We start from the raw sequence: 72,089 nt of genomic DNA, 5'->3' as shown, positions 1-72,089 counted from the left end.
TGTGTCCAAATTAATTTTTAAGCATATGGTATGTTCCATGCAGACCGTACATCTATCTTGCATCAAGATTAGCACTCTCTCGAAATAGACCAAACCGAGCTTTCACTTGAGCCTTTTACCTACGAGTACCATCGGGTGCGTCCAAAATGGTTTCTTAGCCTATGCTGCATTATGTACAAACCTTGCACCTATCTTGCACCGAAACTAACACTGTCTCCAAATAGACCGAAGTGAGATTTCGTATGACACACGTCATCTGGGAGTTCCATCATGTGCGTCCAGATTGATTTCCAAGCATTTGGTGTGTTCCATGCAAACCGTGCACCTATCATGGATCAAGATTAGCACTATCTCCAAATAGACCAAATCGAGCATCCGCTTGAGCCCCTTCACCTAGGAGTACCAACAAGTGCATACAAAATGGTTTCTTAGACTATGGTGCATTTGGTGCAAACTGTGCACCTATCTTACACCAAAACTAACAATGTCTTCAAATGAAGCGAAGCGAGATTCCATATGACACACGTCATCAAGGAGTTCCATCGGGTGCATCCAAATTGATTTCCAATGTTCCATGCATACCATGCACCTACCTTGCATAAGGATTAGCACTATCTCCAAACTGACCATACCAAGCTTCCACTTGAGCCTCTTCACCTAGGAGTACCAAATAGTGCGTCCAAAATGGTTTCTTAGACTATGGTGAATTAGGCACAAACTGTGCACCTATCTTGCACTAAAACTTACAATGTCTACAAATGGACCGAAGCAAGATTCCATATGACACACGTCATCTAGGAGTTCCATTGGGTGCGTACAAATTGATTTTCTAAGCATATGGTATGTTCCTTGCAAATCATGCACCTATCTTGCATCAAGATTAGCACTATCTCCAAACAGATCAAACCGAGCTTCCACTTGAGCCTCTTCACCGAAGTACCAACAGGTGCATCCAAAATGGTTTCTTAGACTATGGTGCATTAGGTGCAAACTGTGCACCTATGTCGGTGTTTTCCCCACGGGGGGTCACACCAACGAGTAAATTTATATGCGTGCTCCCTTTCCCAGATGGTGATGCAAGAAGACACAGAGATTTATCCTGGTTTGGGCAAGAGAAGGCCCTACGTCCAGCGGGGGAGGGAAGCTTGTATTATCTTGCACCTAAGTGCTTGTACAGGGGCGAATACAAGCGTGGTATGGAGTATGGGAGTCCTACCGCGTATGGTGAAGTGTTGCGTGTGTCCTCTATCTATTCCCGGGTCCTTCCTTTTATAGCTCGAAAGAGAGACCCAGGGTACAAGTATAGGTGTCAGAGTAGGGGTCGATAGAAGCATGGAGCGCTGACCTACTCGAGGCCTCCGTACCGGCGTGACCTCGAGCCATCCCGTCTTAGTAGCCTGGTGATGATCACGCGTGCCCCTGTAACCTGCCCTGCGCGCCGTCTTGGGCTGGTTCACCAGTCGCACGCCTGTACGACACGGCGGCAGATCCGGCAGAATGGTTGTGGCATTGTCAGTCGATGCCCAATTCATCCCCAGGAAGGAACTAGGTCTGGTCGAGGGTCGGACGCCACGCTATGTCCTGATATCCGGAGCGCTGACTTTGGTTGTCTCGAGGGGGTCCTGATTGGACGTTCCGTCCCTGTTTCCCGCGTCCTGACACGCCCTGGGTCGTTTGGTGGGGAAGGCTGCAAAAAGAACGACGGGACGGGTGCCTGTTCCCTATCACGCTTCCCGTGATCAGCGTGTTAGGTGGGAAAGCGACAGGCGCATTAAATGCCCTGGCTCTCGTGCGCATGTCAGGCGGCGGGCGGCGTCCTTGCGCTCGATGCCTCCCGGTTTGCGCGAGCCCGCTTCTGTACTCGACGGTAGCTAGCGCTCGACCCCTGATCGATTTGCTCGACGCCATTTCCGTCTTCGAGGCTGCGGTCGTCGATGACCGCGCACATGTATGACCAGGGCGTCGATTGAGGGCTTCGACCTGCGTACGGATAATCTCGATATGTGGGTCGGTGAGGGTACCCCTTACTGATACCCTCGACAAGCTATCTTGCACCGAAACTAACAATGTCCCCAAACAGACCGAAGCAAGATTTTGTATGACACACGTCATCTAGGGTTCCATCATGTGCGTCCAGATTGATTTCCAAGCATTTGGTATGTTCCATGCAAACCGTGCACCTATCTTGCATCAAGATTAGCACTATCTCCAAACAGACCGAACCGAGCATCCACTTGATCCCCTTCACCGAAGTACCAACAAGTGCGTCCAAAATGGTTTCTTAGACTATGGTGCATTAGGTGCAAACTATGCACCTATCTTGCACTGAAACTAACAATGTCTCCAAATGGACTGAAGTGAGATTCTATATGACACACGTCATCAAGGAGTTCCATCGGGTGCATCCAAATTGATTTCCAACCATATGGTATGTTCCATACAAACCATGCACCTACCTTGCATAAGGATTAGCACTATCTCCAAACTGACCGAACCAAGCTTCCACTTGAGCCTCTTCACCCAGGAGTACCAAATAGTGCGTCCAAAATGGTTTCTTAGACTATGGTGCATTAGGCGCAAACCATGCACATATCTTGCACGGAAACTAACACTGTTTCTAAACAAACCAAAGTGAGATTCCGTATGACACACGTCATCAAGGAGTTCCATCGGGTGCATCCAAATTGATTTCCAAGCATATGGTATGTTCCATGCAAACCGTGCACCTATCTTGCATCAAGATTAGCACTATCTCCAAACAAATCGAACCGAGCTTCCACTTGCCTCTTCATCTAGGAGTACAAACAGGTGCATCAAAAATGGTTTCTTAGACTATGGTGTATTAGGCACAAACTATGCACCTATCTTGCACCGAAACTAACATTGTCTCCAAATAGACCAAAGCAAGATTCCATATGACACACGTCGTCAAGGAGTTGCATTGGGTGCGTCCAAATTGATTTCTTAACATATGGTATGTTTCATGCAAACTATGCAACTATCTTGAATTAAGATTAGCACTATATCCGAACAGACCAAATCGAACCTCCACTACGAGTACCATTGGGTGCGTCTAAAATGGTTTCTTCGCCAATGGTGCATTAGGCGTAAACCGTGCACATATCTTCTACCAAAACTAACACTGTCTCTAAACGAACCGAAGCAAGATTCCAATGACACACATCATCAAGGAGTTATATCAGGTGCCTCCTAATTGATTTCTGAGCATATCATATGTTCCATGTAAACCGTGCATCTATCTTGCATCAAGATTAGCACTATCTCCAAACAGACCAAACCGAGCTGTCACTTGAGCCCCTTGACCTAGGAGTACCATCGGGTGCGTCCAAAACGGTTTCTTATCCTATGGTGCATTAGGTGTAAACCGTGCACCTATCTTGCACCAAAACTAACACTGTCTCTAAACGGACGAAATTGAGATTCCATATGACACCCATCTAGGAGTTCCATCTGGTGTGTCCAAATTGATTTCTGAGCATATGGTATGTTCCATGCAAATCGTGCACCTATCTTGTATCAAGATTAGCACTATCTCTAAACAGACCGAACCGAGCTTTCACTTGAGCCTTTTACCTAGCGAGTACCATCAGGTGCGTCCAAAATGGTTTCTTAGCCTAGGCTGCATTATGTGCAAACCTTGCACCTATCTTGCACCGAAACTAACACTGTCTCCAAACAGACCGAAGCAAGATTTCATATGACACACGTCATCTAGGAGTTCCATCATGTGCGTGCAGATTGATTTTCAAGTATTTGGTATGTTCCATGCGAACCGTGCACCTATCTTACATCAAGATTAGCACTATCTCCAAACAGACCGAACCGAGCATCCACTTGAGCCCCTTCACCTAGGAGTACCAACAGGTGCGTCCAAAATGATTTCTTAGACTATGGTGCATTAGGTGCAAACTGTGCACCTATCTTGCACCGAAACTAACAATGTCTCCAAATGGACCAAAGCGAGATTCCAAATGACACACGTCATCAAGGAGTCCCATCGGGTGCATCCAAATTGATTTCCAAGCATATGGTATGTTCCATGCAAACCATGCACCTACCTTGCATAAGGATTAGCATTATCTCCAAACTGACCGAACCAAGCTTCCACTTGAGCCTCTTCATCCAGGAGTACCAAATAGGGAGTCAAAAATGGTTTCAAAGACTACGGTGCATTACGCGCAAACTGTGCACCTATCTTGCACTAATACTTACAATGTCTACAAATGGACCGAAGCAAGATTCCATATGACACACGTCATCTAGGAGTTCCATTGGGTGCGTCCAAATTGATTTCTAAGCATATGGTATGTTCCTTGCAAATCATGCACCTATTTTGCATCTAGAGTAGCACTATCTCGAGACAGATCAAATCGAGCTTCCACTGGAGCCTCTCCACCGAAGTACCAACAGGTGCTTCCAAAATGGTTTCCTAGACTATGGTGCATTAGGTGCAAACCATGCCCATATCTTGCATTGAAACTAACACTATTTCTAAACAGACCAAAGCGAGATTCAATAAGACACACGTCATCAAGGAGTTCCGTCGGGTGCATCCAAATTGATTTCTAAGCATATGGTATGTTCCATGCAAACCGTGCAACTATCTTGCATCAATATAAGCACTATCTCCAAACAGACCGAACCGAGCTTCCACTTGAGCCTCTTCATCTAGAAGTACACACAGGTGCATCAAAAATGGTTTCTTAGACTGTGGTGCATTAGGCACAAACTATGCACCTATCTTGCACCGAAACTAACATTGTCTCCAAATGGACCAAAGCGAGATTCCATATGACACACGTCATCTAGGAGTTCCATTGGGTGCGTCCAAATTGATTTCTTAACATATGGTATGTTCCATCAAACTGTGTAACTATCTTGCATCAAGATTAGCACTATATCCGAACAGACCAAATAAGGCCTCCACTTGAGCCTCTTCAACTACGAGTACCATCAGGTGCGTCTAAAATGGTTTCTTAGCCTATGATGCATTTGGCATAAACCATGCACATATCTTCTACCAAAACTAACACTGTCTCTAAACGAACCGAAGCAAGATTCCATATGACACACATCATCAAGGAGTTATATCAGGTGCGTCCTGATTGATTTCTGAGCATATCATATGTTCCATGCAAACCGTGCATCTATCTTGCATCAAGATTACCACTATCTCCAAAGAGACCAAACCGAGCTGTCACTTGAGCCCCTTGACCTAGGAGTACCATCGGGTGCGTCCAAAATGGTTTCTTATCCTATGGTGCATTAGGTGCAAACCGTGCACCTATCTTGCACCAAAACTAACACTGTCTCTAAACGGACGGAATTGAGATTCCATATGACACATGTCATCTAGGAGTTCCATCTGGTGTGTCCAAATTGATTTCTGAACATATGGTATGTTCCATGCAAATCGTGCACCTATCTTGCATCAAGATTAGGACTATCTCTAAACAGACCAAACCGAGCCTCCACTTGAGCCTCTTCACCTAGGAGTACCAACAGGTGCTTCCAAAATGGTTTCTTAGACTTTGGTGCATTAGGCGCAAACCGTGCACATATCTTGCACCGAAACTAATACTGTCTCTAAGCACACCAAAGCGAGATTCCATATGACACACGTCATCAAGGAGTTCTATCGGGTGTGTCCAAATTAATTTTTAAGCATATGTTACGTTCCATGCAGACCATGCATCTATCTTGCATCAAGATTAGCACTCTCTCCAAATAGACCAAACTGAGCTTTCACTTGAGCCTTTTACCTAGGAGTACCATCGGGTGCGTCCAAAATGGTTTCTTAGCCTATGGTGCATTATGTACAAACTATGCATACAAAATGGTTTCTTAGACTATGGTTCATTAGGTGCAAACTGTGAACCTATCTTACACCGAAACTAACAATGTCTCCAAATGGACCGAAGCGAGATTCCATATGACACATGTCATCAAGGAGTTCCATCGGTTGCATTCAAATTGATTTCCAATGTTCCATGCAAACCATGCTCCTACCTCGCATAAGGATTAGCACTATCTCCAAACTGACCAAACCAAGCTTCCACTTGAGCCTTTTCACCCAGGAATACGAAATAGTGCGTCCAAAATGGTTTCTTAGACTATGGTGCATTAGGCGCAAACTGTGCACCTATCTTGCACTAAAACTTACAATGTCTACAAATGGACCGAAACAGGATTCGAAGCAAGATTCCATATGACACACGTCATCTAGGAGACACACGTCATCTAGGAGTTCCATTGGGTGCGTCCAAATTGATTTCTAATCATATGGTATGTTCCTTGCAAATCATGCACCTATCTAGCATCAAGATTAGCACTATCTCCAAGCAGATCAAACAGAGCTTCCACTTGAGCCTCTTCACCGAAGTACTAACAGGTGCATCCAAAATGGTTTCTTAGACTATGGTGCATTAGGTGCAAACTGTGCACCTATCTTGCACCGAAACTAACAATGTCTCCAAATAGACCGAAGCAAGATTTCGTATGACACACGTCATCTATGAGTTCCATCATGTGCGTCCAGATTGATTTCCAAGCATTTGGTATGTTCCATGCAAACCGTGCACCTATCTTGAATCAAGATTAGCACTATCTCCAAACAGACCGAACCGAGCAACCACTTGAGCCCCTTCACCTAGGCGTACCAACAAGTGTGTCCAAAATGATTTCTTAGACTATGGTGCATTAGTTGCAAACTGGGCACCTATCTTGCACCGAAACTAACAATGTCTCCAAATAGACCAAAGCGTGATTCCATATGACACACATCATCAAGGAGTTCCATCGGGAGCATCCAAATTGATTTCCAAGCATATGGTATGTCCCATGCAAACCATGCACCTACCTTGCATAAGGATTAGAACTATCTCCAAACTGACCGAACCAAGCTTCCACTTGAGCCTCTTCACCCAAGAGTACCAAATAGTGCATCTAAAATGGTTTCTTAGACTATGGAGCATTAGGCGCAAATTGTGCACCTATCTTGCACTAAAACTTACAATGTCTACAAACGGACCGAAGCAAGATTCCATATGACACATGTCATCTAGGAGTTCCATTGGGTGCGTCCAAATTGATTTCTAAGCATATGGTATGTTCCATGCAAATCATGCACCTATCTTGCACCAAGATTAGCACTATCTCCAAACAGATAAAACCGAGTTTCCACTTGAGCCTCTTCACCGAAGTACCAACAGGTGCTTCCAACATCTCTTGCACCGAAACTAACACTGTTTCTAAACAGACCTAAGCGAGATTCCATATGACACACGTCATCAAGGAGTTCCACCGGGTGCATCCAAATTGATTTCCAAGCATATGGTATGTTCCATGCATACCGTGCACCTATCTTGCATCAAGATTAGCACTATCTCCAAACAGACCGAACCGAGCTTCCACTTGAGCCTCTTCATCTAGTAGTACAAACAGGTGCGTCAAAAATGGTAAGACTATGGTGCATTAGGCACAAACTATGCACCTATCTTGCACTGAAACTAACATTACCTCCAAACAGACCGAAGCGAGATTCCATATGACACACATCATCTAGGAGTTCCATTGGGTGCGTCCAAATTGATTTCTTAACATATGGTACGTTCCATGCAAACTGTGCAACTATCTTGCATCAAGATTAGCACTATATCTGAACAGACCAAATCGAGCCTCCACTTGAGCCTCTTCAACTATGAGTACCATCGGGTGCGTCTAAAATGGTTTCATAGCCTATGGTGCATTAGGCGTAAACCGTGCACATATCTTCTACCAAAACTAACACAGTCTAGAAACGAACCGAAGCAAGATTCCAAATGAAACACATCATCAAGGAGTTATATCAGGTGCGTCCTAATTGATTTCTGAGCATATCATATGTTCCAAGCAAACCGTGCATCTATCTTGCATCAAGATTAGCACTATCTCCAAACAGACGAAACGGAGCTTTCACTTGAGCCCCTTGACCTAGGAGTACCATCGGGTGCGTCCAAAATGGTTTCTTATCCTATGGTGCATTAGGTGCAAACCGTGCACCTATCTTGCACCGAAACTAACGCTGTCTCTAAACGGAAAGAAGTGAGATTCCATATGACACATGTCATCTAGGAGTTCCATCTGGTGTGTCAAAATTGATTTCTGAGCATATGGTATGTTCCATGCAAATCGTGCACCTCTCTTGCATCAAGATTAGGACTATCTCTAAACAGACCGAACCGAGCCTCCACTTGAGCCTCTTCACCTAGGAGTACCAACAGGTGCTTCCAAAATGGTTTCTTAGACTTTGGTGCATTAGGTGCAAACCGTGCACATATCTTGCACCAAAACTAATACTGTCTCTAAGCACACCAAAGCTAGGTTCCATATGACACACGTCATCAAGGAGTTCTATCGGGTGTGTCCAAATTAATTTTTAAGCATATGGTATGTTCCATGCAGACCGTGCATCTATCTTGCATCAAGATTAGCACTCTCTCCAAATAGACCAAACCGAGCTTTCACTTGAGCCTTTTATCTACGAGTACCATCGGGTGCGTCCAAAATGGTTTCTTAGCCTATGCTGCATTATGTACAAACCTAGCACCTATCTTGCACTGAAACTAACACTATCTCCAAACAGACCGAAGCAAGATTTTGTATGACACACGTCATCTAGGAGTTCCATCATGTGCGTCCAGATTGATTTCCAAGCATTTGGTATGTTCCATGCAAACCGTGCACCTATCATGGATCAAGATTAGCACTATCTCCATACAGACCAAACCGAGCATCCACTTGAGCCCGTTCACCTAGGAGTACCAACAAGTGCATACAAAATGGTTTCTTAGACTATGGTGCCATTAGGTGCAAACTGTGCACCTATCTTACACCAAAACTAACAATGTCTCCAAATGGACCGAAGCAAGATTCCATATGACACAAGTCATCAAGGAGTTCAATCGGGTGCATCCAAATTGATTTCCAATGTTCCATGCAAACCAAGCACCTACCTTGTATAAGAATTAGCATTATCTCCGAATTAACCAAACCAAGCTTCCACTTGAGCCTCTTCACCCAGGAGTACCAAATAGTGCGTCCAAAATGGTTTCTTAGACTACGGTGCATTAGGCGAAACTTTGCACCTATCTTGCACTAAAACATACAATGTCTACAAATGGACCGAAGCAAGATTCCATATGACACACGTCATCTAGGAGTTCCATTGGGTGCATATAAATTGATTTTCTAAGCATATGGTATGTTCCTTGCAAATCATGCACATATCTTGCATCAAGATTAGCACTATCTCCAAACAGATCAAACCGAGTTTCCATTTGAGCCTCTTCACCGAAGTACCAACAGGTGCATCCAAAATGGTTTCTTAGACTATGGTGCATTAGGTGCAAACTGTGCACCTATCTTGCACCGAAACTAACAATGTCTCCAAACAGACCGAAGCAAGATTTTGTATGACACACGTCATCTAGGGTTCCATCATGTGCGTCCAGATTGATTTCCAAGCATTTTGTATGTTCCATGCAAACCGTGCACCTATCTTGCATCAAGATTAGCACTATCTCCAAACAGACCGAACCGAACATCCACTTGAGCCCCTTCACCTAGGAGTACCAACAAGTGTGTCCAAAATGGTTTCTTAGACTATGGTGCATTAGGTGCAAACTGTGCACCTATCTTGCACCGAAACTAACAATTTCTCCAAATGGACCGAAGCGAGATTCCATATGACACACATCATCAAGGAGTTCCATCGGGTGGATCCAAATTGATTTCCAAGCATATGGTATGTTCCATGCAAACCATGAACCTACCTTGCATAAGGATTAGCACTATCTCCAAACTGACCGAACCAAGCTTCCACTTGAGCCTCTTCACCCAGGAGTACCAAATAGTGCGTCTAAAATAGTTTCTTAGACTATGGTGCATTAGGCGCAAACTGTGCACCTATCTTGCACTAAAACTTACAATGTCTACAAACGGACCGAAGCAAGATTCCATATGACACACGTCATCTAGGAGTTCCATTGGGTGCGTCCAAATTGATTTCTAAGCATATGGTACGTTCCTTGCAAGGAGTTATATCCGGTGTGTCCTAATTGATTTCTGAGCATATCGTATGTTCCATGCAAACCGTGCATCTATCTTGCATCAAGATTAGCACTATCTCCAAATAGATCAAACCGAGCTTCCACTTGAGCATCTTCACCGAAGTACCAATAGGTGCATCCAAAATGGTTTCTTAGACTATGGTGCATTAGGCGCAAACCATGCACATATCTTGCACAAAAACTAACACTGATTCTAAACAGACCAAAGCGAGATTCCATATGACACACGTCATCAAGCAGTTCCATCGGGTGCATCCAAATTGATTTCCAAGCATATGGTATGTTCCATGCATACCGTGCACCTATCTTGCATCAAGATTAGCACTATCTCCAAACAGACCGAACCGAGCTTCCACTTGAGCCTCTTTATCTAGGAGTACAAACAGGTGCGTTAAAAATGGTTTCTTAGGCTATGGTGCATTAGGCTCAAACTATGCACCTATCTTGCACCATAACTAACATTATCTCCAAACAGACCGCAACGAGATTCTATATGACATGTCATCTAGGAGTTCCATTGGGTGCGTCCAAATTGATTTCTTAACATATGGTATGTTCCATGCAAACTGTGCAACTATCTTGCATCAAGATTAGCACTCTATCTAAACAGACCAAATTGAGCCTCCACTTGAGCCTCTTCAACTACGAGTACCATCGGGTGCGTCTAAAATGGTTTCTTAGCCTATGGTGCATTAGGCGTAAACTGTGCACATATCTTCTACCAAAACTAACATTGTCTCTAAACAAACCGAAGCAAGATTCCATATGACGCACATCATCAAGGAGTTATATCAGGTGCGTCCTATTTGATTTCTGAGCATATCACATTTTCCATGCAAACCGTGCATCTATCTTGCATCAAGATTAGCACTATCTCCAAATAGATCAAACCGAGCTTCCACTTGAGCATCTTCACCGAAGTACCAATAGGTGCATCCAAAATGGTTTCTTAGACTATGGTGCATTAGGCGCAAACCATGCACATATCTTGCACAAAAACTAATACTGTTTCTAAACAGACCAAAGCGAGATTCCATATGACACACGTCATCAAGGAGCTCCATCAGTTGCATCCAAATTGATTTCCAAGCATATGGTACGTTCCATGCAAACCGTGCACCTATCTTGCATCAAGATTAGCACTATCTCTAACACAGACCGAACCGAGCCTCCACTTGAACCTCTCACCTAGGAGTATCAACAGGTGCTTCCAAAATGGTTTCTTAGACTTTGGTGCATTAGACGCAAACCGTGCACATATCTTGCACCGAAACTATATTGTCTCTAAGCACACCAATGCAAGATTCTATGTGACACACATCATCAAGGAGTTCTATCGGGTGTGTCCAAATTAATTTCTAAGCATTTGGTACGTTCCATGCGGACCGTGCATCTATCTTGCATCAAGATTAGCACTATCTCCAAATAGACCAAACCGATCTTTCACTTGAGCCCTTTATCTAGGAGTACCATCGGGTGCGTACAAAATGGGTTTTTAGCCTATGCTGCATTATGTGCAAACCTTGCACCAAAACTAACACTGTTTCCAAACAGACCGAAGCAAGATTTCGTATGACACACGTCATCTAGGAGTTCCATCGTCTGCGTCTAGATTGATTTCCAAGCATTTGGTATGTTCCTTGCAAACCGTGCACATATCTTGCACCGAAACTAATACTGTCTCTAAGCACACCAATGCGAGATTCCATCTGACACACGTCATCAAGGAATTCTATCAGGTGTGTCCAAATTAATTTCTAAGCATATGGTACGTTCCATGCAGACCGTGCATCTATCTTGCATCAAGATTAGCACTATCTCCAAATAGACCAAACTGAGCTTTCACTTGAGCCTTTTACCTTGGAGTACCATCGTGTGTGTCCAAAATGGTTTCTTAGCCCATGCTACATTATGTGCAAACCTTGCACCTATCTTGCACCGAAACTAACACTCTCTCCAAACAGATTGAAGCAAGATTTCATATGGCACACGTCATCTAGGAGTTCCATCATGTGCGTCCAGATTGATTTCCAAGCAATTGGTATGTTCGATGCAAACCATGCACCTATCTTGCATCAAGATTATCACTATCTCCAAACACACAAAACCGAGCATCCACTTGAGCCCCTTCACCTAGGAGTACCAACAAGTGCGTCCAAAATGGTTTCTTAGACTATGGTGCATTAGGTGCAAACTGTGCACCTATCTTGCACCGAAACTAACAATGTCTCCAAATAGACCGAAGCAAGATTCCATGTGACACATGTCATCATGGAGTTCCATCGGGTGCATCCAAATTGACTTCTAAGCATATGGTATTTTCCATGCAAACCATGCACCTACCTTGCATAAGGATTAGCACTATCTCCAAACAGACCGAACCAAGCTTCCACTTGAGCCTCTTCACCTAGGAGTATTAAGTAGTGCGTCCAAAATGGTTTCTTTGACTATGGTGCATTAGGCGCAAACTGTGCACCTATCTTGCACTAAAACTTACAATGTCTACAAATGGACCGAAGCAAGATTCCATATGACACACGTCATCTAGGAGTTCCATTCGGTGTGTCCAAATTGATTTCTAAGCATATGGAATGTTCCTTGCAAATCATGCACCTATCTTGCATCAAGATTAGCAATATCTCCAAACAGATCAAACCGAGATTCCACTTGAGCCTATTCACTGAAGTACCAACAGGTGCATCCAAAATGGTTTCTTAGACTATGGTGCATTAGGCGCAAACCAAGCACATATCTTGCAGCAAAACTAACACTGTTTCTAAATGGACCGAAGCGAGATTCCATGTGACACACGTCGTCAAGGAGTTCCATCAGGTGCATCCAAATTGATTTCCAAGCATATGGCATGTTCCATGCAAACTGTGCACCTATCTTGCATCAAGCTTAGCACTATCTCCAAACAGACTGAACCGAGCTTCCACTTCAGCCTCTTCATCTAGGAGTACAAACAGGTGTGTCAAAAATGGTTTCTTAGACTATGGTGCATTAGGCACAAATTATGCACCTATCTTGCACCAAAACTAACATTGTCTCCAAACAGACCGAAGCGAGATTCCATATGACACGTCATCTAAGAGTTCCATTGGGTGCGTCCAAATTGATTTCATAACATATGGTATGTTCCATGCAAACTGTGCAACTATCTTGCATCAAGATTACCACTATATCTGAACAGACCAAATTGAGCCTCCACTTGAGCCTCTTCAACTACGAGTACCATCGGGTGCGTCTAAAATGGTTTCTTAGCCTATGGTGCATTAGGCGTAAACCGTGCGCATATCTTCTACCAAAACTAACACAGTCTCTAAACGAACCGAAGGAAGATTCCATATGACACACATCATCAAGGAGTTACATCAGGTGCGTCCTAATTGATTTCTGAGCATATCGTATGTTCCATGCAAACCGTGCATCTATCTTGCATCAAGATTAGCACTATCTCCAAATAGACCAAACCGAGCTCTCACTTGAGCCCCTTGACCTAGGAGTACCATCAGGTGCCTCCAAAATTGTTTCTTATCCTATGGTGCATTAGGTGGAAACCGTGCACCTATCTTGCACCGAAACTAACACTCTCTAAACAGACCGAAGTGAGATTCCATATGACACATGTCATCTAGGAGTTCCATCTAGTGCGTCCCAATTGATTTCTGAGCATATGGTATGTTCCATGCAAATCGTGCACCTATATTGCATCAAGATTAGCACTATCTCTAAACAGACCGAACCGAGCCTCCACTTGAGCCTCTTCACCTAGGAGTTACAACAGGTGCTTCCAAAATAGTTTCTTAGAATTTGGTGCATTAGGCGCAAACCATGCACATATCTTGTACCGAAACTAATACTGTCTCTAAGCACACCAAAGCGAGATTCCATATGACACACGTCATCAAGGAGTTCTATCGGGTGTGTCCAAATTAATTTCTAAGAATATGGTACGTTCCATGCAGACCGTGCATCTATCTTGCATCAAGATTAGCACTATCTCCAAATAGACCAAACTGAGCTTTCACTTGAGCCTTTTACCTAGGAGTACCATCGGATGCGTCCAAAATGGTTTCTTAGCCTATGCTGCATTATGTGCAAACCTTGCACCTATCTTGCACCAAAACTAACACTGTCTCCAAACAGACCGAAGCAAGATTTCGTATGACACATGTCATCTAGGAGTTCCATCGTGTGTGTCTAGATTGATTTCCAAGCATTTGGTATGTTCCCATGAAAACCGTGCACCTATCTTGGATCAAGATTAGCACTATCTCCAAATAGACCGAACCGGCTAGCATCCACTTGAGCCCCTTCACCTAGGAGTACCAACAAGTGCGTCCAAAATGGTTTCATAGACTATGGTGCATTAGGTGCAAACTGTGCACCTATCTTGCACTAAAACTAACAATGTCTCCAAATGTACCGAAGCGAGATTCCATATGACACACGTCATCAAGGAGTTCCATTGGGTGCGTCCAAATTGATTTCTAAGCATATGGTATGTTCCATGCAAATCATGCACCTATCTTGCATCAAGATTAGCACTATCTCCAAACAGATCAAACCGAGCTTCCACTTGAGCCTCTTCACCGAAGTACCTACAGGTGCTTCCAAAATGGTTTCTTAGACTATGGTGCATTAGGCGCAAACCATGCACGTATCTTGCATCGAAACTAACACTATTTCTAAACAGACCAAAGCGAGATTCCATATGGCACACGTCATCAAGGAGTTCCATCGGGTGCATCCAAATTGAATTCCAAGCATATGTTATGTTCCATGCAAACCGTGCACCTATCTTGCATCAACATTAGCACTATCTCTAAATAGACCGAACCGAGCTTCCACTTCAGCCTCTTCATCTAGGAGTACAAACAGGTGCGTCAAAAATGGATTCTTAGACTTTGGTGCATTAGGCACAAACTATGCACCTATCTTCCATCAAAACTAACATTGTCTCCATACAGACCGAAGCGAGATTCCATATGACATACGTCATCTACGAGTTCCATTAGGTGTGTCTAAATTGATTTATTAACATATGGTACGTTCCATGCAAAATGTGCAACTATCTTGCATCAAGATTAGCACTATATCCGAATAGACAAAATCGAGCCTCCGCTTGAGCCTCTTCAACTACAAGTACCATCGGGTGCGTCTAAAATGGTTTCTTAGCCTATGGTGCATTAGGCGTAAACCGTGCACATATCTTCTACCAAAACTAACACTGTCTCTAAACGAACCGATGCAAGATTCCATATGACACACTTCATCAAGGAGTTACATCAGGTGCGTCCTAATTGATTTCTGAGCATATCGTATGTTCCATGCAAACCGTGCATCTATCTTGCATCAAGATTAGCACTATCTCCAAACAGACCAAACCGAGCTCTCCCTTGAGCCCCTTGACCTAGGAGTACCATCAGGTGCCTCCAAAATTGTTTCTTATCCTATGGTGCATTAGGTGGAAACCGTGCACCTATCTTGCACCGAAACTAACACTCTCTAAACGGACCAAAGTGAGATTCCATATGACACATGTCATCTAGGAGTTCCATCTAGTGCGTCCAAATTGATTTCTGAGCATATGGTATGTTCCATGCAAATCATGCACCTATATTGCATCAAGATTAGCACTATCTCTAAACAGACCGAACCGAGCCTCCACTTGAGCCTCTTCACCTAGGAGTTACAACAGGTGCTTCCAAAATGGTTTCTTAGACTTTGGTGCATTAGGCGCAAACCGTGCACATATCTTGCACCGAAACTAATACTGTCTCTAAGCACACCAAAGTGAGATTCCATATGACACACGTCATCAAGGAGTTCTATCGGGTGTGTCCAAAATAATTTCTAAGAATATGGTATGTTCCATGCAGACCGTGCATCTATCTTTCCTCAAGATTAGCACTATCTCTAAATAGACCAAACGGAGCTTTCACTTGAGCCTTTTACCTAGGAGTACAAGCAGGTGTGTCGAGGGTGTCAATAAGGGGTACCCCAACCAATGCTCATAATGAGAGGACCCGTAAGCAAATCAAGGCCCCTGACTCGACGCCCCCGCTCGCACACGCGACTACCAAAGCGCGATGCAACCATAGCCTCGAACACAGAAAAAGGGTCGTGTGAATCGACAAAGGCTCGAGCGCAAGGACGCCATCTGCGCCCTGACGTGGGTACGGAAACCAGGGCATTTAATGCGCCTACCGTGTTCTCACCTAACCCGACAGTCACGGGAAATGTGACTGGGAGCAAGCACCCATCCAATCCCCCTTTTTGCAGCTTTGTCCCCCAAATGAGCCAGAGTACGGCCGAGCACAGTGAGACAGACGGGACGTCACGTCACGACCCCCCTCGAGGCGCCCAAAGTCAGCGCACCGATCAGCACGGCCTTGCGTGGCGTCGGACCCTCGAGCGAACACGTTCCTTCCCAAAGAAGAGTCAGGCGGTGAAAGACAACACCTCAACCACTCTGGACGCGACTGCAGCCACGACGTACAGGCGTGCCCACGGTTAAGCCAATCCAAGGCAACACACAGGAGTCGAATGCAGAAGCATGCACAATCATCACCAAAGTACCAAGTAACAAGACAGCTCGAGGCCACGCCGGCACGGAAGCCTCGAGTAGGTCAGCGCACCACGCCCCTATCGACCCCTACTCTATCACCTACGCCATGTAACCTAGGTCTCCCCTTGGAACTATAAAAGGGGAGGCATAGGAAAGGATGAAAGACAGGACATACGGAGAAGAACAACCATACATCACCTCTACCTAGGACTTAGAATCCACCACAATACCGACTTGTATTCACCCCTGTACAAGCACTTAGGTGCAAGATAATAGAAAACATCCCTCCCGCTGGACGTAGGGCCTTCTCTTGCCCGAACCAGGATAAATCTGTGTGTATTTCTTGCATCATCATCTGGGAAAGGGAACATGCACACAAGTTTACTCGTTGGTGTGACCTCCTAGAGGTAAAACACCGACAGTTGGCGCACCAGGTAGGGGTCCTGCGTGTTTTTCACCGACTCCCCATCTCATTCTAGAATGGCCACTCTCATTTCGCCGATCCCGCGCTCCACGGTGATTTGGTTTGGGAGCCTCGAGTTCATGTCCACCGGTACCGGCTACGACATGATCCTGCTCTCGGTCAAAGGACCAGGAGGAACTAGCGTTGCACCAGCACAATCGAAGGCCCCAAGACGGCCTCGCCACCACGCCTCCCCGCCCAAGAAGAGGCGTGGACAGCACCGTCACCACCCTTCTGCTGCGTCGCGGTCATCAACCTATGCCAAGCGAGCGGTGGCGCAGCAGCCGGCAGCCCCGCACGCCGAGGCTACAAATACGGCGGCCCGGCGTCTGGACAGCCCCGCAACAACGTTGGGAGATGACGCGACTCGCGTGCTCTCCCCCTCGACAACGCTGCTACCGCACGGATTGTTCGCCTCTAGGGGAACACACCATTCGGTCTGGACAATGCCACAGCGTCCCTAGCCAGAACGATATGCCCGGACGCCCAGACGTATGTGGAAAGACCAATGGTCCTCCCGAGCGACGCCGAGGCACAACAGCGAGCAGCTGAACTGCCGGAATTTTCCCAGGTGCGGAGCCTCCAACGTCTAGGACCTAGGCGATATACCATCACCTCGCTCAGACAGCGGATGGCGGAGGAGGGGCGTGGGTGTTTCTACGCCGCAGAACCAGACCCCGACTCCGAATCTGATAGTTACGACCCTACAAGGGAATGCTACAACATCGATGGTGAAGTGGCACCACTGATGAAACGCAAGATGCCGTTGCCGGTGGCCGAGCCCCCGTAGCAAGAGAAGATCCCAGGACACCTGGGAACGATGGGCGGGTCGACCCTCCGGCGTAGGACGACAAAGCTGCGCAGCTCGCACAATTACGGGAGCTCAAAGCCAAGCTCGACGAAGACCGCGAGCGCCTTGCTCAGCTCGAGCAGGCCCTCGAGCGAGACCAACCGCACCCGCACGCCAAAGGCGCGCGCGGTCGCGCTCGAGAGGTGTACCGTCAAATCGTCGGGGACGAGGAGCCAGAGCCACCTGTCAGCCGCTTCCCACGAGCGGGCCAGAATGTCATGGCAGCAACCATGCTATTGCGTAGCATGCCTGAACCTTCCAACTCCCAGGCGCGGTGCATTCGAGACAAGGTGCAGACTCTGCTCCAAGTGGCGGCAGCCCAACAAGCCGAAAGCTCGGCTTCTCGGCGTCGAGGGGCAGCCACAGAGAAACACGTCGAGCCAGCCCGAGATGAGAAGGAAGTGTCGGTCCATCAAGGACCACCCCCTCGAGGAAGAAAGACTGTGCCCTTCCAAGAGCGCCTCGTCGATAATCAATGGCGACATGACGCTCGACATGACATCAATGAGTATCGCCGCCGCCGGCATGGGGATGCAGAGGAGCGAGGCTATAGCGCCCACCGCGGTGGACGATACAACAGTGACAAGGACCGAATGGCTCCAAAGCCATTAGGCCCTCGAGTTTTCAGCAGAGCAATCCGCAGCACGCCGTTGCCCAGTCCGTTTCGATCCCCGACCAGCATCGCAACAGCGAAACCAAGCCAGAGCTGTGGCTAGTAGACTTTTGGCTAGCATGCCAGTTAGGAGGCGCTCGAGGACACAATCGAGCCATCATCCGCCAGTTACCGCTTTTTCTATCCGACACCGCTCGCAGATGGCTCGAGGAACTCCCTGCCAACCAGATCCACGACTGGACCGATTTGGTCAGGGTGTTCGAGGGCAACTTTAAAGGAACCTACATACGTCCTGGCAATTCATGGGACCTCAGCAAGTGCAAGCAAAAATCAAGAGAAACTCTCTGAGAGTATGCTCGATGCTTCTCAAAGCAGCGCACTGAGCTCCCGCACATCCCCGACCACGATGTCATTCTGGCCTTTGTCTCAGGCACCGCCTGCAAGGACCTGGTGCGGGATGAAGGGCGTCCCGCACCCGATCCTCACTCGCTTCACCCCGGTATGAAGGGTGTCCCGCACCCGATCCCTCAGCGTAGAACCTAAGTAGCACAGCTAGTCGACCAGCGCATCGCCTCGAGCAACCTCCCTCGAGTCATCCACAGGCTCGAGCTCCCAGGAGGCCGAAAGGTCGCTTATCGCAGTCCTTAGTCGACCATTCAAAGCTACCTCCCCCTTGAGCTGAGCCTTGGTGGAACGGGCCTCAACTTGGGTGGCCAGGAGATCATCCTTAAGCCCTACAAACACCGACACAAGAAAGTTAAGCAACATAAAGGATATACCTTGCAAAAGAAACACGCAAGTATAAAGAAACCTACCACAGATCCTTTCTTTGAGGGCCGTGTTCTCACCGACTAAATCAGTGTTGGCCCTCTTGATCTCCTTATAAGAACGAGCCAGATCAGTGTTTGCGGCCCGCAAGTCCTCGATCATCTTACTCGCTTGTAAGACGGCTCCCTCCTTCTCCAGCAGCGCTCTCTTCAAGCGATCGACATTGTTAGAAAGGCTGCGAGAGCGAGCTCGCTCTGCCTCGAGGTCCTCACGGGCCTTCTTCCCAGCCTCCTCCGCGGTGCTCCGAGCGATCTCGCTCTTCACGCACTCCTCCTTTATCTCTCGATAGGCCTCCTGGGCAGAGGCAAGTTCCGACTTGACAAGGCTCATCTCCTTATCGAGCTCAGCGACCGCATCTTTGTAATACGCGGCCTCTTCCCGGGCCTTGGACGCAGTCTCCTCAGCCGACGTGGTCCGCGCCCTCAGCTGCACGGCCTCTTCTATTTCCTTCTCCGAGGCCTCCCGAGCCTTGGCCAGCGCAGCCTTCCTCTCCTTCCTCTCCTCCTCACCTGCCATAAGGTCCTTGTAGGCCTAGAGAAGCTTCTCCTGCGACTCCAGGAGTTGGTCCTTGAGAAGAGGGAGCTGTTCCCAACCGCCTCTTGTCGCGTGAATAAAACCCGACTTTAGGCGGGGGTCTCCTTCAGGTCCTGCAGCAAGTAGCTAAACAATAAGAATACAAGACCAAATACCCAGATAGCTAAGGACCGAAAATACTTACAGAGAAAGCTCAGCCGAGCCCGTTGTTGACAATATCCGACATTAGGCCCATCACGTGCTTCATCCAAAGCCGGAGCTCCTCGAGATGCTCCCACTTTTTGGCCTCTTTCCGGTCATCTTTCATGATGTTGGGCTCCTCTGGGTCGATGGAGGCTCGAAGATGAATCCGACTGGGGCCCCAGTTCTCCATCTCCTCCTCTGTACATGCCTTGACGCCTCGGATAAGCTCTTGAACGGTCTCGAGCGAACCTCCGTGGCGTAGGAATATGTCGATAAGAGAAGGGAACCGCCTGTCGTCATGCACCGACCCCCAAGTCCCGGTCTCATTGGCGTCACCACCGCCAGAAGTGCCAGCGTCGTCCCCGTCCTCGGCATTGGGTTCCTCCCACGGCCGCCGATCTCGAAGGAACCCCAGGGCGATCCCATCGATGCCATAGAGGGAGCCCTTGATTTCGGATTGGGGGTCCGCCGGCGTGCGCATAGCACACACGATGGCCACGACGCCATCCTTCCGCCCAGGTTCAGCCAGAATAGAGGCTGGCCCCCCTGGACGGAGCCACGCAGGGGTCGGCGGATCATAGATCCGTAGTCCTTCCTCTCTGGTCTCGGGCCCTTGCGGCGATGGCAATACTGGCTGGCGCGGGCTTTGTGGTGGCTGTTCGAGCAGCTCTTCCAGCTGCTAACTCCACAGCTTCTGCTGCCTCTGAAGCTCCAGCAGCTCTTGCTGCCGGCATTGCTCCAACTGCTCCTCGAGCCGCTCTCCCTGTTGCCATCGCTGTTGTTTTTCTTCTTCTTCCTCCCCTCCCTTACGCTCTTCTTCTTCTTTCTTCCTCCTCTCCTCGACGGAGTGAAGCTCGATGGGCCAAGGCATCCATTTCGCGACAGGAGAGACCTCGACCTCTTCATCCGCGGTGCGGGCATCCTTCGAGAGTCGATCACCACCGGATCTGTCGTTGATGGTGATGGGGCCCCGCACGCCCCCAGGCTGAGGAGGCTTGGGGGCTCCCTCCTGCTCTTGAAGATGAGGCCTCTCGACCCGCCTTGGTGACAACGGGGCAGTGTTAGAAACGTCGCCCCCTCTGACGGACGAGGCGGGGTTCCTTCAACATCCGTCGACGGTCGAGGATCGGAGGAACCTGAGTGCGTCCAAAGACAATACGTTAGTCACAAAGGAGTTCGACACAGGGATGGCTCAACTCCAGTACTACGGGAAGAAGAATAAATCACTAACCTGAGCCTCTAGTAACCGCCCCCACCTTTAGCTTCTTGGCCATCGAGGGTTAGGCCTGTTCTAGCGGCCGCTTCAACCTAAGGAAATGGGGAATAACATAAGAAAAGCCGAAACCAGAGAGGGCGCAAGACATCGGAAAACAAGAATCGCAACGTAAAACCCTTACCCCATAGGAAGAACGACCCGCCTGCCAGTCCCTCGACCAACTAGCCTCGAGCCGCCCCACGTCGAGACCCCGGGCTTCTCCTAAGCAGGCGTAGGCCTCGGCTCGACATCTCCCGCCTGGCGAGCACCGGGGCTGGAGCTGCCACGACCTCCTTCCCTCTGGCTTGAGGCCGCCACGGCGGCACGGCCGTGGCTCAATGGCCCCATCGCCATAGACTTAACCCGGTGGCCCGCCCCATACGCGGGAGGAGGTTGCGGCTGAGAAACGGCACAACCCTGCGCGGGCACAGGAGGAGTGTCGGCACGAGAACGGCGTGGTGAGGACTCCCTCTGCTGACTGTCGTGGGACCCGCCCGACGCCCTCTTAGGAGCTCCTGTCCGCGGGACGTCGACGTCGGCTTGCGGCGGGCCCTCGAGGATTCTGTCGAAACGAGCCGCCATCCCCTCGGAGTCGTCGCTATCGTCGTCGCCCTCATTGCCGTCGTCCTCATTACGAGATTCCTCCTCGGACTCCCCCTTTTGCCTCGATTTCGCACGGCGTTTCTCGAGCACTTGTCGCTCGAGATTCTTTTTCTTCTCCTTCTTCTTTTCTAAGTCCTTTGCGGACTTTTGTTTCTCCGCGGACTCGCGTCTCCTATCGCGATCGACGTCATCCTCCATTACCGGAGGCCTCGAGGACTGAGCGTCAATTGGTCCCTGTACAGGCACGAGTAAGTCCTAAGGAGGATCGAAAAACCCAAGAATTGAGCGACGGCAAGAGGAAGGACTTACCAGGTCGATCGACCCCTCGTCAGGTCTCATGGGGAAGCCATTGACGCGCTCAGGCTAAAAATCGCCTGCGACGGCCGCCCTGACTTTGGCGGTGACCTCGTCGTCCGCGGGCGCCTCGTTGGACATCCGGCATGCCTCGAGGTCGTGAGACGAAACGCCGGGACCCATCTCGTCCATCCTCAGCGGTCGATACATCAATGGGAGTACCCGTCGATGGTGGACAGCTGAAAGGACGAACACGGCGGTCAGACCTTCCTCGCACAGCTTCTTCAGGGCGTCGAGGATGGGGCGGAGCCGCGACTGGAGGGTCTTGACGATGTCGTAGTTCTAGTGGTCCGGACGCTCCGAGATCAAGCGCCCGATGTAGTCGGGGAAGAGGTCGTCGTCGTTTCGCACATAGAACCACTGGGAGTCCCACTAGGCGTGGTTCGACGTCAGCCCCACCGGAATGTACTCTCGAGGCTCCTCTGCCTTGCTAGTCTTTTGCACCAGGTTGAGGCAGCCGGCCCGCACCGGTTTCCTCACCCCTGTAGCCCTACTAGGGGCATGGAAGAGCTCGCCCCGGTACAGGTGAAGCCACAGGTCCCAGTGTGGCATCATCCCCAGATAGCCTTCACACACCGCAGCAAAAATCGCCGTGGTGGTGATGGCGTTCGGCGAGAAATGCTGGAGCTCCACACCGTAATGGTGGCAGAGCGCCCACATGAAGCGGCTTGGAGGAGAACCGAGGCCGTGGCGATGGAACTTGGCCAAGGAGACCACGTACCCCTTGGGCGGTCTCGGCTCCCGGTGGTCCGCCGCCGGTGCGATCCACTCCGGCCGCGACGAGGAAACGTGGGGGCGCAGGAGTCCCTCCTTCTCAAGCTCCAGCAGCCGGTGCTCCGTCATCGACAATGGGCGCCAGTCATCGGCGGCAACAAGCCTCACCGGCATTTTGAGGGATGAAGGAAGGCGGCTCCGCTGCTATGTGCTCGAGGGTGCACGCGCGCGTGAAGATGGCAAGGGAAGCAAGGGCAAGAACGATGGCGGAAGGCGGAAGGAGTAATGGCTGAGAGACCCGACAATATTTATAGATGGCCAACCTCCAACAGGCAGATCCGGCTAATACGGTAACCTCCCTAGTAAATGCGCCGCCTAACGGTCATGATTGCTCTCACTGACAGGGCGCTACGAATTCCACGACGACACAGTGCTGCAACGGCTCCCGCCTAAAAAGGCGCGCCCAACGGGCAGGAAAGTGAACCGCCGCGGCCCTTCCTTCCCCTGTAAGATAAGGTACGTACGTGTCACGATAAAAATCTTGAGGGATCGCAGACTGGCCCGCTGAATGCGTTGACGGTCGTCCTCGAGTACTAGAGTCAGGGATGCCCAGCGAGAGGTCAAAAACGAGGCCTGCCTCGAGAACTCGCTGGGGATGTCCAAGGCAAGGGCAAGAGGGTCGAGAGGAATCCCCATGGAGGGAGGCAGCGAGCCGCTGGACTCTATCGAACGAGACCAGTAACCCCGATCGCGTTGACCCCGCTTTATGAGAATGCCTCCAGGCTATAGCTGACACAGGTTCTCGGCTCGAACGGGGCACAGGTTCTCACTTGGATTACTCGATAGGAGCTCGACCTGGGGTAGGTGACTCTCGCTCCGCCAGGAGTACGTCATGACTCCAATGCGAAACCAGCCAATCGAGGCTCAAAGCCCCTCTTCCATGGCGAACGACTTTCGGAGAAGGGGGAGATCGAGAGCGCTTCCATTAGAAAAAGCAACATAACCCTTGAAGGAGTCAAGACTCCTCCAAGGGCTCGGGAGTTACCCCCGCGGGGGTCGCTCGCATGACCCCATGGAAACTCGACCGACGAAAGAGCCTCTACTCGAGCGCAAGCGCTCGAGTAGAGACTCAGGGGCTACTATCGAGGGTGTCAATAAGGGGTACCCCAACCAATGCTCATAACGAGAGGACCCGTACGCAAATCGAGGCCCCTGACTCAACGCCCCCGCTCGCACACGCGACTACCAAAGCGCGATGCCAACCATAGCCTCGAACACGAAAAAAGGGTCGGGCGAATCGATAGAGGCTCGACTAGACAGCGACCGTCGAATACGGAAGCGGCTCGAACGAATCGACAGGCCTCGAGCGCAAGGATGCCGTCCGCCGCCTAACGCGGGTACAGGAACCAGGACATTTAATGCGCCTGCCGTGTTCTCACCTAACCCGACAGTCACGGGAAATGTGACTGGGAGCAAGCACCTGTCCAATCCCCCTTTTTGTAGCTTTGTCCCCCAGATGAGCTAGAGTACGGCCGAGCACAGTGAGACAGTCGGGACGTCACACCACGACCCCCCTCGAGGCGCCCAAAGTTAGCGCACCAATCAGCAAGGCCTTGCATGGCGTCGGACCCTCGAGCGAACACGTTCCTTCCAAAAGAAGAGTCAGGCGGTGAAAGACAGCACCTCAACCACTCTGGACGCGACTGCAGCCACGATGTACAGGCGTGCCCACGGTTAAGCCAATCCAAGGCAACGCACAGGAGTCGAATGCAGAAGCATGCGCAATCATCACCAAAGTACCAAGTAACAAGACAGCTCGAGGCCACGCCGGTACGGAAGCCTCGAGTAGGTCAGCGCACCATGCCCCTATCGACCCCTACTCTATCACCTACGCCATGTAACCTAGGTCTCCCCTTGGAACTATAAAAGAGGAGGCATAGGAAAGGATGAAAGACACAACATACGTAGAAGAACAACCATACATCGCCTCCACCTAGGACTTAGAATCCACCACAATACCGGTATTCGCCCCTGTACAAGCACTTAGGTGCAAGATAATAGAAAACATCCCCCACCCGCTGGACGTAGGGCCTTCTCTTGCCCGAACCAGGACAAATCTCTGTGTATTTCTTGCATCACCATTTGGGAAAGGGAACACGCACACAAGTTTACTCATTGGTGTGACCCCCCTAGGGGTAAAACACCGACAAGGTGCGTCAAAATTGGTTTCTTAGACTACGGTGCATTAGGCACAAACTATGCACCTATCTTGCACCGAAACTAACATTGTCTCCAAACAGACCGAAGCGAGATTCCATATGACACACGTCATCAAGGAGTTCCATTGGGTGCGGCCAAATTGATTTCTTAACATATGGTACGTTCCATGCAAACTGTGCAACTATCTTACATCAAGATTTGCACTATATCTGAACAGACCAAATCGAGCCTCCACTTGAGCCTCTTCAACTACGAGTACCATCGAGTGCGTCTAAAATGGTTTCTTAGCCTATGGTGCATTACGCGTAAACCGTGCACATACCTTCTACCAAAACTAACACTGTCTCTAAACGAACCGAAGCAAGATTCCATATGACACACATCATGAAGGAGGTATATCAGGTGAGTCCTAATTGATTTCTGAGCATATCGTATGTTCCATGCAAACCATGCATCTATCTTGCATCAAGATTAGCACTATCTCCAAACAGACCAAACCAAGCTTTCACTTGGGCACCTTGACCTAGGAGTACCATCGGGTGCGTCCAAAATGGTTTCTTATCCTATGGTGCATTAGGTGCAAACCGTGCACCTATCTTGTGCCGAAACTCACACTGTCTCAAAACGGACCGAAGTGAGATTCCATATGACACATGTCTTCTAAGAGTTCCATCTGGTGCGTCCAAATTGATTTCTGAGCATATGGTATGTTCCATGCAAATCATGCACCTATCATGCATCAAGATTAGCACTATCTCTAAACAGACCGAACCGAGGCTCCACTTGGGCCTCTTCACCTAGGAGTACCAACAGGTGCTTACAAAATGGTTTCTTAGGCTTTGGTGCATTAGGCGCAAACCGTGCACATATCTTGCACCGAAACTAATACTGTCACTAAGCACACCAAAGCGAGATTCCATATGACACACGTCATCAAGGAGTTCTATCGGGTGTGTCCAAATTAATTTCTAAGCATATGGTACGTTCCATGCCGTCCGTGCATCTATCTTGCATCAAGATTAGCACTATCTCCAAATAGACCAAACCGAGCTTTCACTTGAGCCTTTTACCTAGGTGTACCATCGGGTGCATCCAAAATGGTTTCTTAGCCTATGCTGCATTATGTGCAAACCTTGCACCTATCTTGCACTGAAACTAACACTATCTCCAAACTGACCGATGTCATCTAGGAGTTCCATCATGTTCGTCCAGATTGATTTCCAAGCATTTGGTATGTTCCATGCAAACCGTGCACCTATCTTGCATCAAGATTAGCACTATCTCCAAACAGACCGAACCGAGCATCCACTTGAGCCCCTTCACCTAGGAGTACCAACAAGTGCGTCCAAAATGGTTTCTTAGACTATGGCGCATTAGGTGCAAACTATGCACCTATCTTGCATCGAAACTAACAATGTCTCCAAATGGACCGAAGCAAGATTCCATATAACACACGTCATCAAGGAGTTCCATCGGGTGCATCCAAATTGATTTCCAAGCATATTTTATGTTCCATGCAAACCATGCACCTACCTTGCATAAGGATTAGCACTATCTCCAAACTAACCAAACCAAGCTTCCACTTAAGCCTCTTCACCCAGGAGTACCAAATAGTGAGTCCAAAATGGTTTCTTAGAATATGGTGCATTAGGCGCAAACTGTGCAACTATCTTGCATCAAAACTAACAATGTCTACAAACAGATCGAAGCAAGATTCCATATGACACACGTCATCAAGGAGTTCCATTGGGTGCGTCCAAATTGATTTCTAAGCATATGGTATGTTTCTTGCAAATCATGCACCTATCTTGCATCAAGATTAGCACTATCTCAAAACAGATCAAACCAAGCTTCCACTTGAGCCTCTTCACCCAGGAGTACCAATTAGTGCTTCCAAAATGGTTCTTAGACTATGGTGCATTAGGCGCAAACCATGCACATATCTTGCACCGAAACATACAATGTTTCTGACCAGACCAAAGCGATATTCCATATGACACACGTCGTCTTGGAGTTCCATTGGGTGCGTCCAAATGGATTTCTAAGCATATGATATGTTCCTTGCAAATCATGCACCTATCTTAAGATTAGCACTTTCTCCAAACAGATTAAACCGAGCTTCCAATTGAGCCTATTCATCGAAGTACCAACAGGTGCTTCCAAAATGGTTTCTTAGACTATGGTGCATTAGGCGCAAACCATGCACATATCTTGCACCAAAACTAACACTGTTTCTAAACAGACCAAAGCAAGATTCTATATGACACACGTCATCAAGGAGTTCCATCGGGTGCATCCAAATTGATTTCCAAGCGTATGGTATGTTCCATGCAAAGCGTGCACCTATCTTGCATCAAGATTAGCACTATCTCCAAACAGACCGAACCGAGCATCCACTTGAGCCTCTTCATCTAGGAGTACAAACAGGTGTGTCAAAATGGTTTCTCAGTCTATGGTGCATTAGGCACAAACAATGCACCTATCTTGCACCAAAACTAACATTGTCTCCAAACAGACCGAAGCGAGATTCCATATGACACACGTCATCTAAGAGTTCCATTGGGTGCGTCCAAATTGATTTCTTAACATATGGTACGTTCCATGCAAACTATGCAACTATCTTGCATCAAGATCAGCACTATATCTGAACAGACCAAATCGAGCCTCCACTTGAGCCTCTTCAACTATAAGTACCATCGGGTGCGTCTAAAATGGTTTCTTAGCCTATGGTGCATTAGGCGTAAACTGTGCACATATCTTCTACCAAAACTAACACTATCTCTAAACGAACCGAAGCAAGATTCCATATGACACACATCATCAAGGAGTTATATCAGGTGTGTCCTAATTGATTTCTGAGCATATCGTATGTACCATGCAAACCGTACATCTATCTTGCATCAAAATTAGAACTATCTCCAAACAGACCAAACCGAGCTTTCACTTGAGCCCCATGACCTAGGAGTACCCTCGGGTGCGTCCAAAATGGTTTCTTATCCTATGGTGCATTAGGTGCAGACCATGCACCTATCTTGCACCGAAACTAATACTATCTCTAAACGGACCAAAGTGAGATTCCATATTGATGAGGACATCAACACCAGCGATACATATCCTACATCCACCAGCGATACATATCCTACATCCTCTCCGACACAACCTATAGCTGGTCCTCTTACTCGTGCTCGTGCCCGTCAACTCAACCTTCAAGTAAGTTCAGCTTTAAACTCTTGTCAATCATATTTAGACAATGGAGACACGTGCACTTTGGTGTTGCTCAGGAATAATGGACAAGATCAGCAAGGGAAGGTTCAACTGCATTCAGAATTTGAGGCAACACCAACTTCAAGGGCTGATTGCATATGGGAAGAGTGATAACTTAACAAAGGTGATTGGAGATCAGGTCCAAGCCTCCACAACATCCTCTGTCAAGTTACCACGTCGTTTCTAAAGCAAGGAAACAAAGAGTCCAAACCCAACACGTTTTGGGAGTTGGATTCGGACTGGAAAATAACTCTAACTTGTATGGATCACCACGGCGTCATATGGACTCCAACTGGGACGTTCCTATACTTGTTGGAAAGCTCATGAAGTCTACTTTCCAATGGGTCCAACCACATATCTATGCGGCTTATGAGTCGGGCGCAGTCCTTGTTTTCGTGCCGACACCTTTTTCTGTTTTGGTGCTGCGTCACCCTATTTTGGACCAATGGCCCATGTATCAAGTTGAGTCCATTAGGGACGTGTCCTAGGGTTGGAGGACGACTCTAGCACCCCTTTGGTCGTCCTCCCCTCTATTTATTTACATCTAGAGCCGCCATGAACAACTGGGTTTTGTTTAGATCAAGTTTAGCCTTCGCTACTTGCTTGTAGGCGCGCGTGCAGGATCAGCCGCCCGTCTCCTTGTCTTCGGAACCCCATTGTTGATTAAGATTCAGTTTGAAACCTTCAATTCATCTTGCAAATTCAGTGCTTGTTTCCTCGTTCTTGCTAGTTCTTCGATTGCTTGCAGGACGGGAGCCCTAGGGGCTGGTTGTCGCGCTCCACAAGATCGTGACGGCTATTGGACGTGGTGTATCGGTTGCTAAGGCGCGGTCTTGAGGGCTGTAGTCGGGCCGTGAACGTCATCTCCATCCACCAATCGAGTTATCCAGCGCCTCTCATCGAAAGATCAGGCGAAAACCCTAGTGGGTTCACATCAGTTGGTATCATAGCAAGGTTCTTCGGTGAGAGACTTCTAATCCTTTGCTGTTTTTAATTAATTTCCTATAGTCCAGAAAAGCCAAAAAAATATAGTAGATTAGTTTTTCCATAATCCTATTAAACCTTTGTGCCTTGGCTAGTACCGTTTTAGTTAGGGCTTGTTGAATTTGCGTTGCTTCGGTTTGTGTCGAGTTGCTGGTCTTAGTGTCTAGTCCTTTAGAGTTTCGAGTTCTTGTCACCATCTATACACAGCCGACTATTACCATATCTTCTCTCTGTCGAATCTGTTGCGAAGTCTGAATTGAACTGTGGTCTTGGTCCGGATCGAGTAGAGTTCCAATCTGAGTTCAAAAAGAAAGATAACTCTACTTGTTCGGCCTTACTCTAGAGAGAGAGAGAGAGTGTGTGGAGCGAATTGCTCTTTTGTATTCTTTTGTTCATATAATCAGTTTTTGAGGTTGCCCCAAAAAAAGAAAAAAAAAAGAAAAGAGAGAAGATTCAAAGAAAAGGGGCTGTTTTTCATATTGATTTTAGGTTTGTCCCACCTTGTTTTTGGGGGTGTGCTGTGGTTTTCCTTTGTGTCCAGGCTCGCGTCTCTAGCACGGTCTAGCCTAGGACCAGCACAGTACCATCGTCGAACGCTTATTCAGCTCGCTTTTATAACTAACGTGGTGCTAGTTCGTTCCTTGTTTCAGCCCACCTATAGCTCCACATACTCTACAGCTTGACAGGTCTTGTGCTGCAGCACCGATACACTTCGTCCATTGCTGTACACTTGTTGGCAGACGACCCCTCCTGTCAAGCAAGGTAAGAATTGGTAAGAACTTGTGTTATAGGTTGAGTGTGAGCGACTTGCTGTAGCTACATCCTAGTAGTTGTAGGGCTTTTATTTCTTCACTTGCCTTTTTGTTGTCTTTGTCTTTGAACCATGCCAGGGGCAGATGATGGTAACGAAACACCACTTACACCTCGCACTAAGGGCATCATACAACATTTTGAAAGGAAAGTGAAGCTGCACACAGAGGGACTTGATAACGACTTGCAGGTGACAAATGAAAAGCTGGGGCAGTTGGAGGCTACGCAGATTGCCACAAACAACAAGCTCACAAGTTTGGAGGAATCCGTTGCTAGTGTGGACAAAAGCCTTGCTGCTCTCCTAAGGCGATTTGATGCTTTCCACACCGAAGATAAAGAGAAGCATAAAGAAGAAAAGGAGGGAGATCGAGAGCACGGTAGTCATGAAGATGACTACACTGGTGATACTGAACATGATGATCAAGACACTCGTGATCGACGTCGCCTTCGTCACAACCGTAGAGGTATGGGTGGCAACCGCCGACGCGAGGTACACAATAATGATGATGCTTTCAGTAAGATTAAATTTAAGATACCCCTTTTGATGGTAAATATGACCCTGATGCATACATTACTTGGGAGATTGCTGTTGACCAAAAGTTTACATGTCATGAATTCCCTGAGGATACACGTGTTAGGGCTGCTACTAGTGAGTTCACCGATTTTGCTTCCGTTTGGTGGATAGAACATGGCAAGAAAAATCCTAATAACATACCTAGAACTTGGAATGCGTTGAAACAAGTCATGAGGGCTAGATTTGTTCCTTCTTACTATGCACGTGACATGATTAATAAGTTGCAGCAATTGAGACAAGGTGCTAAAAGTGTAGAAGATTATTATCAGGAATTACAAATGGGTATGCTGCGATGTAATTTAGAGGAGGAAGAAGAACCTGCTATGGCTAGATTTTTGGGCGGGTTAAATCGTGAAATCCAGGACATTCTTGCTTATAAAGATTATACTAACGTAACCCGTTTGTTTCATCTTGCTTGTAAAGCTGAAAGGGAAGTGCAGGGACGACGTGCTAGCGCAAGGAGTAATATTTCTGCAGGGAAGGCTAATTCATGGCAGCAACACGTGGCTTCAACTCCATCTACACGTATTTCTACTCCATCATCTAGTGACAAGACTCGAGCTGCCCCCACCAATTCAGTTGCGAAGACGATGCAAAAGCCTGCTGCGAGTACTTCATCCGTGGCATCGACGGGTAGAACAAGCAACATACAATGTCATCGGTGCAAGGGATATGGGCACATGATGCGTGACTGCCCAAACAAGCGAGTTATGATTGTCAGGGATGATGGTGAGTACTCATCTGCTAGTGATTTTGATGAGGATACACTTGCACTGCTTGCGACTGACCATGCAGGTAATGAAGATCAAATAGAAGAACATATTAATGCAGGTGAAGCGGACCACTATGAGAGCTTGATCGTGCAGCGAGTGCTTAGTGCACAAATGGAGATGGCAGAGCAAAATCAGCGACACATTTTATTCCAAACAAAGTGTGTCATCAAAGAGCGTTCTTGTCGCATGATCATTGATGGAGGTAGCTGCAACAACTTGGCAAGCAGCGATATGGTGCAGAAGCTTGCCCTCAACACCAAACCACACCCGCATCCCTACTACATCCAATGGCTGAACAACAGTGGTAAGGTAAAGGTAACTAGACTTGTGAGAATTAATTTTTCCATCGGATCCTACAAAGATATTGTTGAATGTGATGTTGTGCCTATGCAAGCTTGTAACATTCTGCTAGGTAGACCTTGGCAATTTGATAGAGATTCTATGCATCATGGTAGATCAAATCAGTATTCTTTTCTATACCATGATCGCAAAATTGTGTTGCATCCTATGTCCCCTGAAACTATTATGCAAACTGATGTTGCTAGGGCTACTAAAGCAAAGAGCAAGAGCAATAAAAATGATAAATCTGTAATTGGTAACAAAGATGAGATAAAACTGAAAGAACGTTGTATGATAGCTACCAAATCAGATATTAATGAGTTCAATGCATCCACTTCTGTTGCTTATGCTTTGATATGCAAGGATGCTTTGATTTCAGTTGAGGATATGCAATGTTCTTTGCCCCCTGCTGTTGCTAACGTTTTGCAGGAGTATTCTGATGTGTTTCTAAGTGATGTACCAGCGGGGCTGCCTCCACTACGCAGGATTGAGCACCAAATTGATCTTATTCCTGGATCAGTTTTGCCAAATCGTGCACCATACAGGACAAACCCGGAGGAAACAAAGGAAATTCAGCGACAAGTGCAAGAACTACTAGACAAAGGTTATGTCCGAGAATCTCTTAGTCCTTGTGCTGTTCCAGTAATTTTAGTGCCTAAGAAAGATGGAACATGGCGTATGTGTGTTGATTGTAGAGCTATTAATAATATCACCATTCGATATCGACACCCTATTCCACGATTAGATGATATGCTAGATGAACTGAGTGGTGCTGTTGTGTTTTCAAAAGTTGATTTACGTAGTGGGTACCACCAGATTCGTATGAAATTGGGAGATAAAGGTAGAAAGCAATTGATTCTGGAACCTGGGGATTTGGTTTGGGTGCATTTGCGAAAAGATAGATTTCCAGAACTGAGAAAATCCAAATTGATGCCTAGAGCTGATGGTCCTTTTAAAGTGCTGCAACGAATTAATGAGAATGCATATAAGCTTGATCTTCCTGCAGATTTTGGGGTTAGTCCCACATTTAACATTGCAGATTTGAAGCCTTATTTGGGTGAGGAAGATGAGCTTGAGTCGAGGACGACTCAAATGCAAGAAAGGGAGGATGATGAGGACATCAACACCAGCGATACATATCCTACATCCACCAGCGATACATATCCTACATCCACCAGCGATACATATCCTACATCCTCTCCGACACAACCTATAGCTGGTCCTCTTACTCGTGCTCGTGCCCGTCAACTCAACCTTCAAGTAAGTTCAGCTTTAAACTCTTGTCAATCATATTTAGACAATGGAGACACGTGCACTTTGGTGTTGCTCAGGAATAATGGACAAGATCAGCAAGGGAAGGTTCAACTGCATTCAAAATTTGAGGCAACACCAACTTCAAGGGCTGATTGCATATGGGAAGAGTGATAACTTAACAAAGGTGATTGGAGATCAGGTCCAAGCCTCCACAACATCCTCTGTCAAGTTACCACGTCGTTTCTAAAGCAAGGAAACAAAGAGTCCAAACCCAACACGTTTTGGGAGTTGGATTCGGACTGGAAAATAACTATAACTTGTATGGATCACCACGGCGTCATATGGACTCCAACTGGGACGTTCCTATACTTGTTGGAAAGCTCATGAAGTCTACTTTCCAATGGGTCCAACCACATATCTATGCGGCTTATGAGTCGGGCGCAGTCCTTGTTTTCGTGCCGACACCTTTTTCTGTTTTGGTGCTGCGTCACCCTATTTTGGACCAATGGCCCATGTATCAAGTTGAGTCCATTAGGGACGCGTCCTAGGGTTGGAGGACGACTCTAGCACCCCTTTGGTCATCCTCCCCTCTATTTATTTACATCTAGAGCCGCCATGAACAACTGGGTTTTGTTTAGATCAAGTTTAGCCTTCGCTACTTGCTTGTAGGCGCGCGTGCAGGATCAGCCGCCCGTCTCCTTGTCTTCGGAACCCCATTGTTGATTAAGATTCAGTTTGAAACCTTCAATTCATCTTGCAAATTCAGTGCTTGTTTCCTCGTTCTTGCTAGTTCTTCGATTGCTTGCAGGACGGTAGCCCTAGGGGCTGGTTGTCGCGCTCCACAAGATCGTGACGGCTATTGGACGTGGTGTATCGGTTGCTAAGGCGCGGTCTTGAGGGCTGTAGTCGGGCCGTGAACGTCATCTCCATCCACCAATCGAGTTATCCAGCGCCTCTCATCGAAAGATCAGGCGAAAACCCTAGTGGGTTCACATCAGCTCTAGATGTAAATAAATAGAAGAGAGGACGACCAAAGGGGTGCTAGAGTCGTCCTCCAACCCTAGGACGCGTCCCTAATGGACTCAACTTGATACAAAATAGGGTGACGCAGCACCAAAACAGAAAAAGGTATCGGCACAAAAACAAGAACTGTGCCCGACTCATAAGCTGCATAGATATGTGGTTGGACCCATTAAAAAGTAGACTTCATGAGCTTTCCAACAAGTATAGGAACGTCCCAGTTGGAGTCCATATGACGCCGTGGTGATCCATACAAGTTAGAGTTATTTTCCAGTCCGAATCCAACTCCCAAAACGTGTTGGGTTTGGACTCTTTGTTTCCTTGCTTTAGAAGCGACGTGGTAACTTGATAGAGGATGTTGTGGAGGCCTGGACCTGATCTCCAATCACCTTTGTTAAGTTATCACTCTTCCTATATGCAATCAGCCCATGAAGTTGGTGTTGCCTCAAATTCCGAATGCAGTTAAACCTTCCCTTGCTGATCTTGTCCATTATTCCTGAGCAACACGAAAGTGCACGTGTCTCCATTGTCTAAATATGATTGACAAGAGTTTAAAACTGAACTTACTTGAAGGTTGAGTTGACGGGCACGAGCATGAGTAAGAGGACCAACTGGTGTAGGTGCGGATATATCGATGGTGTTGATGTCCTCATCACATTGGGTGCGTTCAAATTGATTTCTTAACATATGGTATGTTCCATCAAACAGTGCAACTATCTTGCATCAAGATTAGCACTATATCCGAACAGACCAAATCGAGCCTCCACTTGATCCTCTTCAACTACGAGTACCATCGGGTGCGTCTAAAATGGTTTCTTAGCCTATGGAGCATTATGCCTAAACCGTGCACATATCTTCTACCAATACTAACACGGTCTCTAAACGAACCGAAGCAAGATTCCATATGACACACATCATCAAGGACTTATATCAGGTGCGTCCTAATTGATTTCTGAGCATATCATATGTTCCATGCAAACCGTGCATCTATCTTGCATCAAGATTAGCACTGTCTCCAAACAGACCAAACCGAGCTGTCACTTGAGCCCCTTGACCTAGGAGTACCATCGGGTGCGTCCAAGATGATTTCTTATGCTATGGTGCATTAGGTGCAAACCGTGCACCTATCTTGCACCAAAACTAACAGTGTATCTAAACGGACGGAAGTGAGATTCCATATGACACCCATCTAGGAGTTCCATCTGGTGTGTCCAAATTGTTTTCTGAGCATATGGTATGTTCCATGTAAATCGTGCACCTATCTTGTATCAATATTAGCACTATCTCTAAACAGGCCGAACCGAGCTTTCACTTGAGCCTATTATCTAGGAGTACCATCGGGTGCGTCCAAAATGGTTTCTTAGCCTAGGCTGCAATATGTGCAAACCTTGCACCTATCTTGCACCGAAACTAACATTGTCTCCAAACAGTCCGAAGCAAGATTTCGTATGACACACGTCATCTAGGAGTTCCATCATGCGCGTCTAGATTGATTTTCAAGTATTTGGTATGTTCCATGCAAACCGTGCACCTATCTTGCATCAAGATTAGCACTATCTCCAAACAGACCGAACCGAGCATCCACTTGAGCCCATTCACCTAGGAGTACCAACAAGTGCGTCCAAAATGGTTTCTTAGACTATGGTGCATTAGGTGCAAACTGTGCACCTATTTCGCACCGAAACTAACAATGTCTCCAAATGGACCGAAGCGAGATTCCATTTGACAAACGTCATCAAGGAGTTCCATCGGGTGCATCCAAATTGATTTCCAACCATATGGTATGTTCCATGCAAACCATGCACCTACCTTGCATAAGGATTAGCACTATCTCCAAACTGACCGAACCAAGCTTCCACTTGAGTCTCTTCATAAAGGAGTACCAAATAGTGCGTCCAAAATGGTTTCTTAGACTACGGTGCATTAGGCGGAAACTATGCACCTATCTTGCACTAAAACTTACAAGGTCTACAAATGGACCGAACCAAGATTCCATATGACACATGTCATCTAGGAGTCCCATTGGGTGCGTCCAAATTGATTTCTAAACATTTGGTATGTTCATTGCAAATCAAGCACCTATATTGCATCAAGATTAGCACTATCTCCAAACAGATCAAATCGAGCTTCCACTTGAGCCTCTTCACCGAAGTACCAACAGGTGCTTCCAGAATGGTTTCTTAGACTATGGTGCGTTAGGCGCAAACCATGCCCATATCTTGCACTGAAACTAACACTATTTTGTAAACAGACCAAAGCGAGAGTCCATAAGACACACGTCATCAAGGAGTTCCACCGTGTGCATCCAAATTGATTTCCAAGCAAATGGTATGTTCCATGCAAACCGTGCACCTATCTTGCATCAAGATTAGCACTATCTCCAAACAGACCGAACCGAGCTTCCACTTGAGCCTCTTCATCTAGAAGTACAAATAGGTGCATCAAAACTGGTTTCTTAGACTATGGTGCATTAGGCACAAACTTTGCACCTATCTTGCACCGAAACTAACATTGCCTCCAAATGGACCAAAGCGAGATTCCATATGACACACGTCATCTAGGAGTTCCATTGGGTGTGTCCAAATTGATTTCTTAACATATGGTACGTTCCAATGCAAACTGTGCAACTATCTTGCATCAAGATTAGCACTATAGCCGAACAGACCAAATCAAGCCTCCACTTGAGGTTCTTCAACTACGACTACCATCGAGTGCGTCTAAAATGGTTTCTTAGCCTATGGTGCATTAGGCGTAAACTGTGCACATATCTTCTACCAAAACTAACACTGTCTCTAAACGAACCGAAGCAAGATTCCATATGACACACATCATCAAGGAGGTATATCAGGTGCGTCCTAATAGATTTCTGAGCATATCATATGTTCCATGCAAACCGTGCATCTATCTTGCATCAAGATTAGCACTATCTCCAAACAGACCAAACCGAGCTGTCACTTGAGCCCCTTGACCTAGGAGTTCCATCGAGTGCGTCCAAAATGGTTTCTTATGCTATGGTGCATTAGGTGCAAACCGTGCACCTATCTTGCACCAAAATTAACACTGTCTCTAAACGGACGGAAGTGAGATTCCACATGACACCCATCTAGGAGTTCCATCTGGTGCGTCCAAATTTATTTCCGAGCATATGGTATGTTCCATGCAAATCGTGCACCTATCCTGTATCAAGATTAGGACTATCTCTAAACAGACCGAACCGAGCTTTCACTTGAGCCTTTTACCTAAGAGTACCATCGAGTGCGTTCAAAATGGTTTCTTATCCTAGGCTGCATTATGTGTAAACCTTGCACCTATCTTGCACCGAAACTAACACTATCTCCAAACAGACCGAAGCAAGATTTCGTATGACACACGTCATCTACGTGTTCCATCATGTGCGTCCAGATTGATTTCCAAGTATTTGGTATGTTCCATGCAAACCGTGCGCCTATCTTGCATCAAGATTAGCACTATCTCCAAACAGACCGAACCGAGCATCCACTTGAGCCCCTTCACCAAGGAGTACCAACAAGTGCGTCCAAAATGGTTTCTTAGACTATGGTGCATTCGGTGCAAACTATGCACCTATCTTGCACCGAAACTAACAATGTCTCCAAATTGACCGAAGCGAGATTCCATATGACACACGTCATCAAAGGAGTTCCAAGCATTTGGTATGTTCCATGCAAACCGTGCACCAATCTTGCATTAAGATTAGTGCTTTCTCCAAATAGACCAAACCGAGCATCCACTTGAGCCCCTTCACCTAGGAGTACCAACAAGTGCGTCCAAAATAGTTTCTTAGTCTATGGTGCATTAGGTGCAAACTGTGCACCTATCTTGCATCGAAACTAACAATGTCTCCAAATGGACCGAAGTGAGATTCCATATGACACACGTCATCAAAGGAGTTCCATCGGCTGCATCCAAACTGATTTCCAAGCATATGGTATGTTCCATGCAAACCATGCACCTACCTTGCATAAGGATTAGCACTATGTTCAAACTGACCGAACCAAGCTTCCACTTGAGCATCTTCACCCAGGAGTACCAAATAGTGCGTCTAAAATGGTTTCTTAGACTATGGTGCATTAGGCGCAGACTGTGCACCTATCCTGCACTAAAACTTACAATGTCTACAAACGGACCGAAGCAAGATTCCATATGACACACATCATCTAGGAGTTCCATTGGGTGCGTCCAAATTGATTTCTAAGCATATGGTATATTCCTTGCACCATCTCCAAACAGATCAAACCGAGCTTCCACTTGAGCGTCTTCACCGAAGTTCCAACAGGTGCTTCCAAAATGGTTTCTTAGACTATGGTGCATTAGGCGCAAACCATGCACATATCTTGCACCAAAACTAACACTGTTTCTAAACAGACCAAAGCGAGATTCCATATGACACACGTCATCAAGGAGTTCCATCGAGTGCATCCAAATTGATTTCCAAGCATATGGTATGTTCCATGCAAACTGTGCACCTATCTTGCATGAAGATTAGCACTATCTCCAAACAGACCGAACCGAGCTTCCACTTGAGCCTCTTCATCTAGGAGTACAAACAGGTGCATCAAAAATGATTTCTTCGACTATGGTGCGTTAGGCACAAACTATGCACCTATCTTGCACTGAAACTAACATTGTCACCAAATAGACCGCAGCGAGATTCCATATGACACACGTCATCTAGGAGTTCCATTGGGTGCGTCCAAATTGATTTCTTAACATATGGTACGTTGCATGCAAACTGTGTAACTATCTTGCATCAAGATTAGCACTATATCCGAACAGACCAAATCGAGCCTCCACTTGAGCCTCTTCAACTACAAGTACCATCGGGTGCGTCTAAAATGGTTTCTTAGCCTATGGTGCATTAGGCGTAAACTGTGCACATATCTTCTACCAAAACTAACACTATCTCTAAACGAACCGAAGCAAGATTCCATATGACACACATCATCAAGGAGTTATATCAGGTGCGTCCTAATTGATTTCTAAGCATATCATATGTTCCATGTAAACTGTGCATCTATCTTGCATCAAGATTAGCACTATCTCCAAACGGACGAAACGGAGCTTTCACTTGAGCCCCTTGACCTAGGAGTACCATCGGGTGCGTCCAAAATAGTTTCTTATCCTATGGTGCATTAGGTGCAAACCGTGCACCTATCTTGCACCAAAATTAACACTGTCTCTAAACGGACGGAAGTGAGATTCCACATGACACCCATCTAGGAGTTCCATCTGGTGCGTCCAAATTTATTTCCGAGCATATGGTATGTTCCATGCAAATCGTGCACCTATCCTGTATCAAGATTAGCACTATCTCTAAACAGACCGAACCGAGCTTTCACTTGAGCCTTTTACCTAAGAGTACCATCGAGTGCGTTCAAAATGGTTTCTTATCCTAGGCTGCATTATGTGTAAACCTTGCACCTATCTTGCACCGAAACTAACACTATCTCCAAACAGACCGAAGCAAGATTTCGTATGACACACGTCATCTACGTGTTCCATCATGTGCGTCCAGATTGATTTCCAAGTATTTGGTATGTTCCATGCAAACCGTGCGCCTATCTTGCATCAAGATTAGCACTATCTCCAAACAGACCGAACCGAGCATCCACTTGAGCCCCTTCACCAAGGAGTACCAACAAGTGCGTCCAAAATGGTTTCTTAGACTATGGTGCATTCGGTGCAAACTATGCACCTATCTTGCACCGAAACTAACAATGTCTCCAAATTGACCGAAGCGAGATTCCATATGACACACGTCATCAAAGGAGTTCCAAGCATTTGGTATGTTCCATGCAAACCGTGCACCAATCTTGCATTAAGATTAGTGCTTTCTCCAAATAGACCAAACCGAGCATCCACTTGAGCCCCTTCACCTAGGAGTACCAACAAGTGCGTCCAAAATAGTTTCTTAGTCTATGGTGCATTAGGTGCAAACTGTGCACCTATCTTGCATCGAAACTAACAATGTCTCCAAATGGACCGAAGTGAGATTCCATATGACACACGTCATCAAAGGAGTTCCATCGGCTGCATCCAAACTGATTTCCAAGCATATGGTATGTTCCATGCAAACCATGCACCTACCTTGCATAAGGATTAGCACTATGTTCAAACTGACCGAACCAAGCTTCCACTTGAGCATCTTCACCCAGGAGTACCAAATAGTGCGTCTAAAATGGTTTCTTAGACTATGGTGCATTAGGCGCAGACTGTGCACCTATCCTGCACTAAAACTTACAATGTCTACAAACGGACCGAAGCAAGATTCCATATGACACACATCATCTAGGAGTTCCATTGGGTGCGTCCAAATTGATTTCTAAGCATATGGTATATTCCTTGCACCATCTCCAAACAGATCAAACCGAGCTTCCACTTGAGCCTCTTCACCGAAGTTCCAACAGGTGCTTCCAAAATGGTTTCTTAGACTATGGTGCATTAGGCGCAAACCATGCACATATCTTGCGCTAAAACTAACACTGTTTCTAAACAGACCAAAGCGAGATTCCATATGACACACGTCATCAAGGAGTTCCATCGAGTGCATCCAAATTGATATCCAAGCATATGGTATGTTCCATGCAAACTGTGCACCTATCTTGCATGAAGATTAGCACTATCTCCAAACAGACCGAACCGAGCTTCCACTTGAGCCTCTTCATCTAGGAGTACAAACAGGTGCATCAAAAATGATTTCTTCGACTATAGTGCGTTAGGCACAAACTATGCACCTATCTTGCACTGAAACTAACATTGTCACCAAATAGACCGCAGCGAGATTCCATATGACACACGTCATCTAGGAGTTCCATTGGGTGCGTCCAAATTGATTTCTTAACATATGGTACGTTGCATGCAAACTGTGTAACTATCTTGCATCAAGATTAGCACTATATCCGAACAGACCAAATCGAGCCTCCACTTGAGCCTCTTCAACTACAAGTACCATCGGGTGCGTCTAAAATGGTTTCTTAGCCTATGGTGCATTAGGCGTAAACTGTGCACATATCTTCTACCAAAACTAACACTATCTCTAAACGAACCGAAGCAAGATTCCATATGACACACATCATCAAGGAGTTATATCAGGTGCGTCCTAATTGATTTCTAAGCATATCACATGTTCCATGTAAACTGTGCATCTATCTTGCATCAAGATTAGCACTATCTCCAAACGGACGAAACGGAGCTTTCACTTGAGCCCCTTGACCTAGGAGTACCATCGGGTGCGTCCAAAATAGTTTCTTATCCTAGTGCATTAGGTGCAAACCGTGCACCTATCTTGCACCGAAACTAACGTTGTCTCTAAACGGACTGAAGTGAGATTCCATATGACACATGTCATCTAGGAGTTCCATCTGGTGTGTCCAAATTGATTTCTGAACATATGGTATGTTCCATGCAAATTGTGCACCTATCTAGCATCAAGATTAGGACTATCTCTAAACAGACCAAACCGAACCTCCACTTGAGCCTCTTCACCTAGGAGTGCCAACAGGTGCTTCCAAAATGGTTTCTTAGACTTTGGTGCATTAGGCGCAAACCGTGCACATATCTTGCACCAAAACTAATACTGTCTCTAAGCACACCAAAGCGAGATTCCATATGACACACGTCATCTAGGAGTTCCATCATGTGCGTCCAAATTGATTTTCAAGCATTTGGTATGTTCCATGCAAACCGTGCACCTACCTTGCATCAAGATTAGCACTATCTCCAAACAGACCGAACCGAGCATCCACTTGAGCCCCTTCACATAGGAGTACCAACAAGTGCGTCCAAAATGGTTTCTTAGACTTTGGTGCATTAGGTGCAAACTGTGCACCTATCTTGCACTGAAACTAACAATGTCTCCAAATGGAACGAAGCGAGATTCCATATGACACATGTCATCAAGGAGTTCCATCGGGTGCATCCAAATTGATTTCCAAGCATATGGTATGTTCCATGCAAACCGTGCACCTATCTTGCATCAAGATTAGCACTATCTCCAAACAGACCGAACCGAGCTTCCACTTGAGCCTCTTCATCTAGGAGTACAAACAGGTGTGCCAAAAATGGTTTCTTAGACTATGGTGCATTATGCACAATCTATGCACCTATCTTGCACCGAAACTAACATTGTCTCCAATTAGACCGAAGTGAGATTCCATATGACACACGTCATCTAGGAGTTCCATTAGGTGCGTCCAAATTGATTTCTAAGAATATGGTATGTCCCTTGCAATCATACACCTATGTTGCATCAAGATTAGCACTATCTCCAAACAGAACAAACCAAGCTTCCACTTAAGCCTCTTCACCGAAGTACCAACAGGTGCTTCCAAAATGGTTTCTTAGACTATGGTGCAATAGGCGCAAACCATGCACATATCTTGCACCCAAACTAACACTGTTTCTAAACAGACCAAAGTGAGATTCCATCTGACACACGTCATCAAGGAGTTCCATCGGTTGCATCCAAATTGATTTCCAAGCATATGGTATGTTCCATGCAAACCATGCACCTACCTTGCATAAGGATTAGCATTATCTCGAAACTGACCGAACCAAGCTTCCACTTGAGCCTCTTCACCTAATAGTACCAAATAGTGCATCCAAAATGGTTTCTTACACTACGGTGCATTAGGCGCAAACTGCGCACCTATCTTGCACTAAAACTTACAATGTCTACAAATAGACCGAAGCAAGATTCCATATGACACACGTCATCTAGGAGTTCCATTGGGTGCTTCCAAATTGATTTCTAAGCATATGGTATGTTCCTTGCAAATCATGCACCTATCTTGCATCAAGATTAGCACTATATCCAAACAGATCAAACTGAGATTCCACTTGTGCCTCTTCACCGAAGTACCAACAGGTGCTTCCAAAATGGTTTCTTAGACAATGGTGCATTAGGTGCAAACCATGCCCATATCTTGCATTGAAACTAACACTATTTCTAAACAGACCAAAGCGAGATTCCATAAGACACACGTCATCAAGGAGTTCCATCGGGTGCATCCAAATTGATTTCCGAGCATATGGTATGTTCCATGCAAATCATACACCTATCCTGTATCAAGATTAGCACTATCTCTAAACAGACCGAACCGAGCTTTCACTTGAGCCTTTTACCTAAGAGTACCATCGGGTGCGTTCAATATGGTTTCTTATCCTAGGCTGCATTATGTGCAAACCTTGCACCTATCTTGCACCGATACTAACACTGTCTCCAAACAGACCGAAGCAAGATTTCGTATGACACACGTCATCTAGGAGTTCCATCATGTGCGTCCAAGTTGATTTCCAAGTATTTGGTATGTTCCATGCAAACCGTGCACCTATCTTGCATCAAGATCAGCACTATCTCCAAACAGACCGAACCGAGCATCCACTTGAGCCCCTTCACCTAGGAGTACCAACAAGTGCGTCCAAAATGGTTTCTTAGACTATGGTGCATTCGGTGCGAACTGTGCACCTATCTTGCACCGAAACTAACAATGTCTCCAAATGGACCGAAGCGAGATTATATATGACACACGTCATCAAGGAGTTCCATCGGGTGAATCCAAATTGATTTTCCAAGCAAATGGTATGTTCCATGCAAACCATGCACCTACCTTGCATAAGGATTAGCACTATCTCCAAACTGACCGAACCAAGCTTCCACTTGAGCATCTTCACCCAGGAGTACCAAATAGTGCGTCTAAAATGGTCAAAATTAGCACTATCTCCAAACAGACGAAACAGAGCTTTCACTTGAGCCCCTTGACCTAGGAGTACCATCGGGTGCGTCCAAAATGGTTTCTTATCCTATGGTGCATTAGGTGCAAACCGTGCACCTATCTTGCACCGAAACTAACGTTGTCTCTAAACGGACTGTAGTGAGATTCCATATGACACATGTCATCTAGGAGTTCCATCTGGTGTGTCCAAATTGATTTCTGAACATATGGCATGTTCCATGCAAATCGTGCACCTATCTTGCATCAAGATTAGAACTATCTCTGAACAGACCAAACCGAGCATACACTTGAGCCTCTTCACCTAGGAGTACCAACTGGTGCTTCCAAAATGGTTTCTTAGACTTTGGTGCATTAGGCACAAACGATGCACCTATCTTGTACCGAAACTAACATTGTCTCCTAATTGATTTCTGAGCATATCATATGTTCCATGCAAACCGTGCATCTATCTTGCATCAAGATTAGGACTATCTCCAAACAGACCAAACCGAGGTGTCACTTGAGCCCCTTGACCTAGGAGTACCATCGGGTGCGTCCAAAATGGTTTCTTATCCTATGGTGTATTAGGTGCAAACCGTGCACCTATCTTGCACCAAAACTAACACTGTATCTAAACGGACGGAAGTGAGATTCCATATGACACCCATCTAGGAGTTTCATCTGGTGTGTCCAAATTGATTTCTGAGCATATGGTATGTTCCATGCAAATCGTGCACCTATCTTGTATCAAGATTAGCACTATCTCTAAACAGGCCGAACCGAGCTTTCACTTGAGCCTTTTACCTAGGAGTACCATCGGGTGCGTCCAAAATGGTTTCTTAGCCTAGGCTGCATTATGTGCAAACCTTGCACCTATCTTGCACCGAAACTAACATTGTCTCCAAACAAACCGAAGCAAGATTTTGTATGACACACGTCATTTAGGAGTTCCATCATGTGCGTCCAGATTGATTTTCAAGTAGTTGGTATGTTCCATACAAACCGTGCACCTATCTTGCATCAAGATTAGCACTATCTCCAAACAGACCAAACCGAGCATCCACTTGAGCCCCTTGACCTAGGAGTACCAACAAGTGCGTCCAAAATGGTTTCTTAGACTATGGTGCATTAGGTGCAAACTGTGCGCCTATCTTGCACCGAAACTAACAATGTCTCCAAATGGACCGAAATGAGATTCCATATGACACACGTCATTAAGGAGTTCCATCGGGTGCATCCAAATTGATTTCCAACCATATGGTATGTTCCAAGCAAACCATGCACCTACCTTGCATAAGGATTAGCACTATCTCCAAACTGACCGAACCAAGCTTCCACTTGAGTCTCTTCACAAAGAAGTACCAAATAGTGCGTCCAAAATTGTTTCTTAGACTACGGTGCATTAGGCGCAAACTGTGCACCTATCTTGCACTAAAACTTACAATGTCTACAAATGGACCGAACCAAGATTCGATATGACACACGTCATCTTGGAGTTCCATTGGGTGCGTCCAAATTGATTTCTAAACATATGGTATGTTCATTGCAAATCATGCACCTATATTGCATCAAGACAAGCAGTATCTCCAAATAGATCAAACCGAGCTTCCACTTGAGCGTCTTCACCGAAGTTCCAACAGGTGCTTCCAAAATGGTTTCTTAGACTATGGTGCATTAGGCGCAAACCATGCACATATCTTGCACCAAAACTAACACTGTTTCTAAACAGACCAAAGCGAGATTCCATATGACACACGTCATCAAGGAGTTCCATCGAGTGCATCCAAATTGATTTCCAAGCATATGGTATGTTCCATGCAAACTGTGCACCTATCTTGCATGAAGATTAGCACTATCTCCAAACAGACCGAACCGAGCTTCCACTTGAGCCTCTTCATCTAGGAGTACAAACAGGTGCATCAAAAATGATTTCTTCGACTATGGTGCGTTAGGCACAAACTATGCACCTATCTTGCACTGAAACTAACATTGTCACCAAATAGACCGCAGCGAGATTCCATATGACACACGTCATCTAGGAGTTCCATTGGGTGCGTCCAAATTGATTTCTTAACATATGGTACGTTGCATGCAAACTGTGTAACTATCTTGCATCAAGATTAGCACTATATCCGAACAGACCAAATCGAGCCTCCACTTGAGCCTCTTCAACTACAAGTACCATCGGGTGCGTCTAAAATGGTTTCTTAGCCTATGGTGCATTAGGCGTAAACTGTGCACATATCTTCTACCAAAACTAACACTATCTCTAAACGAACCGAAGCAAGATTCCATATGACACACATCATCAAGGAGTTATATCAGGTGCGTCCTAATTGATTTCTAAGCATATCATATGTTCCATGTAAACTGTGCATCTATCTTGCATCAAGATTAGCACTATCTCCAAACGGACGAAACGGAGCTTTCACTTGAGCCCCTTGACCTAGGAGTACCATCGGGTGCGTCCAAAATAGTTTCTTATCCTAGTGCATTAGGTGCAAACCGTGCACCTATCTTGCACCGAAACTAACGTTGTCTCTAAACGGACTGAAGTGAGATTCCATATGACACATGTCATCTAGGAGTTCCATTTGGTGTGTCCAAATTGATTTCTGAACATATGGTATGTTCCATGCAAATTGTGCACCTATCTAGCATCAAGATTAGGACTATCTCTAAACAGACCAAACTGAACCTCCACTTGAGCCTCTTCACCTAGGAGTGCCAACAGGTGCTTCCAAAATGGTTTCTTAGACTTTGGTGCATTAGGCGCAAACCGTGCACATATCTTGCACCAAAACTAATACTGTCTCTAAGCACACCAAAGCGAGATTCCATATGACACACGTCATCTAGGAGTTCCATCATGTGCGTCCAAATTGATTTTCAAGCATTTGGTATGTTCCATGCAAACCGTGCACCTACCTTGCATCAAGATTAGCACTATCTCCAAACAGACCGAACCGAGCATTCACTTGAGCCCCTTCACATAGGAGTACCAACAAGTGTGTCCAAAATGGTTTCGTAGACTTTGGTGCATTAGGTGCAAACTGTGCACCTATCTTGCACTGAAACTAACAATGTCTCCAAATGGAACGAAGCGAGATTCCATATGACACATGTCATCAAGGAGTTCCATCGGGTGCATCCAAATTGATTTCCAAGCATATGGTATGTTCCATGCAAACCGTGCACCTATCTTGCATCAAGATTAGCACTATCTCCAAACAGACCGAACCGAGCTTCCACTTGAGCCTCTTCATCTAGGAGTACAAACAGGTGTGCCAAAAATGGTTTCTTAGACTATGGTGCATTAGGCACAATCTATGCACCTATCTTGCACCGAAACTAACATTGTCTCCAATTAGACCGAAGTGAGATTCCATATGACACACGTCATCTAGGAGTTCCATTAGGTGCGTCCAAATTGATTTCTAAGAATATGGTATGTCCCTTGCAATCATACACCTATGTTGCATCAAGATTAGCATTATCTCCAAACAGAACAAACCGAGCTTCCACATGAGCCTCTTCACCGAAGTACCAACAGGTGCTTCCAAAATGGTTTCTTAGACTATGGTGCAATAGGCGCAAACCATGCACATATCTTGCACCCAAACTATCACTGTTTCTAAACAGACCCAAGTGAGATTCCATCTGACACACGTCATCAAGGAGTTCCATCGGGTGCATCCAAATTGATTTCCAAGCATATGGTATGTTCCATGCAAACCAAGCACCTACCTTGCATAAGGATTAGCATTATCTCAAAACTGACCGAACCAAGCTTTCACTTGAGCCTCTTCACCTAAGAGTACCAAATAGTGCATCCAAAATGGTTTCTTAGACTACGGTGCATTAGGCGCAAACTGTGCACCTATCTTGCACTAAAACTTACAATGTCTACAAATGGACCGAAGCAAGATTCCATATGACACACGTCATCTAGGAGTTCCATTGGGTGCGTCCAAATTGATTTCTAAGCATATGGTATGTTCCTTGCAAATCATGCACCTATCTTGCATCAAGATTAGCACTATATCTAAACAGATCAAACTGAGATTCCATTTGTGCCTCTTCACCGAAGTACCAACAGGTGCTTCCAAAATGGTTTCTTAGACTATGGTGCATTAGGCGCAAACCATGCCCATATCTTGCATTGAAACTAACACTATTTGTAAACAGACCAAAGCGAGATTCCATAAGACACACGTCATCAAGGAGTTCCATTGGGTGCATCCAAATTGATTTCCAAGCATATGGTATGTTCCATGCAAACCGTGCACCTATCTTGCATCAAGATTAGCACTATCTCCAAACAGACCGAACCGAGCTTCCACTTGAGCCTCTTCATCTAGGAGTACAAACAGGTGTGCCAAAAATGGTTTCTTAGACTATGGTGCATTATGCACAATCTATGCACCTATCTTGCACCGAAACTAACATTGTCTCCAATTAGACCGAAGTGAGATTCCATATGACACACGTCATCTAGGAGTTCCATTAGGTGCGTCCAAATTGATTTCTAAGAACATGGTATGTCCCTAGCAATCATACACCTATGTTGCATCAACATTAGCACTATCTCCAAACAGAACAAACCAAGCTTCCACTTAAGCCTCTTCACCGAAGTACCAACAGGTGCTTCCAAAATGGTTTCTTAGACTATGGTGCAATAGGCGCAAACCATGCACATATCTTGCACCCAAACTAACACTGTTTCTAAACAGACCAAAGTGAGATTCCATCTGACACACGTCATCAAGGAGTTCCATCGGTTGCATCCAAATTGATTTCCAAGCATATGGTATGTTCCATGCAAACCATGCACCTACCTTGCATAAGGATTAGCATTATCTCGAAACTGACCGAACCAAGCTTCCACTTGAGCCTCTTCACCTAATAGTACCAAATAGTGCATCCAAAATGGTTTCTTACACTACGGTGCATTAGGCGCAAACTGCGCACCTATCTTGCACTAAAACTTACAATGTCTACAAATGGACCGAAGCAAGATTCCATATGACACACGTCATCTAGGAGTTCCATTGGGTGCATCCCAATTGATTTCTAAGCATATGGTATGTTCCTTGCAAATCATGCACCTATCTTGCATCAAGATTAGCACTATATCCAAACAGATCAAACTGAGATTCCACTTGTGCCTCTTCACCGAAGTACCAACAGGTGCTTCCAAAATGGTTTCTTAGACAATGGTGCATTAGGTGCAAACCATGCCGATATCTTGCATTGAAACTAACACTATTTCTAAACAGACCAAAGCGAGATTCCATAAGACACACGTCATCAAGGAGTTCCATCGGGTGCATCCAAATTGATTTCCAAGCAAATGGTATGTTCCGTGCAAACCGTGCACCTATCTTGCATCAAGATTAGCACTACTCCAAACAGACCAAACCGAGCTTCCACTTGAGCCTCTTCATCTAGAAGTACAAACAGGTGCATCAAAAATGGTTTCTTAGACTATGGTGCATTAGGCACAAACGATGCACCTATCTTGTACCGAAACTAACATTGTCTCCAAATGGACCAAAGCGAGATTCCATATGACACACGTCATCTAGGAGTTCCATTGGGTGTGTTCAAATTGATTTCTTAACATATGGTATGTTCCATCAAACTGTGCAACTATCTTGCATCAAGATTAGCACTATATCTGAACAGACCAAATCGAGCCTCCACTTGAGCCTCTTCAACTACGAGTACCATCGGGTGCGTCTGAAATGGTTTCTTAACCTATGGTGCATTAGGCCTAAACCGTGCACATATCTTTTACCAAAACTAACACGGTCTCTAAACGAACCGAAGCAAGATTCCATATGACACACGTCATCAAGGACTTATATCAGGTGCGTCCTAATTGATTTCTGAGCATATCATATGTTCCATGCAAACCGTGCATCTATCTTGCATCAAGATTAGGACTATCTCCAAACAGACCAAACCGAGCTGTCACTTGAGCCCCTTGACCTAGGAGTACCATCGGGTGCGTCCAAAATGGTTTCTTATCCTATGGTGCATTAGGTGCAAACCGTGCACCTATCTTGCACCAAAACTAACACTGTATCTAAACGGACGGAAGTGAGATTCCATATGACACCCATCTAGGAGTTTCATCTGGTGTGTCCAAATTGATTTCTAAACATATGGTATGTTCATTGCAAATCATGCACCTATATTGCATCAAGACAAGCAGTATCTCCAAACAGATCAAATCGAGCTTCCACTTGAGCCTCTTCACCGAAGTACCAACAGGTGCTTCCAAAATGGTTTCTTAGACTATGGTGCAATAGGCGCAAACCATGCACATATCTTGCACCCAAACTAACACTGTTTCTAAACAGACCAAAGTGAGATTCCATCTGACACACGTCATCAAGGAGTTCCATCGGTTGCATCCAAATTGATTTCCAAGCATATGGTATGTTCCATGCAAACCGTGCACCTATCTTGCATTAAGATTAGCACTATCTCCAAACAGACCGAACCGAGCTTCCACTTGAGCCTCATCACCCAGGAGTACCAAATAGTGCGTCCAAAATGGTTTCTTAGACTATTTTGCATTAGGCACAAACTATACACCTATCTTGAACCGAAACTAACATTGTCTCCAAATGGACCAAAGCGAGATTCAATATGACACACGTCATCTAGGAGTTCCATTGGGTGCGTCCAAATTGATTTCTTAACATATGGTACGTTCCATGCAAACTGTGCAACTATCTTGCATCAAGATTAGCACTATAGCCGAACAGACCAAATCGAGCCTCCACTTGAGGCTCTTCAACTACGACTACCATCGAGTGCGTCTAAAATGGTTTCTTAGCCTATGGTTCATTAGGCGTAAACCATGCACATATCTTCTACCAAAACTAAAACTGTCTCTAAACGAACCGAAGCAATATTCCATATGACACACATCATCAAGGAGTTATATCAGGTGCGTCCTAATTGATTTCTGAGCATATCATATGTTCCATGCAAACCGTGTATCTATCTTGCATCAAGATTAGCACTATCTCCAAACAGACCAAATGATATGCTCACGCCTAGGGATAGCGTGAGACAAGTCGTTGTGGCCCGATCTTCTCGTAGGATTCGCGAACTTGATAACTTGTCGCTGCGTGACCTGGTGAAGAGGCAGTGCACCGCGAGGCTGTCCACGCGACGAACTACCGAGACAATCACCCTTCCACGTACCGACGAACAGCCCACGCAATCACGCCGTATAGACGTGAAGGCACAAACTGGATGAACCGCAGTTCGGCGTTCTACAACTCCCTCAGGAATCGAAAGAACAAGTTTTGCAAGCCTCTCAAGACTCACGCATAAACAAAACTCCACGAGTTTGTGTATTCTGAATTTTAACCAAGCAAGATGTGTCCTTTCATTGTCTAGTACAAGAGATATATATAGATAGGGGCGTTCAGCTTTGAATACATGACAGCATGCACATCCACTAGTGGATTTCGTGGCTGGTTCGCGCGTCTTCTCAGCTTCTGGCAGCAGTTACTAAAATGAGCATAACTCTTTATTGGGAAGTCTAAATAATGAACCGTTTGATGGGCTGCAACATAGACTTAAAGATGGTTTCATCCATCTGTAGAATGCCACGTAACTCCTTGTATTCTGTCCGTGGTGATGCTTGGAATTTGTACCATGGGTCAGCCATCTAGCTTCTGGTTGCCTTCTCATGCAGAAGTAATGAACCACCATTTTATTTATGCACACGATAGGCTTCTTGGTTCAGATGTCCAAAGGCTTGAATCCATCTTCATCCCATGCTGGTTCATACCCTCCATCATTCCTAAGGACATTGAAACAAGAACTCAAAAGTATAGGATCATTCAACATAAACTGATTATTAAACATAAGGTTAGCGTTCACCTGAGAATGAATTTCCTTCTCCAATTGTTTAGCTCTACTTCTTGTAATTGGACCACTTATATCAAGTGGAGTTTCATTTGAAGATGAATGAATGCTAGGGATGTCCTCATCAGCCTCCCCCTCTTGAGAAGGAGTCGTCCTCGACTCAGGCTCACCAACAAATGGAAGCAAGTCTTTGACATTGAATGTTGGACTAACATTGGAATATTCAGGTGGCAGCTCAATTTTGTATGCATTATCATTTATCTTTTTTAGAACCTTGAATGGACCATCACCTCTAGGTGATAACTTACTCTTACGTTGTTGGGGAAATCGATCCTTGCGTAGATGCAACCACACGAGGTCACCGGGCTGAAATGTAACCTTCTTCTTACCTTTGTTCGCTTGCTTTGCATATTGTGCTGATTTCTTCTCAATATTTCTTCTTGTCTCATCATGTAGCTTCTTGATAAAGTTGGATCTCTTCGCTGCATCCAAGTTAACTTGTTCCTGTAATGGTAAAGGCAAAAGATCCATGGGAGTATGTGGCTTAAAACCATAAACAATTTCAAATGGACAAAAATTTGTTGTGGAATGTAGTGCCCTATTATAAGCAAATTCGACATGTGGAAGACATTCTTCCCACTGCTTCAAATTCTTTTTTAGCACGGCACGCAGCATGGTGGACAGGGTACGGTTGACAAATTCAGTTTGCCCATCCGTTTGTGGGTGACAAGTGGTGGAAAATAACAACTTCGTGCCAAGTTTAGCCCATAATGTCTTCCAAAAATAGCTCAGGAATTTTGTATCTCGGTCTGAAACAATAGTCTTTGGCACTCCATGTAAACGAACAATCTCCCTGAAAAACAAATCAGCAACGTGTGAAGCATCATCGCTCTTGTGACATGGAATAAAATGTGCCATTTTTGAGAAGCGATCAACAATAACGAAGATAGAGTCCCTCCCCCTCTGAGACCTTGGTAATCCCAGAATAAAATCCATGGATATATCTTCCGAAGGTACAGTTGGGATTGGTAATGGAGTATAGAGACCATGGGGATTAAGGCGGGACTTAGCTTTCGAGCAGATTATGCAGCGCTCGACATGTCGTTGAACATCACGTCGCATATGTGGCCAAAAGAAATGATCAGAGAGCATGTCCAATGTCTTTTTGATGCCAAAATGACCAGCTAAGCCACCAGCATGTGCTTCCTGTAAAAGAACTTGACGAATCGAGCAGGCTGGAATGCATAGTTTGTTAGTTCGAAATAAAAAATCATCATGTACATAATACTTGTCCCAGCCTTTTCCAGCAATGCAATGAGAGAAAGGTTCTTTAAAATCAGAATCAGTTGCATAGAGTGTTTTAATGGATTCCAAACCAAGCACTTTTGTATCTAATTGTGTAACCAAACCACACCTTCTTGACAAAGCATCTGCAACAATGTTATCTTTACCACGCTTATGTTTAACAACATACGGAAATGTTTCTATGAACTCGATCCATTTAGCATGTCTACGATTCAGTTTGCCTTGACTTTTTAAATATTTCAAAGCTTCATGATCAGAATGGATGACAAATTCTTTAGGTAACAAATAATGTTGCCAAACTTCCAAAACTCGAACTAAGGCATAAAGCTCTTTATCATAGACAGAATAATTCAGATGTGGACCATTTAACTTTTCAGAAAAGTAGGCAATAGGTTTACCTTCTTGAAGTAGCACACCTCCAATGCCAATACCACTTGCATCACATTCAATCTCAAAAGTCTTACCGAAGTTAGGTAGCTGCAGCAGTGGTGCTTCACAAAGCTTTCTTTTTAACTCTACAAAGGCTTGCTCTTGGTCATCTCCCCATTTGAATGGAACATCCTTCTTTGTCAAGTTGTTAAGTGGTGCAGCGATCGTGCTGAAATCTTTAACAAATCGTCGATAGAAACCTGCAAGACCATGGAAACTTCAAATTTGGCTCACATTTGTAGGAGTAGGCCAATCCTTTATTGCCTTAACCTTCTCTTCATCAACCTGGATGCCATCTGCAGTCACAACAAAACCAAGAAAAACAACACGATCTGTGCAAAATGTGCACTTAGCAATGTTGGCATACAATTTCTCTTCCCTCAAAACAGCAAGTACTTGATGGATATGATCAAGATGTTCATCAAATGATTTGCTATAGATCAGAATATCATCAAAATAAACAACTACAAACTTGCCAATGAAAGCTCGTAAAACATGATTCATTAAGCGCATAAAAGTTGAAGGAACATTTGTCAAGCCAAAGGGCATCACAAGCCATTCATACAAGCCAAATTTGGTTGTAAATGCTGTCTTCCATTCATCACCAATTTTCATGCGAATTTGGTGATAGCCACTGCGTAAATCAATCTTGGTGAAAATAGTTGAGCCGCTCAATTCATCTAACATGTCATCAAGCCTAGGAATGGGATGGCGATATCGTACAGTTATAGCATTAATGGCACGACAATCGACACACATGCGCCAAGATCCATCTTTCTTAGGGACCAAAAGTACTGGAACAGCACAAGGTGATAGAGATTCACGAACATACCCTTTGTCCAAAAGCTCTTTTACCTGTCGCTGAATTTCTTTGGTTTCTTCAGGATTAGCACGGTAGGCTGGACGATTGGGAAGAGAAGCTCCAGGTACCAAATCGATTTGATGCTCAATACCACGGAGTGGAGGAAGGCCAGCTGGTACCTCATCAGGAAAAACATCTTCAAAGTCCTGTAAGAGATCAAGAACAGCACTAGGCAGCGATGAAGGTAAATCGTTAGTTGAAAGTAGGACCTCCTTGTGCAAGAGCACAAAGAATGGGGCTGTGGTGTTCCTCACTTCTCTCAAATCACTCCTGCTCACAAATAAGCACTCATTTTGGTGGTGTTGTTTTGTAGTGGAAAGAGGCTTTATGTGGCTAGATTGGTTAGAAGTCTCTCCCTTACTAGTGTTGGCAGCCTCACTCAATTTTCTTTTGTCAGATTCTTCTTTTTTCATGCGAGCCACATCTGAAGCATAGATCTCTTCTGGAGATAATGGAACAAGAACCACCTTCTTGTCGTTGTGGATGAAAGTATACTTGTTAGACCGCCCAAAGTGCACCGAATCCACATCAAACTGCCATGGACGACCCAACAGCAAATGGCATGCTTGCATGGGTACAATATCACAATCAACCTCACCATGATAGTCACCAATGGAGAAAGACAAACGAACCATGGATGAGACCTTCACTGTCCCTGAATTATTCAGCCACTGCATATGGTAAGGGTGTGGATGGCGGCGTGTTGGTAGGCCAAGCTTCTCAACAAGCAAGACACTAACAATATTATTGCAGCTCCCACCATCTATGATGAAACGACACACTTGACCTTTCACTTTGCATCGGGACTGAAACAAATTATGACGTTGTCCTTGTTCAGCAGCAACAAACTGAGTGGAAAGAACTCTTCTAACCACCAAATAAGGAGATGATCTATTCATTTTAGAAGGCTCCAAATCAGGAAAATCAGCAAGCAACTCATCAAAATCAGCACTAGTAATCTCATTAGAATATGGAGAAATAACATCTTCTATCATGTCACTGGGAGCAAAAGTTAGAATAGGTTGAATAGCTAAACAATTCAGACCTAGCTCAAAAGTACCATCCTCAGCTGAATACTCACAAGTGTCAAGAGTATGATCTGCAAAGACATTGTGAAACTCGTCCTCCTCTTCACTTTGTGAATCATATGAACCATCAGCAAGGGCAATAATCGTACGACGATTGGGACATTCAGCTTGCTTATGCCCATGACCACCACACTTAAAACACTCAATCTTGCTTGTATGCCTTGGGGCTGCAGTAGCAGAGGAGCTGGACTGAGTAGAGCTTACAGCTTTGCCTTTGGAATCAAAATGTTTGGAAGAAGTTGCACGAGATGTAGGTGTGTGCACCCCTGACCCGTGCTGCTGTGACTGGCGCCATGAAGTAGCACTATTATGAGCTGAAAATGAAGCACGATCTTTATAAGATCCAGCAAGTTGTCGTTCTGCCCTTTTTGCAAAATGTACCAACTCAGTGAGACATGTGTAGTTTGTCATATCCACTTTATCAGCAATGGGCTTATTGAGGCCAACCAGAAATCGAGCCATTGTGGATTCCTCATCTTCAGTTATCCCTGTACGAAGTAAACACATTTCCAATTCTTGAAAATATTCATCAACAGTACGAGTACCTTGCACAAGACGTTTTAGCTTCAAATGTAGATCACGAGAGTAATATGCAGGAACAAAACGACGTCGCATTTCCCTCTTCATGTCTTCCCAAGTAATACGATCATGTCCAGCGCGTCGGAGTTCAGTACACACTTGATTCCACCAAGTGATTGCATAGCCTGAAAACTCAATTGCAGCAAGCTTTGCTTTCTTGACAGGAGGATAAGGATACAAATCAAAGATCTGTTCAACCTTAGTCTCCCACTCAAAATAATCATCAGCACTTTCTTTTCCATTAAATTTTGGAATAGACACTTTCACTTTGCTTAAACCATCATCATCAAGGCGACGGTGGCGGTCACGATAACCACGATGGCCACATGGCGATGATCATCCATGTGAGACAACATATCATCATCACCATCATAATCTCGTCCACCTCGAACAGGAATGCGCCGAGCACGACCAAAATTAAGAAGACCATGACCACGCCCGCCACGTCCACGACCAGCGGGACGACGCGGTGGCTCATCCTCCTCGTCAATATCATCATCCTCATTTGGTGGCGGTTCTCGACGTGGTATGTTCAATTGGAGAGTTTGGAGCTGCTGCACCAAATCATTCATTTGTGTACGCAACTCCTGAAATTCCTCCACCGAAACAGCGGCACCATCTCCACGTCCTGCCATGTTAGTAGAGGAGAAAAAAAAGGACAATATATATGTGGAATCACTCCCTCACCACTTACAAAACAAGTTCTTTCTCTCCCTGAAAAGAGCAAGAACCGGGGCTGCGATCTGTAGGGAAGAGTGATTGTAACAGCGACGACGGTGCAACAACTCACGGTGCTTTAAGTGGAGCTTGGTGGGGTAATATGTTAGTGGAATGCACTGAAATGTAGTGATGCAAAACCAAATAATAATCCAAGAACAGAAGTTGCTGAATATAAAGGAAAGGATGCACAAAGAAAGGAATGAGATGTAGTAAGTGGATAGATGATCACCAATTTGCACCAACCGAAAACTTGTTGCTGCCCAAACCCCTTTTTGGTGTGCTGCACACAGTTCTCTTTTTGTTTTTCTTTTTTTTTTCTTTCTTGCTTTTCTTTTTTTTCTCTTTTTTTTTGGAACAAAAACTCGTTTTCAGTCCTTCTTTTGACCCATAGACATCTTTTCTTTTAACCTCTGTGTCAAACGCAGCACAACTTTCAACTAAAGGGGATCACTAAGATGGATGGTGCAGCACAAAAACAAGAAACTGCGGTGGGGAATATGTGGCGGTTAGAAAACAAGGGTGGGATGGGTGGGTATTTTTTTTTGTTTATATATACGCAGCAAGCAATGATGATCAGATCAAGGGTGGGATGGATGGGTACATGCAGCAAGCAATTTGATGATTAGAACAAAGATAATAACTAGAACAATGTGGAAAAGAAAAATTCAGCAACTAGACAAATATTAAAGGATTAAAACTCGATAAAGCAAACTACAAAATCAGTAGCACATATGAATTTGGGCTGTAGGTTTTCTTTTTGGCTCTCAGTGGACAGTAGGTATTTAAACTCTATCCTACCAAAATCAAGAACAATCCTACCGAGGAAACGAAGGCTTTGGTACCAGATGATATGCTCACGCCTAGGGATAGCGTGAGACAAGTCGTTGTGGCCCGATCTTCTCGTAGGATTCGCGAACTTGATAACTTGTCGCTGCGTGACCTGGTGAAGAGGCAGTGCACCGCGAGGCTGTCCACGCGACGAACTACCGAGACAATCACCCTTCCATGTACCGACGAACAGCCCACGCAATCACGCCGTATAGGCGTGAAGGCACAAACTGGATGAACCGCAGTTCGGCGTTCTACAACTCCCTCAGGAATCGAAAGAACAAGTTTTGCAAGCCTCTCAAGACTCACGCATAAACAAAACTCCACGAGTTTGTGTATTCTGAATTTTAACCAAGCAAGATGTGTCCTTTCATTGTCTAGTACAAGAGATATATATAGATAGGGGCGTTCAGCTTTGAATACATGACAGCATGCACATCCACTAGTGGATTTCGTGGCTGGTTCGCGCGTCTTCTCAGCTTCTGGCAGCAGTTACTAAAATGAGCATAACTCTTTATTGGGAAGTCTAAATAATGAACCGTTTGATGGGCTGCAACATAGACTTAAAGATGCTTTCATCCATCTGTAGAATGCCACGTAACTCCTTGTATTCTGTCCGTGGTGATGCTTGGAATTTGTACCATGGGTCAGCCATCTAGCTTCTGGTTGCCTTCTCATGCAGAAGTAATGAACCACCATTTTATTTATGCACACGATAGGCTTCTTGGTTCAGATGTCCAAAGGCTTGAATCCATCTTCATCCCATGCTGGTTCATACCCTCCATCATTCCTAAGGACATTGAAACAAGAACTCAAAAGTATAGGATCATTCAACATAAACTGATTATTAAACATAAGGTTAGCGTTCACCTGAGAATGAATTTCCTTCTCCAATTGTTTAGCTCTACTTCTTGTAATTGGACCACTTATATCAAGTGGAGTTTCATTTGAAGATGAATGAATGCTAGGGATGTCCTCATCACCAAACCGAGCTGTCACTTGAGCCCCTTGACCAAGGAGTACCATCGGATGCGTCCAAAATGGTTTCTTATGCTATGGTGCATTAGGTGCAAACCGGCACCTATCTTGCACCAAAACTAACACTGTCTCTAAATGGACGGAAGTGAGATTCCATATGACACCCATCTAGGAGTTCCATCTGGTGCGTCCAAATTGATTTTCGAGCATATGGTATGTTCCATGTAAATCGTGCACCTATCTCGTATCAATATTAGCACTATCTCTAAACAGGCCGAACCGAGTTTCACTTGAGCCTTTTACCTAGGAGTACCATCGGGTGCGTCCAAAATGGTTTCTTAGCCTAGGCTGCATTATGTGCAAACCTTGCACCTATCTTGCACCGGAACTAACATTGTCTCCAAACAGACCGAAGCAAGATTTCGTATGACACACGTCATCTAGGAGTTCCATCATGTGCGTCTAGATTGATTTTCAAGTATTTGGTATGTTCCATGCAAACCGTGCAAATATCTTGTATCAAGATTAGCACTATCTCCAAACAGACCGAACCGAGCATCCACTTGAGCCCATTCACCTAGGAGTACCAACAAGTGCGTCCAAAATGGTTTCTTAGACTATGGTGCATTAGGTGCAAACTGTGCACCTATTTTGCATCGAAACTAACAATTTCTCCAAATGGACCGAAGAGAGATTCCATATGACAAACGTCATCAAGGAGTTCCATCGGGTGCATCCAAATTGATTTCCAACCATATGGTATGTTCCATGCAAACCATGCACCTACCTTGCATAAGGATTAGCACTATCTCCAAACTGACCGAACCAAGCTTCCACTTGAGTCTCTTCATAAAGGAGTACCAAATAGTGCGTCCAAAATGGTTTCTTAGACTACGGTGCATTAGGCGCAAACTGTGCACCTATCTTGCACTAAAACTTACAATGTCTACAAATGGACCGAACCAAGATTCCATATGACACATGTCATCTAGGAGTTCCATTGGGTGCGTCCAAATTGATTTCTAAACATTTGGTATGTTCATTGCAAATCAAGCACCTATATTGCATCAAGATTAGCACTATCTCCAAACAGATCAAATCGAGCTTCCACTTGAGCCTCTTCACCGAAGTACCAACAGGTGCGTCCAGAATGGTTTCTTAGACTATGGTGCGTTAGGCGCAAACCATGCCCATATCTTGCACTGAAACTAACACTATTTCTAAACAGACCAAAGCGAGAGTCCATAAGACACACGTCATCAAGGAGTTCCACCGGGTGCATCCAAATTGATTTCCAAGCAAATGGTATGTTCCATGCAAACCGTGCACCTATCTTGCATCAAGATTAGCACTATCTCCAAACAGACCGAACCGAGCTTCCACTTGAGCCTCTTCATCTAGAAGTACAAATAGGTGCATCAAAACTGGTTTCTTAGACTATGGTGCATTAGGCACAAACTTTACACCTATCTTGCACCGAAGCTAACATTGCCTCCAAATGGACCAAAGCGAGATTCCATATGACACACGTCATCTAGGAGTTCCATTGGGTGTGTCCAAATTGATTTCTTAACATATGGTACGTTCCAATGCAAACTGTGCAACTATCTTGCATCAAGATTAGCACTATAGCCGAACAGACCAAATCGAGCCTCCACTTGAGGCTCTTCAACTACGACTACCATCGAGTGCGTCTAAAATGGTTTCTTAGCCTATGGTGTATTAGGCGTAAACCGTGCACATATCTTCTACCAAAACTAACAATGTCTCTAAACGAACCGAAGCAAGATTCCATATGACACACATCATCAAGGAGTTATATCAGGTGCGTCCTAATAGATTTCTGAGCATATCATATGTTCCATGCAAACCGTGCATCTATCTTGCATCAAGATTAGCACTATCTCCAAACAGACCAAACCGAGCTGTCACTTGAGCCCCTTGACCTAGGAGTTCCATCGGGTGCGTCCAAAATGGTTGCTTATGCTATGGTGCATTAGGTGCAAACCGTGCACCTATCTTGCACCAAAACTAACACTGTCTCTAAACGGACGGAAGTGAGATTCCATATGACACCCATCTAGGAGTTCCATCTGGTGCGTCCAAATTTATTTCCGAGCATATGGTATGTTCCATGCAAATCGTGCACCTATCCTGTATCAAGATTAGCACTATCTCTAAACAGACCGAACCGAGCTTTCACTTGAGCCTTTTACCTAAGAGTACCATCGGGTGCGTTCAAAATGGTTTCTTATCCTAGGCTGCATTATGTGTAAACCTTGCACCTATCTTGCACCAAAACTAACACTATCTCCAAACAGACCGAAGCAAGATTTCGTATGACACACGTCATCTAGGAGTTCCATCATGTGCGTCCAGATTGATTTCCAAGTATTTGGTATGTTCCATGCAAACCGTGCGCCTATCTTGCATCAAGATTAGCACTATCTCCAAACAGACCGAACTGAGCATCCACTTGAGCCCCTTCACCAAGGAGTACCAACAAGTGCGTCCAAAATGGTTTCTTAGACTATGGTGCATTAGGTGCAAACTGTGCACCTATTTTGCACCGAAACTAACAATTTCTCCAAATGGACCGAAGAGAGATTCCATATGACACACGTCATCAAGGAGTTCCATCGGGTGCATCCAAATTGATTTCCAACCATATGGTATGTTCCATGCAAACCATGCACCTACCTTGCATAAGGATTAGCACTATCTCCAAACTGACCGAACCAAGCTTCCACTTGAGTCTCTTCATAAAGGAGTACCAAATAGTGCGTCCAAAATGGTTTCTTAGACTACGGTGCATTAGGCGCAAACTGTGCACCTATCTTGCACTAAAACTTACAATGTCTACAAATGGACCGAACCAAGATTCCATATGACACATGTCATCTAGGAGTTCCATTGGGTGCGTCCAAATTGATTTCTAAACATTTGGTATGTTCATTGCAAATCAAGCACCTATATTGCATCAAGATTAGCACTATCTCCAAACAGATCAAATCGAGCTTCCACTTGAGCCTCTTCACCGAAGTACCAACAGGTGCGTCCAGAATGGTTTCTTAGACTATGGTGCGTTAGGCGCAAACCATGCCCATATCTTGCACTGAAACTAACACTATTTCTAAACAGACCAAAGCGAGAGTCCATAAGACACACGTCATCAAGGAGTTCCACCGGGTGCATCCAAATTGATTTCCAAGCAAATGGTATGTTCCATGCAAACCGTGCACCTATCTTGCATCAAGATTAGCACTATCTCCAAACAGACCGAACCGAGCTTCCACTTGAGCCTCTTCATCTAGAAGTACAAATAGGTGCATCAAAACTGGTTTCTTAGACTATGGTGCATTAGGCACAAACTTTGCACCTATCTTGCACCGAAGCTAACATTGCCTCCAAATGGACCAAAGCGAGATTCCATATGACACACGTCATCTAGGAGTTCCATTGGGTGTGTCCAAATTGATTTCTTAACATATGGTACGTTCCAATGCAAACTGTGCAACTATCTTGCATCAAGATTAGCACTATAGCCGAACAGACCAAATCGAGCCTCCACTTGAGGCTCTTCAACTACGACTACCATCGAGTGCGTCTAAAATGGTTTCTTAGCCTATGGTGCATTAGGCGTAAACCGTGCACATATCTTCTACCAAAACTAACAATGTCTCTAAACGAACCGAAGCAAGATTCCATATGACACACATCATCAAGGAGTTATATCAGGTGCGTCCTAATAGATTTCTGAGCATATCATATGTTCCATGCAAACCGTGCATCTATCTTGCATCAAGATTAGCACTATCTCCAAACAGACCAAACCGAGCTGTCACTTGAGCCCCTTGACCTAGGAGTTCCATCGGGTGCGTCCAAAATGGTTGCTTATGCTATGGTGCATTAGGTGCAAACCGTGCACCTATCTTGCACCAAAACTAACACTGTCTCTAAACGGACGGAAGTGAGATTCCATATGACACCCATCTAGGAGTTCCATCTGGTGCGTCCAAATTTATTTCCGAGCATATGGTATGTTCCATGCAAATCGTGCACCTATCCTGTATCAAGATTAGCACTATCTCTAAACAGACCGAACCGAGCTTTCACTTGAGCCTTTTACCTAAGAGTACCATCGGGTGCGTTCAAAATGGTTTCTTATCCTAGGCTGCATTATGTGTAAACCTTGCACCTATCTTGCACCAAAACTAACACTATCTCCAAACAGACCGAAGCAAGATTTCGTATGACACACGTCATCTACGTGTTCCATCATGTGCGTCCAGATTGATTTCCAAGTATTTGGTATGTTCCATCCAAACCGTGCGCCTATCTTGCATCAAGATTAGCACTATCTCCAAACAGACCGAACTGAGCATCCACTTGAGCCCCTTCACCAAGGAGTACCAACAAGTGCGTCCAAAATGGTTTCTTAGACTATGGTGCATTAGGTGCAAACTGTGCACCTATCTTGCACCGAAACTAACAATGTCTCCAAATTGACCGAAGCGAGATTCCATATGACACACGTCATCAAAGGAGTTCCAAGCATTTGGTATGTTCTATGCAAACCGTGCACCAATCTTGCATCAAGATTAGTGCTTTCTCCAAACAGACCGAACCGAGCATCCACTTAAGCCCCTTCACCTAGGAGTACCAACAAGTGCGTCCAAAATAGTTTCTTAGTCTATGGTGCATTAGGTGCAAACTGTGCACCTATCTTGCATCGAAACTAACAATGTCTCCAAATGGACCGAAGTGAGATTCCATATGTCACACGTCATCAAAGGAGTTCCATCGGCTGCATCCAAACTGATTTCCAAGCATATGGTATGTTCCATGCAAACCATGCACCTACCTTGCATAAGGATTAGCACTATGTTCAAACTGACCGAACCAAGCTTCCACTTGAGCATCTTCACCCAGGAGTACCAAATAGTGCGTCTAAAATGGTTTCTTAGACTATGGTGCATTGGGTGCAAACTGTGCACCTATCCTGCACTAAAACTTACAATGTCTACAAACGGACCGAAGCAAGATTCCATATGACACACATCATCTAGGAGTTCCATTGGGTGCGTCCAAATTGATTTCTAAGCATATGGTATATTCCTTGCACCATCTCCAAACAGATCAAACCGAGCTTCCACTTGAGCCTCTTCACCGAAGTTCCAACAGGTGCTTCCAAAATGGTTTCTTAGACTATGGTGCATTAGGCGCAAACCATGCACATATCTTGCACCAAAACTAACACTGTTTCTAAACAGACCAAAGCGAGATTCCATATGACACACGTCATCAAGGAGTTCCATCGAGTGCATCCAAATTGATTTCCAAGCATATGGTATGTTCCATGCAGACTGTGCACCTATCTTGCATAAGGATTAGCACTATCTCCAAACTGACTGAACAAAGCTTTCACTTGAGCCTCTTCACCAAAGAGTACCAAATAGTGCGTCCAAAATGGTTTCTTAGACTACGGTGCATTAGGCGCAAACTGTGCACCTATCTTGCACTAAAACTTACAATGTCTACAAAGGGACCGAAGCAAGATTCCATATGACACACGTCATCTAGGAGTTCCATTGGATGCGTCCAAATTGATTTCTAAGCATATGGTATGTTCCTTGCAAATCATGCACCTATCTTGCATCAAGATTAGCACTATATCCAAACAGATCAAACTGAGATTCCACTTGTGCCTCTTCACCGAAGTACCAACAGGTGCTTCCAAAATGGTTTCTTAGACTATGGTGCATTAGGCGCAAACCATGCCCATATCTTGCATTGAAACTAACACTATTTCTAAACAGACCAAAGCGAGATTCCATAAGACACACGTCATCAAGGAGTTCCATCGGGTGCATCCAAATTGATTTCCAAGCATATGGTATGTTCCATGCAAACCGTGCACCTATCTTGCATCAAAATTAGCACTATCTCCAATCAGACCGAACCGTGCTTCCACTTGAGCCTCTTCATCTAGGAGTACAAACAGGTGTGCCAAAAATGGTTTCTTAGACTATGGTGCATTAGGCACAATCTATGCACCTATCTTGCACCGAAACTAACATTGTCTCCAATTAGACCGAAGTGAGATTCCATATGACACACGTCATCTAGGAGTTCCATTAGGTGCGTCCAAATTGATTTCTAAGAATATGGTATGTCCCTTGCAATCATACACCTATGTTGCATCAAGATTAGCACTATCTCCAAACAGAACAAACCGAGCTTCCACTTGAGCCTCTTCATCTAGGATTACAAACAGGTGCATCAAAAATGGTTTCTTAGACTATGGTGCAATAGGAACAAACTATGCACCTATCTTGTACCGAAACTAACATTGTCTCCAAATGGACCAAAGCGAGATTCCATATGACACACGTCATCTAGGAGTTCCATTGGGTGCGTTCAAATTGATTTCTTAACATATGGTACGTTCCATGCAAACTGTGCAACTATCTTGCATCAAGATTAGCACTATATCCGAACAGACCAAATCGAGCCTGCACTTGAGCCTCTTCAACTACGAGTACCATCGGGTGCGTCTAAAATGGTTTCTTAGCCTATGGTGCATTAGGCGTAAACCGTGCACATATCTTCTACCAAAACTAACACGTTCTCTAAACGAACCGAAGCAAAATTCCATATGACACACATCATCAAGGAGTTATATCAGGTGCGTCCTAATTGATTTCCGAGCATATCATATGTTCCATACAAACCGTGCATCTATCTTGCATCAAGATTAGCACTATCTCCAAACCGACCAAATCCAGCTGTCACTTGAGCCCCTTGACCTAGGAGTACCATCGGGTGCGTCCAAAATGGTTTCTTATCCTATGGTGCATTAGGTGCAAACCGTGCACCTATCTTTCACCAAAACTAACATTGTCTCTAAACGAACGGAAGTGAGATTCCATATGACACCCATCTAGGTGTTCCATCTGGTGTGTCCAAATTGATTTCTGAGCATATGGTATGTTCCATGCAAATCGTGCACCTATCTTGTATCAAGATTAGCACTATCTCTAAACAGGCCGAACCGAGCTTTCACTTGAGCCTTTTACCTAGGAGTACCATCGGGTGCGTCCAAAATGGTTTCTTAGCCTAGGCTGCATTATGTGCAAACCTTGCACCTATCTTGCACCGAAACTAACACTGTCTCCAAACAGACCAAAGCAAGATTTCGTATGACACACGTCATCTAGGAGTTCCATCATGTGCGTCCAGATTGATTTTCAAGTATTTGGTATGTTCCATGCAAACCGTGCACCTACCTTGCATCAAGATTAGCACTATCTCCAAACAGACCGAACCGAGCATCCACTTGAGCCCCTTCACCTAGGAGTACCAACAAGTGCGTCCAAAATGGTTTCTTAGACTATGGTGCATTATGTGCAAACTGTGCACCTATCTTGCACCGAAACTAACAATGTCTCCAAATGGACCGAAGTGAGATTCCATATGACACACATCATCAAGGAGTTCCATCGGGTGCATCCAAATTGATTTCCAAACATATGGTATGTTCCATGCAAACCATGCACCTACCTTGCATAAGGATTAACACTATCTCCAAACTGACTGAACCAAGCCTTCACTTGAACCTCTTCACCCAGGAGTACCAAATAGTGCATCCAAAATGATTTCTTAGACTACGATGCATTAGGCGCAAACTGTGCACCTATCTTGCACTAAAACTTACAATGTCTACAAATGGACCGAAGCAAGATTCCATATGACACACTTCATTTAGGAGTTCCATTGGGTGCGTCCAAATTGATTTCTAAGCATATGGTACGTTCCTTGCTAATCATGCACCTATCTTGCAACAAGATTAGCACTATCTCCAAACATATCAAACAAAGCTTCCACTTGAGCCTCTTCACCGAAGTACCAACATGTGCTTCCAAAATGGTTTCTTAGACTATGGTGCATTTGGCGCAAACCTTGCTCATATCTTGCACTGAAACTAACACTATTTCTAAGCAGACCAAAGCGAGATTCCATAAGACACACGTCATCAAGGAGTTCCACCGGGTGCATCCAAATTGATTTCCAAGCAAATGGTATGTTCCATGCAAACCGTGCACCTATCTTGCATCAAGATTAGCACTATCTCCAAACAGACCGAACCGAGCTTCCACTTGAGCCTCTTCATCTAGAAGTACAAACAGGTGCATCAAAAATGGTTTTGTAGACTATGGTGCATTAGGTACAAACTATGCACCTATCTTGTATCGAAACTAATATTGTCTCCAAATGGACCAAATCGAGATTCCATATGACACACGTCATCTAGGAGTTCCATTGGGTGCGTTCAAATTGATTTCTTAACATATGGTACGTTCCATGCAAACTATGCAACTATCTTGCATCAAGATTAGCACTATATCCGAACAGACCAAATCGAGCCTCCACTTGAGCCTCCTCAACTACGAGTACCATCGGGTGCGTCTAAAATGGTTTCTTAGCCTATGGTGCATTAGGCGTAAACCGTGCACATATCTTCTACCAAAACTAACACGGTCTCTAAACGAACCGAAGCGAGATTCCATATGACACACATCATCAAGGTGTTATATCAGGTGCGTCCTAATTGATTTATGAGAATATCATATGTTCCATGCAAACCGTGCATCTATCTTGCATCAAGATTAGCACTATCTCCAAACAGACGAAACGGAGCCTTCACTTGAGCCCCTTGACCAAGGAGTACCATCGGGTGCATCCAAAATGGTTTCTTATCCTATGGTGCATTAGGTGCAAACCGTGCACCTATCATGCACCAAAACTAACACTGTCTCTAAACAGACGGAAGTAAGATTCCATATGACACATGTCATCTAGGAGTTCCATCTGGTGTGTCCAAATTGATTTCTGAAAATATGGTATGTTCCATGCAAATCATGCACCTATCTTTCATCAAGATTAGGACTATCTCTAAACAGACCAAACCGAGCCTCTACTTGAGCCTCTTCACCTAGGAATACCAACAGGTGCTTCCAAAATGGTTTCTTAGACTTTGGCGCATTATGTGCAAACCTTGCACCTATCTTGCACCGAAACTAACACTGTCTCCAAACACACCGAAGCAAGATTTCGTATGACACACGTCATCTAGGAGTTCCATCATGTGCGTCCAGATTGATTTTCAAGTATTTAGTATGTTCCATGCAAACCGTGCACCTATCTTGCATCAAGATTAGCACTATCTCCAAACAGACCGAACCGAGCATCCACTTGAGCCCCTTCACCTAGGAGTACCAACAAGTGCGTCCAAAATGGTTTCTTAGACTATGGTGCATTAGGTGCAAACTGTGCACCTATCTTGCACCGATACTAACAATGTCTCTAAATGGACCGAAGTGAGATTCCATATGACACACGTCATCAAGGAGTTCCATCGGGTGCATCCAAATAGATTTCCAAGCATATGGTATGTTCCATGCAAACCATGCACCTACCTTGCATAAGGATTAGCACTATCTCCAAACTGACCGAACCAAGCTTCCACTTGAGCCTCTTCACCCAGGAGTACCAAATAGTGCGTCTAAAATGGTATCTTAGACTATGGTGCATTAGGCGCAAACTGTGCACCTATCTTACACTAAAACTTACAATGTCTACAAACGGACCGAAGCAAGATTCCATATGACACACGTCATCTAGGAGTTCCATTGGGTGCGTTCAAATTGATTTCTAAGCATATGGTATGTTCCTTGCAAATCATGCACCTATCTTGCTCCAACATTAGCACTATCTCCAAACAGATCAAACCAAGCTTCCACTTGAGCCTCTTCACTGAAGTACCAACAAGTGCATCCAAAATGGTTTCTTAGACTACGGTGCATTAGGTGCAAACTGTGCACCTATCTTGCACCGAAACTAACAATGTCTCCAAACAGACCGAAGCAAGATTTCATTTGACACACGTCATCTAGGAGTTCCATCATGTGCCTCCAGATTGATTTACAAGCATTTGGTATGTTCCATGCAAACCGTGCACCTATCTTGCATCAAGATTAGCACTATCTTCAAACAGACCGAACCGAGCAACTACTTGAGCCCCTCACCTAGGCGTACCAACAAGTGTGTCCAAAATGGTTTCTTAGACTATGGTGCATTAGGTGCAAACTGTGCACTTATCTTGCACCGAAACTAACAATGTCTCCAAATGGACCAAAGCGTGATTTCATATGACACACATCATCAAGGAGTTCCATCGAGTGCATCCAAATTGATTTCCACGCATATGGTATGTTCCATGCAAACCATGCACCTACCATGCATAAGGATTAGCACTATCTCCAAACTGACCGAACCAAGCTTCCACTTGAGCCTCTTCACCCAGGAGTACCAAATATTGCGTCTAAAATGGTTTCTTAGACTATGGTGCATTAGGCGCAAACTCTACACCTATCTTGCACTAAAACTTACAATGTCTACAAACGGACCGAAGCAAGATTCCGTATGACACACGTCACCTAGGAGTTCCATTGGGTGCGTCCAAATTGATTTCTAAGCATATGGTTTGTTCCTTGCAAATCATGCACCTATCTTGCACCAAGATTAGCACTATCTCCAAACAAATCAAACCGAGCTTCCACTTGAGCCTCTTCAACAAACTACCAACAGGTGCTTCCAAAATGGTTTCTTAAACTATGGTGCGTTAGGCACAAACCATGCACATCTCTTGCACCGAAACTAACACTGTTTCTAAACAGACCAAAGCGAGATTCCATATGACACACGTCATCAAGGAGTTCCATCGGGTGCATCCAAATTGATTTCCAAGCCTATGGTATGTTCCATGCATACCGTGCACCTATCTTGCATCAAGATTAGCACTATCTCCAAACAGACCTATTCGAGCTTCCACTTGAGCCTCTTCATCTAGGAGTACAAACAGGTGCGTCAAAAATGGTTTCTTAGACTATGGTGCATTAGGCACAAACTATGCACCTATCTGATGAGGACATCAACACCATCGATATATCCGCACCTACACCAGTTGGTCCTCTTACTCATGCTCGTGCCCGTCAACTCAACCTTCAAGTAAGTTCAGTTTTAAACTCTTGTCAATCATATTTAGACAATGGAGACACGTGCACTTTCGTGTTGCTCAGGAATAATGGACAAGATCAGCAAGGGAAGGTTCAACTGCATTCGGAATTTGAGGCAACACCAACTTCAAGGGCTGATTGCATATGGGAAGAGTGATAACTTAACAAAGGTGATTGGAGATCAGGTCCAAGCCTCCACAACATCCTCTATCAAGTTACCACGTCGCTTCTAAAGCAAGGACACAAAGAGTCCAAACCCAACACGTTTTGGGAGTTGGATTCGGACTGGAAAATAACTCTAACTTGTATGGATCACCACGGCGTCATATGGACTCCAACTGGGACATTCCTATACTTGATGGAAAGCTCATGAAGTCTACTTTCCAATGCAATGGGTCCAACCACATATCTATGCAGCTTATGAGTCGGGCGCAGTCCTTGTTTTTGTGCCACACCTTTTTCTGTTTTGGTGCTGCGTCACCCTATTTTGGACCAATGGCCCATGTATCAAGTTGAGTCCATTAGGGACGCGTCCTAGGGTTGGAGGACGACTCTAGTACCCCTTTGGTTGTCCTCCCCTCTATTTATTTACATTTAGAGCCGCCATGAACAACTGGGTTTTGATTAGATAAAGTTTAGCCTTCGCTACTTGCTTGTAAACGCGCGTGCTGATCCAGCCGCCCGTCTTCTTGTTTTCGAAACCCCACTTCATTAGAGATTGAGTTTGAAACCTTCATTTACATCTAGTAATTTAGTACTTGTTCTACTTGTTCTTGCTGGTTCTTCGATTGCTTGCAGGACGAGTGCCCTAGTGGCCGGGTGTTGCGCTCCACAAGATCGTGACAGCCATTGGAGGCGGTGTATCGGTTGCTAAGGCGCGGCCTTAGAAGGCTGTAGTCGGGCCGTGAACGTCATCTCCATTTACTAATCGAGTTATCCAGCGCCTCTCATCGAAAGATCAGGCGAAAACCCTAGTGGGTTCACATCAGTTGGTAATCAGAGCAAGGTTTATCGGTGAGAGATTTCCAATTCTTCGTGTTTGTTTTTCCTATAGTCCAAAAAAAGACAAAAAAATATAGCAGATTTGTTTTCCATAATCCTATAAAATCCTTTGTGCCGTGGCTAGTACTACTTAGTTAGGGCTGGTTGAATGAGTGTTTGCTTCGGTCGTGTCCAGTGCTGGTTTTAGTTTAGTCCTTTAGAGTTTTGAGTTCTTGTCACCATCTAGTCACAACTGCATCCAATCTATTGTGGGTTCGAATTTGAGTAGATCTTGATAATAGGTGCAGCCACTTGTTGGTCTATTCTGCGTTTCCATCAACGTGATCCAAAGGGAAAGATAGCACTTCATACTTGTGCTAGATATATTGAATTTTGAGGTTCAGCCTTACTTTAGTGAGAGGGTGAGAGTGGTGAAGTGATATTTTGTACTATTTTGTTTATATAATCAGGTTTTGAGGTTCCCCAAAAAAAGAAAAGAGAAAGAAAAAAAAATAAAGAAAAAAAAGAAAGAAAGAAAGAAAAAAAGAGAAAAAAATCAAAAAAGGGGATTGTTGTTCCTTTTGTTTCCAGTAGGGCTGCTCATTTTGTTTCTAGTGGTGTGCTGTGTTTTCCCTTTGTGTCTAGGCTCGCGTCTCTAGCACGGTCTAGGCTAGGACTAGCACAGTACCACCGCTGAGCGTTTATTCAACTTGCTTTTTATAACTAACGTGGTGCTAGTTCGATCCTTGTTTCAGCCCACCTATAGCTCCACATATTCTACAGCTTGATAGGTTTTGTTGCTGCGGCACCGATACACTTCGTCCATTGCTGTGGATTTGTTGGTAGCCAATCCCTCCTGTTGAGCAAGGTAAGAATTGGTAAGAACTTGTTAGACAGGTTGATAGAGAGCGTCTTACAGTAGCCACATCCTAATAGCTGTAGGGTTTTTATTTCTTCACCTATTTTTCTTGTTTCCACTGTGTGTTTTTTTAAACCATGTCAGAGACAGAGGATACCAACAAAATTCCACAGTCACCTCGCACTAAGGGCATCATACAACATTTTGAAAGGCAAGTGAAGCTACACACAGAGGGACTTGATGACGACTTGAAGGTGACGAATGACAAGCTTGGGCAGTTGGAGGACACGCAGATTGCCACAAACAACAAGATTACAAAGATGGAGGCATCTATTACTAGTATGGATAAAAGTCTTGCTGCTCTTCTCAAACGCTTTGATGACTTCCACACAATGGACAAAGAGAAGCATAAGGAA

At 45.2% G+C, this 72,089-nt stretch overlaps 1 protein-coding gene across 1 annotated transcript; it reads right to left on the bottom strand.

The window, feature by feature from the left end:
- Positions 1 to 22,230: 22,230 nt before the first annotated feature.
- LOC110431495 lies at positions 22,231 to 56,707 on the bottom strand. Its single transcript, XM_021450600.1, has 6 exons — positions 56,584 to 56,707; positions 53,928 to 56,495; positions 53,418 to 53,837; positions 53,145 to 53,183; positions 52,007 to 52,556; positions 22,231 to 22,288 (listed from the first exon to the last, which is right to left on the bottom strand). Exons 1-6 carry the CDS (start codon positions 56,705 to 56,707, stop codon positions 22,231 to 22,233), a joined length of 3,759 nt encoding a protein of 1,252 aa, XP_021306275.1.
- Positions 56,708 to 72,089: the final 15,382 nt, after the last annotated feature.

This window comes from Sorghum bicolor, unplaced genomic scaffold (assembly GCF_000003195.3).
Source record: "Sorghum bicolor cultivar BTx623 unplaced genomic scaffold, Sorghum_bicolor_NCBIv3 super_26, whole genome shotgun sequence".
NCBI lineage: Eukaryota > Viridiplantae > Streptophyta > Magnoliopsida > Poales > Poaceae > Sorghum > Sorghum bicolor.
Note: the sequence above shows the minus strand (reverse complement) of the source record. Positions and strands in the feature narration are given on the sequence as shown.

Excerpts from the sequence above, each read along its gene's own strand:
- LOC110431495 (XM_021450600.1), bottom strand. The coding sequence starts at position 56,707 with ATGAGCCACCGCGTCGTCCCGCTGGTCGTGGACGTGGCGGGCGTGGTC. Across the intron at positions 52,557-53,144 it reads TGCTGGTGGCTTAGCTGGTC|ATTCCACAACAAATTTTTGT; the intron begins ATTTTGGCATCA and ends ATAGGGCACTAC. Across the intron at positions 22,289-52,006 it reads ACAAGAAGTAGAGCTAAACA|GACTTACTCGTGCCTGTACA; the intron begins ATTGGAGAAGGA and ends GATCCTCCTTAG.